Source organism: Vanellus vanellus (genome assembly GCF_965231255.1).
Source record: "Vanellus vanellus genome assembly, chromosome: 8".
NCBI classification, from domain to species: domain Eukaryota; kingdom Metazoa; phylum Chordata; class Aves; order Charadriiformes; family Charadriidae; genus Vanellus; species Vanellus vanellus.
The window spans coordinates 26,839,823-26,894,549 of NC_138913.1; the positions used below are offsets into that span (position 1 = coordinate 26,839,823).

General features: G+C 39.9%; 2 protein-coding genes across 2 annotated transcripts in view; one reads left to right on the plus strand and one right to left on the minus strand.

Annotated features, from left to right (window-relative positions):
• Positions 1–4,452: 4,452 nt before the first annotated feature.
• UGGT1 (UDP-glucose glycoprotein glucosyltransferase 1) lies at positions 4,453–52,092 on the minus strand (the record flags this gene model as incomplete). Its single annotated transcript, XM_082487143.1, is given in 42 exon segments — positions 4,453–5,430; positions 5,884–6,043; positions 6,392–6,508; positions 7,177–7,291; positions 7,774–7,934; positions 9,005–9,187; positions 10,501–10,585; positions 11,203–11,307; positions 11,771–11,859; positions 12,872–12,956; positions 13,290–13,375; positions 15,927–16,085; positions 19,079–19,268; positions 19,737–19,816; positions 20,304–20,406; positions 21,733–21,828; positions 24,189–24,319; positions 25,241–25,372; positions 26,015–26,221; positions 26,886–26,980; positions 27,502–27,525; positions 28,888–28,986; positions 29,760–29,880; positions 30,101–30,265; positions 31,776–31,907; positions 32,840–32,975; positions 33,432–33,517; positions 34,655–34,774; positions 35,051–35,201; positions 36,195–36,286; positions 39,219–39,279; positions 40,350–40,449; positions 41,303–41,403; positions 41,612–41,690; positions 43,407–43,503; positions 44,438–44,612; positions 45,775–45,883; positions 46,731–46,859; positions 47,412–47,494; positions 49,348–49,483; positions 51,965–52,052; positions 52,054–52,092. Coding segments are annotated over 42 exon segments (4,728 nt in total). The 3' UTR covers positions 4,453–5,404.
• Positions 52,093–54,227: 2,135 nt separating this feature from the next.
• The window catches only part of SAP130 (Sin3A associated protein 130), a 21,272-nt gene continuing 20,772 nt past the window's right edge, over positions 54,228–54,727 (plus strand). Inside the window, exon 1 of the mRNA XM_082486936.1 lies at positions 54,228–54,272. The gene's annotated coding sequence lies outside the window, so the exon portion shown is untranslated. The remainder of the gene's footprint in view (positions 54,273–54,727) is intronic.

The window sequence follows — 54,727 nt, forward strand, 5'->3', positions numbered from 1 at the left end:
ATCCACTAGCGATACTCGTGATTGGGTAAATATAGTTATATGACAAAGAGGAAGAAGGCAGAGCAAATGGAGAGGAATTTCCTTGTGGGTAGCTTTGAATGTTGGTATATTTACACTGTCACCACTAGCCAAGGTGGAAGCATGAAGTATAAATACAGTGTCAGAGGGAACCTTGCTGTGGTGACTTGCAAGGCCACTTGGGGGAAGTGGCAGGGATTAGGGAAGTCAGTTCCTTGGGGACCTTGTTCCTGTGTGTTCCTCAGGCAGTGGCTGTGTTACACACTGGCAGATCTGTTAGTCACTTGGTTCCAGAGGCCACAGGTTTAATTCCCATGTGGGGGTGCATTTCAGGCATTTCTGCAGTGACTGCAAATCAGGGACTTGTCCAGAAAATGTCTTTAATTACTTTTTCCGACAGCTACAAGCTGGTGCGATGAGTGATGGAGGCACCATCCAGCTGCTGGATGGAGTTACAATATGGTAGGAGCTCAGTGTTCTTTCTGGTTCCCAGTTCTGAGGCTTGCAGTTACACTCCCAGCATCTCGGCTCACCACCAAGTGGTGGTGGGAGGACTGACCTGACAAGCTTGTCAGAGCCCAGCGAGACCTCCCAACCAGAAGCCCCTTTGATTGCCTTTACTGGTTTATGGGGTTTTCTGTTGTGATGTCTGCTAGGAACAGGATTAAATTCAGTGGCCCTTCCTACAGGGGGTGCTAGCTGGTGGTTAGAATGGCACAGAGCATGTGCAGGCAAGGGGTCATCAGTGATGGGACAGGAAAGCCTGTTGCACCCAGAGCACAGCTGGGGGTGCTGGTGTGTGCTGAATTGCAGGGATGTTTTTGTATGCACTGGTGTTGTCACATGTGTCTTGGAGAGGGACCCAGGCAGCTCCCCTTGGCATGTTACAGCGCTGAAGGGGACATCCTGCACCATGTGGTGTGACGGTCCCAGCTGGAGGAACGCTCTTCTGACACGCTGAGCTATGTATGGTGCATGGCTGAAGCTACAGGCATGTATTGATAGGGTTGGCAGAGGGGAAGGGGACACTGCCTGTCAAAATCTTTTGTATTGTAGCTAACACAATTTTTAAAAAACAGGGTTTGTAGGGAATATTCGAAACTACTTTTTCCACACACGCCCCACCTCCAGCCATCAGTTTTTCTCATTTAAGCTAGCTCTTTTGGGGTAGAGGGAAATCAGTCTCAGACATAAAACCATGTATCGATGTACAGTCACATGCTTAATTTGAAAATTAAAAGGGATGGTGCTGCAAAACCCCTTACTGCTTGAGGAGGCAATAGGCATATGGCATGCATTTATTCTTCCTGGCTACAGCTTTTTCCCCTTTCAGTTGTCTCCTAGGATTTGTTCTCATTTTCCAAACCTGAGCAAGTTCAAACAGCCAACTGTAGGAAACCAAATACATATTTCTGTGGCATTCAACTGAGCTTTCTGTGTAAAACTGTCTATTCCATAGCTCTTTGAATGATAAAGATGCTCCGTCTGAGATGCTTTTCTCAGAGTCCCCTAGGAGTTTGGAATCCATTCCCAAATCTGAAACACTAACTTTTTTGAGTGCTTACTATGAACGTATCAGTGTAAAACATCAATCAAATGACAAAAACTGACATAGAAACACTTTTTTTATTATTAGGAGGCAAGAGTTGAAAAAAAAATCTACCTTAAAAGTAAACTATTTCTAGTTTCTTTAACAGAAGTGTCTCAGTTCAGGGGTTACTTTAATACCATGCTTAACAAGACTGGTTTGAAGGAGGAACTCCACTTTTCCCTTTTAGAAGCTTTTCAACAGTACCCCAACACTTGAATACAAGAATAAGTGAACAAAGTACTCTAAGCAACTCCATTAAACCATCAGTTATCAGACCCAAAGTAATTGACACAAGAGGCATGGGTAAAGAACAGAAAAGGCTTTATTATGTTAGACAGATCTTATTGTCCCAACTGTACTGGGACATTCACTGTAATCTCAGTTCAGGTAAGACTCAGTACAGAGTAACTCCCAATATCTTGGGTCAGTAGGTATCAGTGCCACACTGAGTTATGGTATATTCTTGAACAGATTACAGACAATTTGGATATGCAAAACAGTTTATATTTAAAAAAAAAAAAGTTTTGGTTCCTACGATTGTGCCTGGATATTTACTGCTTTGTACATGTCTCACCCCTTTCATTTCCTTTACAACCCATCCCACAATAGCTAAACGAAAGAGAAATCTTAAAAACAGATTTCTCTGCTATTTGTTTTCTAGTAAGGCAGTGAAATCTTCCTTTTAAAATAAAGTACTGGGCATTTTTCAGTGTGAATTTTTCACCAAGAGGATAATCAGTTTGAATCCAGAGATTGGAAACAATGTCATCACTTTGCCACAGAAATGGCCTTTCTAGTCCGAGGGATCCAAAATCATGTTGTGACCTCTATAATCACCATTTTCTATTTTTCCTTATCAGTCGTCCTAGTTTACAGGAACAGGCCATCAGTGGTATGATCAGAAGCAGCTCTGATTCAGTAATAATCTTATTCTGAGATGCTTTCTAGATGGAACTGGCTTAAGAGTTTTCTTCTAAGGCCCAGTTGAGCACTACAAGCAAGCGTATGAACTGATTCAAAATAAGTGACAGTTATCCTCTATGATTGTTATTCTCATGTGCATATAAATAGTGGCTTCTCAGGAAAAACTGTAGTAGGTCACATTCAGAATGATGAGTTCCATGTGCATTTTATAATGTACTTGAGAACAGATACAGGACTGTTAAGAGTAGTGCAAAAGGTACAGGATCTCACAATGCATGTTTCTGGTTTCTTTCTGTATTGATTGTGAGTTAGATTTTTTAATTTTTTTTTTAATAAATGCTGAACAGAAGAGCATGGTCTCTGTTAACCAGAGGGAACAAAAATATTCTCTGTAGCTTGCTAGATCTCATAATCAACAAAAAAAAGTATGCGGTGTGGGTGTTTAAGTGCATACATTAACTATTAAAAGGGAGGAGCATAATTAAAAAAAATATCTGTAAATGACAATTTAAAAATATCATCTTACAAAATTCTAAATAAGGCATTGTAAATACTGTGCTGAACTTAAAAGCTTACTTCTTTCTCTCTTTTCTGGTTTCTAATAACACTTGAAAACAAGAATGAAGCCAAATATGGTTTTAGATAGGAGAGGGTCTGGTTTTGCAGAAGACTTGCACTTTTCTTGTTCTGAGGGCTTGGGCAGATTCTTTGCCCACCCATACACCATCTACCCTAGGTGATCCTTCTCTGCTGCCCACCTGATCCTCTGCCATTCCATGGGTTCCAAAGAGGCATATGTGGTTTGTAGCTGAACACAGAAAGGGTAATCTTATATGTGCTGCATTATCTGTTTAAAATAGGCTAACTAACATAGTATGTAATTACTTTAATTTGTTGGCAGGCACATTATTGTTTTTTTACACTAGAAAAAAAGTTCTTCTAGTGGAAGTCTGATTATCCTTAACTGGAACAGTTTTGATGGGAAGCATAAACCACTTCTAATTTACAGAGCATCAGGGAGACTATCTGAATTTAAAAAAGCCTGAAGTAGAAAATACCTAAACTGGTACCTCACACTCTGTAAGGTCATGGTTTTATATCCTGCCCCCCATGTTTGCACAGCTTTCCCTCTGCAGAGGGGGAGGTTATAAACTGTCTTTTCCAGTGCCCTTCTACAATTACCCACTCTTGATGCCCACCAGAAGTGGATGTATGTGCAGTGTTACTGATTAGTTTACTGGCCTTGTCCACAGTGCCAGCAATAGGCATTTAAGGGACCTCAGCTATTTCTTTTAACATGTTTCTTTAAGGGGGCCCTTTGTTGAGCTGGCTGGATAAGAGCTGCTTTTCTGTTCAGTTGCCCTGTTGAACAGTTTGAACACTACAACTGCTGTCTTCCAAATTCCTCCAAAACATTTATAGGATATATATATAGTAATTCTACAAGAATATTTTAAGTCAGGATTATCTTTAGTGTGAAGCTCTTACAGCACAGAACATTTACCTGTATAAAAACATGGGAGGCAAAAATGATCCAAGTTTGGATTTCTAAAGAAGCAGTGCAAAGGGAGCTATATTTCACTACTAGAAATACTACTTCAGATCTTATTCTTCAACTCTTGGTTTTCTAGGGAGCAGACAATAATCCTACAGAATGAGGGAAACAGGGTTTGAGGATTTTTTTTTTAATTGGTATGTTCATAACACAGACCTATGGCAGTATCATCTTCAAAAATTGAGACATGAACATGAGTGATGAAACTAGCCCGGGGTAATTAGCCCTTGCAGGAAGATGTTTTCTTGTCTGTGCATAGAATGAAAACAAATGCAGGTAAATATTCAGAAAAGCAAAAATCAAATTAGGACTGTAATGTGTGCAAGCAAAAAGGACGATCAAAGGACTGAGTGTGAACTGAAGCTTAAGACCTAAGAACTCCAAAGTTTTTATTGATGTGACAACATCTCTGTTTGGAGAAAAATAAAGTTAATGAAATTTACATGATGAAAACTTCCAAGCTTCCACAGATTTTTCATAAACAAAAAACATTCATGAATCAGTGAACCACAGCAATAGTAAGGCCCTACCACTTTTGCAGACTGATTTAAACTTTGAGCAGGAAGGAAGGAAGGAGGGCACTTTGATTCAAGCCAGATGGGCTAGGATGAACCGAGCGGTCAAATTCAGTGTTCTGCTCGCTTTGTAAGCTTAATCATTTCTATTTGGATGGGCATTTAAACAGATTGTGGTAGCTTTACATTAAGCCAAACCTTCAAAAGTTGGGCAATAAATGAAGACACGAAATAGAAAAGTCTAAGTAATGCTGGATTTGTTACAAAACCAAGGGCATACTGAACAAATCTGAGACGCATTTCTGACCATTTGAATACCTGCAGATAAAACAGTATCCCAAATTCAAGGCGTGATTCTGTGCCTTTTAAATGTTACCTGGAAACGTCTCCATCAGTTGAGGTTAGGACTTATGTTGTAGCCAAGAGCTCAACAGGTCTGCGATTTCCAAGCTCTCGAGTCAGATCTGAGGCTAACGGGCTGGATCTTCATCAGTGGTGGAGGTAGCAACAGCTGAAGGAACAGACTGTGGCTTTTCCAGTGGATTGTGAAGTTTTGTTTCTGAAATGCTAAATTCCATCATGGGCTCTTTCATCTCTACCACAGGTGCAAAAAACCAGTAACGCTAATTCCAGCAATCCAGATCCTATTTCATATGCAGAAATTAACCCAAAGGCAAGTAATAAAAATGCATACATCATCCCATTCAATTATTCAGCAGTTTTGCAGACATACCGGAAAAAACTAGCTTTCAATATAAAAATTGTCTATGAAACAGTCTAACTTGAATTTTTCTCCATGGATCATAATTCCACATGTGCTTCTGGATCTGTAGAAGAGGAGAAAAAAATGAGTACTTCATTTCCAGCTGCCTCAATTAGCAGATTGGTTTGAAAATTAGTACATAAACCCTAAAGACTTGCTCTTTGCAAGGTTACCAGTGACTGAAGAACACTTTGTACCCCTTGTGTATAGCAGCTTTTTAATTACGGGTTAAGATAAAGCCAAGCTCATAAAATTGCAGGAACGGTGAGTGTCTTAAACAGAACTGGAAAAAGTATGCAATATAGCTGTCTGTTCTTTGTTTCAGAATCAGGTTAAATTACACCAGCCTCACTCAGCAAGGCCTTTCTATCTTGCTAAAATACACAGATTATTTAACAGATCCTACACGCAAGCATTTGCTTGGGGCAAGCTTACAGGGAACGAGTATGCAACTTAGCCCCAGTCCAAACAGGTCCGAAGAAAGTCACAGAAGTAGGGAAATAGTCAGAAGGATTACCATGTGTGTGTTGTCCTGGCATCTTAGCTGGTGTTCCTGTTTCTTTTTCTTTCTGGAAAAGACTATGGAGCAGTTTGATTTCTTGATCATAGTCCTGCCATTCTGGAACTATACGCATCGCTGCTTGCAATTTGGGCTCTTTGGTCATTGGGTTATTACACTGCAAACCAAACATACGAGCTGTTCAGACAATTAATGCGTAAAAAACGGTTGGTTTACTGAATAGAGGTATGCTTCCCCCTGGTGGAATTAATCTGTTGTTTGGTGAACAATACATGCCTGTGTTTTAGCCAGAGTACAGTGTAAAGTATCTTTCCAAATTCATAATAATTCAACTGTTCCAGGTAAGAGAAATAAAGAAGCTAAAGGAAAAGACTGAAGTACTGAAAACATTTAAGTAGCAATACAGGATGAGGTGCATAGATCTGAGGTAGAGGAGTGCCCCTAAAACTGGTCACCATATTTCATTGTGAATAAATGACGAATGAGCGAACCATGCTGCACTTACCAGATCAATGGTTTTTGCCCTCTTCTTTGAGGAATCATCACACCATGTCTCACACCACAGCCACTCCTGTGGGAGTGATTTAATTGGCACCTGGTGGATCATGTTGTTAGGCAAATCCTATTATGAAGAGTAAGAGTTAGTAGCAGTTTCCACAGGGTGCAGGGTGGGAGGAACAACCCCCCCCCCAACCAGGCAATATCGAGAAGTTTAACTTTTGTAAAGAGTTTGTTTTCCAGTGCAAATAAAAAGTGATGAATCAACCTTTTCTTCCACTCCAAACAAAGTCCTTTAGAAAAAAAACTGAATACTACAACTGTTAATCTTACTTTGTTGAAAATTATTTGGCAAACAGTATTAAAGCAGTAATATGAATCCAGTATCAAGCCCGTACTGGACCAGTTTGAAAGACTATTCTTAATTGATTAAAACCATTGTGTTATTTTTTCCACCCACCACAGTACAAGCCTTATTTCCATGTTATTAAGTCAGTGCACAGTAAAGCACTCAGAGCTGGATAGCTCAAGGAACAAGTACCCAGTTGTGTTATGTATTTGTCTTGGAGTATACTGGAAAATTTTATAGTGTTAAGACATTTAAGGGGAAGGTGGTGTTTCCACCCGCTAGTGATATTTGATGCCATCAATACCTGCCCCATTTGAAGGCAGGGCATAACAGCACTGCCACTGGCATCTGGCTGTGACTGAAGTTTGTCCAGGAAAGGAGGGGTCCCAAACTGCCATCACATCCCAGTAAAACAAACCAAACCAAACATAATAAGAACACACCTGATCAAGGTTGGACAGACTGTTAGGATCCTGACTAAGACCCTGATACTGTCCTCTGAGTCGATCTCCAGCTGCTATCTTTCTGAACTTCTTCAGATCCACAACATACAGAGCACTACATGGAGATGACACAATTAGTAATGACATTTGACTGATGGGTAACTTAATGCAGCCCCAGTAGACCCTGAGATATAATATGCTAAACCAATCCTTGGTGGCAGTACAGCAAATTATCTAATACAAGGCAGCAAAGCAGTTCTAACAAGGTCATGGCACATAGGAAAAAAAAATTTCAACAAATCTATCTTAGCTTTGCTGTCATGCAGTCCCTTCTTCCAACGTTTGTTATTAACAAATGAAGATGTCTGGTTAGTTAATACTTTAGTTCTTCATCTGTAAAAGTTGTAGCATACTAAAAGTAACTTCACTGTCCCTCGTGCTTCAAATGGACCATAGGGAATGAAACCTTTAAAGAGGCAACAGTAAGCAAAAAGTGGTTCGCTGCAGCATTGTATACCTCAGCTGGTTTTCTGCCAATTTCGAGTAGTAGCAAAAGACTTCCCCCTCTATTTTGAAAAAAACTGAATTCTTCAGTACCTGATGTGGTATTTTCTTCCAGCTAAATGACTTGCCCAGTATCCCGATTTCCAGAACCTGTAGCCATCCATTTCTCTTCGACTGTCACAGAACGGAGTATATCCATAAGGAGCACCATCTAGATTGAAATCTCTTAATTCCTTTAGATCTGTACGCACAATCTGAAGGGACAGGATGTTTTATTTTTATTTGTAGAAGCCTGCCACGGGTTATTTTGAAATGCTGGTCAGAATTTAATTCAAACTGAGCAAACAGTTAAAGGAAGAACTACCTGTTATACTCTGCAGTCTTTGGCATTATGTATGTGTAGTACAAAAGTACAGCACAAAAGGTGGTGTGCACAAGCACAAAACTTTCCTCTTCAAAGTTTGCAAACGCTTCAGGGATGAAAGCTTTTTAATGTCTTTTTGACACAGATGACGTGGCAGTAATACTACTCTAAAAATACCACTCTGATGGGGGAAAAAATGCATTAATATCTCTTTTATAAACAGAGCAAAAACTGTCTAAAATGAGAATAGTATAGCTGGAAATTTATCCTAGGTGATACTTTAGCATAAGTTGTAATGGTTTTAACTGACATGGGATCTTACTGTACATATGCCGAAACACCTAAGGTGTTTTATACTTACATGTTGATGATCTGTACTTCTCAGTTTCATACATGTTTTTCAAGGATTATTTTTGGCAGTTCTCACTGCCCACGTATCCTGTACTTTGAAACCATTCAGGCAGTAAGCACATACAAAGCCTTATAGACACCATTTGTTTTGCAGCAGGACATGGCTTCATACACAAGGGATTTGCCTTCTCGCTCCTCTGAAAGCCACTCAGATTGGGCCAAGTTAAAAGCAGGGGCATGGGAGGGCAGGGTGTTTGGTGACTTAGGAAAATACCATATGTGGTAAGTGATCTGCAGCCTGGGAGAACAGATGGAACTGGAAAAATGGAAGGGTGAAACAAGAATCTATTTGGCAAACTAGCTGGAATCGCAGTGAGTGAACGAGGAACCAGACAAGAGTAAGACAGGCCAACAAAACCAATCTTTGCGAGAACAGGAAAAAACAGCACTCACTGAAGCATGCTATAGTTATGGAATCAACCTTCAGCCATGCCTGCAAAGGGCTCAAACTTGCAACCTTTCCAGTAATAACGAAATTGTGTTTAAGAACGTACTATTAGAGAAAAGGAAAAAAAGCAAAAGATCAAGTAATTCCAGCCTCTGTGTTACCTGATCAGCATCCACAAATAGGATTTTATCAACAGCTAATGGGAAGAGCACATCTAGAAAGAGGATCTTGTAACCCCAGATGATACGCTGTTTCTCTGTTTGCTGATGAAGCCAGCGTGGCCATTTATACTGGACAAGCTCATACTGGAAATTGTACTTCTCTGCCATGTACGGGATGAACTCCTGCAGAGGGAGGGGGGAAAAAGTAGTTTATCTCAGTTCTTTGTTCCTCTGCAGGAAAAAAAAGTGCATTGCAAGAAATTGACTTCAGTCCTGTAATAAGGCACAGAACATTAGAAAATGAAATACCGCAAAGAGTAACTACAGTTTCATTGTTACTTCAAACAGACATAACTCCAAACTGAACGATCAGTATAAATTGTAAAGCCAACTATCGTAAGACAACTAAATATTTTGGCACTTTTCCCCACACAATTACTTATGAGCCATGTTATAGAGATCCACAGATCAGTTTAAAAGAATGCATTACTCAAATCATAAAATTTTGCAGATGGGAGAATTATTATTTAGGGCTGTACAAAGCAGAGTAAATGGGAATAATAAAATGAGAGAAAATAATTGGGAGAAATTTTTTACTAGAACAACTTGGCCCACTGTCAAATCAGCTGACATTCTCATCTGTGAGGCTTCCTCTGACACTGGGAGAGTACAGGTTTAGCCAAGGGATGCTGGTACAACACGGCCATTAGGAATGGGGGGGAGCAGGCTGTTGCACCACCCCAAGAGGTGACTGACAGTAGCAGAGTCATAGTACCAGCCCATGGTTGCAGCAGTAGGGACACTGCCAATTATTTCCCCTTGAGTTCTTGCTGAACAGGTGAGATTCTCCAAGAAATGCTACTTCCTAATACTAAATGTTAAAAGTTGCAAGCTCCTGAACATTTTGACATCCATTTATCTCTGGGTTCCATTTTGAATCCCACTGTTTGTTTTATGATGTATCACATATAATGAGTAAGTATTTTCAGGTGTACTCATCTAGGTCCGGCATCACTCTCTACCATGCACCACTCATGTACTCTAGCCAGTCTGAAGCATGGTTTTAGTGTCTCCTCTTATGAAGCTCTCTCCATACCTAGTCACAAGCATTGCCTTCTCTGGTAGTTTTTTTCCTATAATCTTTCAACACTTACGTATTAGATGTAAGTTTATAGCACTGAATTTAATCTTAAAAGTCTCCACCTTTATCTTGCGAGTCACAAAAAATAAGTTCAGATTCTTTCAAGTGTGATTTTCCTAATACGTGCTCTTCTCTTAAAAATTTACCTTCAGCATGAGTCCACTGTCAACCTGTCTGTTACTTCTCAAAGCTTTCTAGACAGAACCATCAGCTTATACCAACTTGAAGCTTTGTCAAAATAGAAGGTATACAGACAGGTAACTGTACATATGTTTACACAATAGCTTTATGTACAAGTTGCAACTTTTTTTAATCTTTTCTCCGCGATGGAATAAATTTTTAATTGGTAACAAACCTTGAATGTAGGTGATAAGTAGTTCTTCAGAAACCAAAACTTTAAAGGAGTCTTAGTATGTTTCAGCACAGACAACATCATTATGCTATCAAAAGAAAAAGAAATAAAGCATTTAGAGGAACAACTGCCACCGACTAGAGATCAGCTGCATAACATAAACCAGCAATTTGTAATCTGTTATTAGAGTAACTGCAGTTATGTGTCAGGTAACACATGAAGAAAAAGCGGATAGCTTCAGCCTATTGCAAATAGCTTAATTTTATCTACAAAATTACTAAAAATTACTAAACCCCCCAAAATCTATGTATTTGAACTAGACAAAGAAAATACAACCTGTTGGCTTTCACAGTTCTTGGAGAACAGAAATTCAGATTCTTTTCCAAAGCAACTATAACTTATTCTATAACTTCTTAACAATACATTTGTATTTGGTTATACTGTAGTGAGAAAATTTAGGACAGCAACATACCATCTATTAAACAAAGTCTAGTTTGAATATATGAATGTTAAGCAGGCAAGAGTTCCTATAATACAGTAGATGCAAAATCTATAGGACTTCTGAGCTGCTGAAAAAGTTGTTTTCTTTTTGTTTTTTGTTTTTTGTTTTTTTTTTTTTTATATTCTTGCAAATTCCAAGCTTTTTCCTGTGGAAAGCAGGGCACATTACCATTTGAGACCCCTGATTATAAATTCTGAACTAACCGTAGGAATCTTTCATATAGGTGTCCTGAAGCCACAGAGAATATATTTAGTACATCATCTTTATCCTGTTTCACATCTTCATTCTTTTGTCCGCCTGTGAATCCCCTGAAAGGACAAATGTGTGTATATAAAGGACAAGATAGTAAGGGCCAGCTACATAGGAAAGAGCGCAACAGATCGTAAATTGCGACAGCATTGGTTTAATACAGGGCAGTTGTCCCCCCACACTGGTCAGGGTATCCTCCACAAGGCCGAGTGCTGCAGACACAGACATGGAAGACCCAATAGCTTAGACATGAACACCTACTGCATTGAAAGATTGCTGGCTGAGGTGCAGCACCTGGAACTGAACAATGTTTTCAGGCTCCCAAGTAGCAGGGGGAGTAAGGGAATCAATGCAAGTGCAAAGCAGTAGCCCAGTTCTCTAGAAGCAGAGGGGCCCTATGAAAGACGACCCTAAATTCAAGCAGTCTTCATAGATAGCTGTGGAATACCACAGACCTAACTGTATCATCAAATAGTTTTCCAGTTTCAAGAGACTCGCATGTTATTATTGAATTAGTTTTACCATTTGAGAGATTCCCAAAATCCAGATTCATTCTCACTGGTACCATCACTTAGTAGATCTTCATTCATCATATCTAGTTTTTTCTGAACCTGTAAAGCATAACATTGCTTTAGTGAGCAGAACCACGTATCGGGCAAACAGCTATGGCGTGTTATTTTGACGCTGGCTCTGTTTCTATCTATTTGAATTCTGTCCGGCGAGCTGACAGGTAACCTAAGCTGTCTGGAGAAACAGCTCAGTAGTGAGCTGACTTTTTCAGAACACATTCCAAAGCTGTTTTCAGACACCAAATGCATGTTAGTTTGGATGGTTAAAATGCTTTGCTAAGAGGTGTTTAGTGACCATCCTTGATGATGGAGACTGGAAAAGCCAAAGAAACCAACCAACTCCCCCCAGTAAACCCAACACACCTCCTCCATCACTCTCTGTTTCTAAGAGGTATTATTGGCCACTGAGACTCCAAAGCAGAGACATAGACAAGGCAGTGAATCAGGAGAATGTCCCAGAATTACTCTAGCACAAGTAAATCCTGTGAGGAAGTGTGAACCGGATGTGTTACAACCATCACTTATCTATCAGTTGTCCTCCTTAAAATTTTCAGCTATGTCATTATGTGATAGGCAGCCCTAAGAGGCAGCAGATTACTAATTTACCTTTTCTTTTTTTTTAAAATGTGTTCTCACCTACTCTATCAGATTGATAGAAAATGTATTGCTAGATGAGTAAAACTGATCTGTAACAGATAAAATACTGGCTTAATAGATGCACTGAATGTTTATTACTAGACATCTATAGGACATATAAAACTGAATTTTTTCTGAAATCAAAAGCATAACTGAGTCAGTAAAATGTGAGCATAATTGTTTCTCATGGGCATACAAAAGGCACAGCAGTTACATGTCATTCTCTCCTGTGTCAAAAAAACCCAAAACCAAGTCTACAGATAATTCTCTCTATTATTGACACTGTGATGTGAACTTTGTGTGAACTGCCTCAAACGTATGCTTGTAGGAAGGGATCATCAAAGGCCTTAATCAAAGTTTCTTCCCCCCTGTTGGTCAAACAGTCTTTTTTAAAAGCAATTCTAGTTTTTAAACTCACCTTCACTTTAATAATTTTGCTCTTGAAGTTGTTGAGAACAACAATAACTTCACTAGCTTCAGGTGGAGAGTCTGTGCCATCATGACTGAAAATACAGCAAAATACTGAGCTTTACTACAAAGCAGAAAAATGTTCTTTATTTCTTCTGCACATTTTTCTACATGGTATTAAGCCTTAGCACTGTAAAACGGGTTTGAGACATGTGACAAAGTAACAAATGCATGTATTTGAACACGTTTACTGTTTTTTTTTAAATGAATTAATTTATTTCATCTCACATAACTTACATTCAGTACAAAATGTAATTTGCTGTTCAGTTCAATACGCTTTGGCAAGGGAACTGTTAGATGATTCACATATTCAAAAGTTTCACAAAAAAGAAAAAAAAAGTTAGAGTATCTCTTATGCTATCCTATACCTGTAGATTCTGTAGATATCCTCAGATCTGCCCTTTCTCAGTCTTAGAGTCCATGCACCAGGATTGGCTTTTAACTGGAAGTAACCCTGTAAAGCAAAAAGAACGTTTGTCAGTTTCCAGAAAATGCAAATCTAGAAAACCAAGTTTTTAAGTCCTGTATTTTGACCTACTGTTTTATATCTGAAAATAGTTATTTGTAAGCTAGCTGATTAGAATAACCATACAGCCTTAAAACCATAGACTACAGGAGAAAACCCCCAGAAGTTCCATTCAAAGTCATTGTTTTTTTCTTAAGAGATGGGAACAGTGCAATCCCAAAGTTTCTTCTGCAAAAGAAGAAACTTGCTGGGCAGAGAAGAACCTAATGAGGTTCAACAAAACCAAGTGCAAGGTCCTGCACCTGGGGAGGAAGAATGCTAGGCACCAGTACAGGTTAGGGGCTGACCTGCTGGGAGATAGCTTGGAGGAGAAGGATCTGGGGGTTGTGGTAGACAGTAAATTATCCATGGCCCAGCAATGTGCCCTTGTCGCCAAAAAGGCCAATGGAATCCTGGGCTGCATAGGGAAGAGTGTGGCCAGTAGGTCGAGGGAGGTCATTCTCCCCCTCTACTCGGCACTGGTGAGGCCACAACTGGAATACTGTGTCCAGTTTTGGGCTCCCCAGTTCAAGAGGGACAGGGAACTGCTGGAGCGAGTCCAGCGAAGGGCAACTAAGATGATTAAGGGCTTGGAGCATCTGCCTTATGAGGAAAGGCGGAGAGAGCTGGGACTCTTTAGCCTGGAGAAGAGAAGGCTGAGGGGAGACCTTATTATGGCGTACAAGTATCTAAAGGGCGGGTTGAAGGAGGATGGAGCCAGGCTCTTTTCAATGGTTCCCAGTGACAGGACGAGGGGTAATGGGCACAAGTTAGAACATAGGAAATTCCGTTCAAATACACGGAAAAACTTCTTTACGGTGAGGGTGACAGAGCACTGGCACAGGCTGCCCAGGGAGGTTGTGGAGTCCCCTTCCCTGGAGATTTTCAAGACCCGCCTGGATGCAGTCCTGAGTAATGTGCTCTGGGCAATCCTGCTTTAACACGAGAGTTGGACTAGATGATCTCTAGAGGTCCCTTCCAACTCTGATAATTCTGTGATTCTGTGAAAAGCTTGGCTTCATGAAGGAGTGAGTGAATTTCAAAACAGTGTAGTTGGTAACTAACCAGCAGTCCACAAAAGATCTGCTGACAAAACAAAATTTACATCAATTTTGAAGCTCTACAGACTAGTACTTGAGCTACAGCAGGAAACAGTAATATAGTTTATATGTTACAGGGTATGTCTTCTACAGAACTTAAAAAATTACAATGTGAAATTTAATTATTATCTGCAAGTCTTGAAGTTTCAGGTTCCAGATCTGAATATTTTCTTCTGTGATTTAGATTATTACACCTACAGAAGACACAAACATTTGTAGTGATGCTTCAGTGTCCTGTCTAGTTTTGTACTGTGACCACAAATGCATGCAGTTCTTCTATATGTGAACCAGTCTGCTTTAAAGAAAAAAAAAAAAGAAAAAGAGGAAAAAAGCACAGGGCACATTCCTGGTCTCTTTGTACCACTTCACACTATAGACATGGAGCCAAGGAAGAGAATGGCTGGATCATTTACTGTAGTACATATACTTTTGTTTAGCTAATTAGATAGAAAGACACCTCCAAGCCATTAAGCTTTACTCCCTAACAAACACACACAATGTGATGACACATAAAATAGGGGTCATTTTCCTTTCTACCATAAGAAATATTACATCATTATAGGATATACTTTGGCACAGAGAAACAGAAAATGAGTGTAGGAATTTTAAAGTAAGATGTTTACCAATGCTAAGTACTTTTTTCCTTGCTTTTTCCTTAATACATTTAAAGATTCCAAGAACCATGGTAGGCAATTTATTCCAGTTTTTCACTAAGATTACATATCAAGAAAATATTCCACTGACTAACTTCCCTTGCCATAATTTCAGTCTATTACTTCTGTCATTGCTCCATGCAGACACTGAAAACAAACTGATCCTTTATGTGGCTACCTTACAAAGTCAACTGCAGGACACAATCATATGCTTGGATTTCCGTCACCGTTTTACAACTTAACTAATTAATTCCCATTCTTTCACACTTCCTTTGTTTTTTAGAATGTTGATTATTCCTGCTGACTCTCTCCATTTATTCCATAGATCTCCTGAAGAAATGGGTCCGAAAACAAGACATTTGTCCCGCTAAGGCTTACAGTACCAGAGTGGATGTTCTAAGGAGTACCCGGTCTAGAAAAAAACAGAACTGGAAGAAAAAACCTTCCCTGGAAAGAGGCTGCTTAAGAATATCGGCATCGTTTTAAGATATTCCAGAAGTCCCTTCTTAGCAAGGTGAAGGGAAAGGAATACATCTTGAAAAAGGTAAGAGACAAATAAGTACACTGCAAATGTATTCCTAACATCAATGTTAGGAATAACGTGGTTCTGATACATTTGCAACTGTGGAGTGTAAGTAACACCACATATCCATAACCCACATACTAGAAAATACTCAATGTTTCATGCAAGCAATTGTGCTGACTGGAGGACCAGTTATTTGTTGCCAGTTTCAATAGAATGCTTACCAAGTTGGCCATAACAATGGTATCAACAATGACAGGACTGGTTGAAGTTCCCAGTGTAAACTGGAGCCCCCGAGGTGGCTGTCCAGTAGTAATATCATAGCAGTGTCCTTCCAGAAGCAGATACTCCAATTCATATTCTGCAGCTACAACGTTATCCACCTGTAAGGAGAAGATACTGCTGAATTCAGTCCTAGCTCTAAACTGCAAATTTTTAGTAATTCAGTTACTCTCTAAAATAGCCATGGTAATTAAATAACACTTAATTTTACCAGAGTAATTTTATTAAACAAATACCTAGAAACCCTCAAAGAGCTCAGGTCCTTTGAGTGACAGACTTCACACACATATTGTTAAGAGTGCCCCTGAACAAAAAGATTTGAATCTCAACTGGCAACATGCTAGGATAGGAAAAGGGAAGGACTGTTGCCCTATTTTACAATTTACTTTTTTTTTAACATTTATTGGAGAACGTAGTCAAGTAAGCAATCAGTTTGGCATCTCAAAAAGTATATGATGGGCTCCAGAACTTTGAATCTAAATCTGCTTAAAGGTAGTCTCATCTAATATTTATCATCTGAAATAAACATTTTGTTTTGCTCTGCATTACTCTTACAGTGTGCTAGGGTACTGTCAGAAATACCAATTCCTTTTTTTCCTACACAAAAACAAAAGTGCCAAGAAAAGTAAAGGAAAAAAAAAAAAAAAAACAAAACAACAGAAACCCCAAAATACTTGGGTCCCTACCAGGCTAAATTCAGATGTAGCCTGAGGACACTACATAAGCAAAATATTAGTCTGATCTCACAAAGCATCTTCTCTCATTGCACATCCAAAAGGACAGTTGAATCGCTACAGGAGCAACAGACTGCATATTAGGAACTGGAAATTGTGCACCTGCAAAAGTAAGGCTACTATTTTTTTGGAGGCTCAGGATGGTGCTTCGAATGCTTGAAGCATTTAATCCCCCTGTGTCTTGGGCTTTCCATTAATTTAAGGCGGGGCATGGGAATCACAGGTTTGAAATGCGTAGTAGTATCAGCCATTTGGTGGTTCATTTATGGATTTACAGTTAGGTTAAGAGATGAAAAGCAAAAAAAAAAAAACTAAACCAAAACAAACCACACAACAAACACCCAATTTCTTAGATTCCTGAATATCCAGTGCAGGACTAGCAATATCACACTGCCACTATACTGCATCATATTACCAAACATATCAGAGAGATGCAGAAGTAAGAGGAGACTAATACAGTGTTCAGAGACACACAGTAACCCACATTGGTAATGACCACAAGGTTGTAAAGACTGTTGCTTTTCAAGAGGCCAGTTTGTAAAGGGTTTGACAGTCTCATTACTTATGCAGCGGATGAGTTTCTGCACTTCAGGAGTCACTGGTGCTGCTGGGGCCTGTCTCGGCAGACAAGGCCCAGGGCTGGCTGGTTCTGGAGCCTGAACTTCCCTCTCACCTCTGGAGGTGGTTCTTCCAGGTCACCATATCAGTGGGGAAGCTTGTCCTGCCACTGCCCATGCCATACCCATGCTGCAGATAGAGGACTTCTGCCTCCACAGCTGTCAGTCAGGCATCTTTTGCATATGCTGGATTATAGATACAAAATTACTGGGTTTAATCTATATCTGCAGTTCAGGACCAACTAAATAATGGCTTATTTCACAGGAAGAGACTTGACTGCCTCATTTAACTTTTATTAAACATTAACAGTCCAAAATTTTCTACTTTGGACCACACATGGATTATCTAACTTTTAAAATGTTTTTAGTGCCCATCATAACATGTTAGTGTAATGCATTTTCTAACTGCTTACAAGCCCACTACTTCTACATCTTCTGAAAACAATTAATGTTAACTGCTACAGGAAGAAGTTAATAATTAGCACTGAATTATCCATTCCTTTAAAGATTAATGAGAATCATCACATACAGCTATTCTTTCATTTCTAATGTCCTTTTTCTACTAAACTCTAGAACCTTGGATTTTTCTTTCCTCCTTACTTTATCCCTGTGGGGCAGCACTCCCCAGATCAGTATTCTAATAGTCTACTTCAAGGCCTGTTCTAGCAGCAGTCAGCTCCTAAAACTATTGCATCTGAGTGGAATTTTGCTGCACCAGTTTTACTGTTTTATTGGTACTGCATATCCTTTTGTGGGCCACAGGAGTGCTTGCCAGTAACAAAAGCTGTGAAAATGAACAGGTAGCTAAAACCAGCTTGGTGGCTTCTCAGAGCAAGGGAAAGTAAGTAGAATTTGCTTACTGAAACAGGACTCAGATCTTCAAAATTTCTAAAAAGAGGTTTAAAAAAATAGCAATCTTATTTTTAGTTGTGACATTAGCTGTAGGGAGCTCTAATCAGAAATAATTTTTTAACCAATAAATGGAAAGATATTTAATGGCCAAAGTTTCTTTGTTTCTAGCTCAGGACACTCTGAAGTGTCATATGTACACGCTGAAAGCATCTATAGGATCTGCTTCAAGCCTACAGTATTTTTCAACCTAGGGTTCAGACATCCATGAATAATTGAGGACAGCGATCTTACTACCAGTGAGCTTAAGTTTAGCTGCATCTCTCCTAGAAAACATTTAGGGGTCTGCAAACGTAAAAGGTATTAATATCCACAGTTCTATGTTTATTAGCACTTTAAAATTAAAATTTAAAATGAGAGAGCTGGGACTCTTTAGCCTGGAGAAGAGAAGGCTGAGGGGAGACCTTATTATGGCATACAAATATCTAAAGGGTGGGTTGAAGGAGGATGGAGCCAGGCTCTCTTCAGTGGTTCCCAGTGACAGGACGAGGAGTAACGGGCACAAGTTAGAACATAGGAAATTCCGTTCAAATACACGGAAAAACTTCTTTACGGTGAGGGTGACAGAGCACTGGAACAGGCTGCCCAGGAGGGTTGTGGAGTCCCCTTCTCTGGAGATTTTCAAGACCCGCCTGGATGCAGTCCTGAGTAATGTGCTCTGGGCAATCCTGCTTTAGCAGGAGAGTTGGACTGGATGATCTCTAGAGGTCCCTTCCAACTCTGAAAACTCTGTGATTCCGTGAAAATTCTACATTTCTTTCCCATTACAAAAATAAGCTCTGGAAAAACAACACCATGTAAACGTAGTCATAAGAACACGTTGATTTCTCTTACCTCCTCTAAGTAAATATTATCAAGGTCATATGGGGTTCTGACAGATTCTACCATCCAGCTCTCAGGAGTATTTAGGTTCAAAGTGAATAGTGGAGACTGGGGCATATCCAAAAACTTGGCAATTGGTCCTGGAGCAAAGTTATTATCTGCTGTGAAAGAAATCTCTGGCTCCAAAACATAGCGATAAAAGCTGAAATTTCAAAAAGAAATGTTAGAACCTGTTTCCACCAAAATTTGCAAATATTTCACTCTCCTTGAACTCACTGATGGCATCAGCTTTCCCAGACCTCCAACGTCTCCAAGGCTTTGTCCAAAGCAACACAGGTTGTGTTGACCTTGGAATAGGTCAGAATTTTCATCTTGAAGGATCAAACAGAATGTGCAAGACTCAACCAGTAAGATAAGTTATTTAACTTTGTCTAGATACAGATATAAAAAACCTAACACATTAAAAGCACCCAACTTGTAAAAGAGCAGAATTACCTTGTGCTATCAACAAAGTCCCAGAATCTCTGCGGGAAATCATGCTATTATAAAAATCAACTCAAAGCAGTTATTGAGACTTCCTAAAGGATATTTGACTGTGTTTCTGTGCTTGCACATTCCAACAGGTTTTTCTTTCTATCACTTTTTTTAACCCTGGCATGGTATTGCTTACCTTTTCAGTGGCATGTCAGAAAGTTTGGACTGGCAGTTCATAAACACTCTTAGGTTCATATTTATCAATTGGTTCAAAACCTAAAGTAATGAGAGAAAGACATCCCTTAAAAAGCTAACTAGGAAAGCTGACCACTGGTCTTATAGACAAGACCTCAAGGAGCCATGTTACCTGTTCATTCTCAATCCTCCCTTCTCATTATTTGCTTTATCCCACCCACCTTTTAATTGCTGGTTTTAGGAAGAACAGTTACCTGCTCCCTCACACTGCAGGTTTTCTTTTTGGTATGCAGAGACTTTCTTCCTCAAGAACAGAGTCATTGCAAACTAAACCATTAAAATGGTGAAACTAAAAGCTATCCAGACAATATCTAAGCATTATTTTATTAGTGTGTCATGTAGTGGAATTTGTTTTTCCACTAATAAATGTATTGTGCAACTCAGATGCACTATTAGAAGGCCATTGGTCACCACCCAGTCAAGGAAGACGACAAACATTCCAAAATTACAGAACTGAGACAACTTTTTTGAAATTGCCATAAAATGCATGACAACATTGCATACATACCAAAAGTAATGGAGCAAGTCTTTGAGCATCTCTGGTCACAGGATCAACAATAGCCACAACATCAAAGTATGTCTCCCCCTCTTTTGGTCTCAGTTTAACTGCACTAAACAGAAGAAAAAACAATTTTAAAGTATCAAATGTACAGATAAACATAGGAAAAACACTATCCATCTCATCTCACCCCCTGGCGTTCCTCAGGGGTCAGTACTGGGACCTGTACTGTTCAACATCTTTGTTGGCGACATGGACAGTGGGGTCGAGCGTACCCTCAGCAAGTTTGCCGATGATACCAAGCTGTTTGGCGAGGTAGACACACTGAAGGGGAAGGATGCCATCCAGGGGGACCTGGACAGGCTGGAGAGGTGGGCCCAAGCCAACCTCATGCAGTTCAACAAGGCCAAGTGCAAGGTCTTACATCTGGGTCGGGGCAATCCCAAGCACAAATACAGGCTTGGCGGGGAATGGCTGGAGAGCAGCCCTGAGGAGACAGACCTGGGGGTGCTGATTGACGAGAAGCTCAGCATGAGCCAGCAATGTGCGATCGCAGCCCAGAAGGCCAACCGTATCCTGGGCTGCATCAGAAGTGTGGCCAGCAGGTCAAAGGAGGTGATTCTGCCCCTCTACTCCACTCTCGTGAGACCCCACCTGGAGTACTGCATCCAGCTCTGGAGTCCCCAACATAAGAAGGACATGAACCTGCTGGAGCATGTCCAGAGGAGAGCCACGAGGACAATCCGAGGGCTGGAGCACCTCTCCTATGAGGAGAGGCTGAAAGAGTAGGCGCTGCTCAGCCTGGAGAAGAGAAGGCTCCGGGGAGATCTTATTGCGGCCTTCCAGTCCCTAAATGGGGCCTACAGGAGAGCTGCGAAAGGACTTTTTACTAGGGCATGTAGCAATAGGATGAGAGGGAATGGCTTTAAACTGGAAGAGGGCAGGTTCAGATTAAACATTAGGAAGAAGTTTTTTCACTGTGAGGGTGGTGAGGCACTGGAACAGGTTGCCCAGAGAGGTTGTAGAGGCCCCATCCCTGGAGGTGTTCAAGGCCAGGCTGGACATGGTCTTGGGCAACCTAATCTAGTGAGAGGTGTCCCTGCCCATGGCAGGGGGGTTGGAACTCGATGATCTTCAAGGCCCTTTCCAACCTAAACCATTCTATGATTCTATGATTTTGAAGTCAAATTACTTCCTAAATGCTAGGTGTCTTCTGAAACTAGATAGAGAAAAAAATACATATATACATAAATGTGTACAGAGATAGGTAGGCAGATAAAATTAATTTCTGGAATCTCACTGTGCCCTGAAAACTGCTGGGGACTTTCCTATTGCTACTTGGATTATTTATTTTTTAAGTTAAATGCAATGTAAAGCAATGGAAATGTTAAAAGATAAGGAAAAGCATATTGCTCAGCAAATGCCAGCAATCCTATACCTGTATCGTTCTTCAAAAAAATGATATTCAATTCTTGCCTCTCCCTTTGGTTGAGCAGAAAGAAGAGCATCCACTTTCATTACCAAGTCACTTGCACTGAAAAGAAGAGAAAAAAATGTTCACAGATACTCAGAAAACATGTACTTATCACATTTATGCCACTTAGCAGCAAAAGAGAAGACAGATTGAATTCAGATACACAAACTAACATTTTTACTACATCTCTAGACAAGCTCTGAAGAATTAAACATATATAGGGGTTAATCCACCATTAATTTAAACAGGTTGCAGCCTTGTTACTGAGGGTACCAAAGGGTTTAACTCTGTAACAAATACAGAGCAGCTGGTATTTTAGGGGAGAGCCGTCCTACAGCCACTGCATTCCTGATCTTCACCAACCTTTCTTAGACCTGTAAGCCATTCTGATCAAACCCTGGTTTCACAGCAGTTGTCCCACTTTACAGTGCAACTCTAAGAACTAGGAAGCAATCCTGTGTGTGGAGAAATTTTTGGGAGAGAGAGGTCCTATCATTAAAAGGGAGTTACTTCTGACAGCTTCCTTTTTATTATTCCCATAAGTTTTCAGTCTAGTGTTTTAGGAATGTATTTAATCTTGAAAATGTAAAACCTCTTGAAAGTTCAGTGAAAATTGATTTGTACATCATAGCTTTTCCAGGAAGCAATACTGTAACTTAAAGGTCTGTCAGTTTTTCCTGAATAAAGTAAGTCTGATAGATTTATAGTGACAGCTGTTTAAATTTTTCATACCAGAACCACAAGCTTGGTGAAGTCTGCCAAGTTCTACAGTGTTTTCCAATGCAGCAAATAATTTCAAAAGCTTTTGAAAAACATTGCCAGCATTCAAACCAGGAAACCACTGCTCTGTCCAAAACTAGTCTATGTTCAAACTATGCCCTCTTCTTCCACCCTATCATCCTTATTTCTCTGTTGATTCCCAACATGGTAGTGGGTGCAAAAGTGTTTGGAATGCTGTTAAAACCTGTCCTCCTAGGAGTCAGAATCACACAAGACCTCCACAAAAGGGGTCACGCTTAACTTACTTCACCAGCCTTTAACAGTCAAGCAACTTAATGGAAAAATATAATGCTAAATATGAGAGAAACTATTTTCTTAGCTATAAACTCAAACACACAAATGCACACCTATGGACTTTAGTTCTTTCAAATCTGAAGATTACTCTCTTTTGATTAACTCACCTCTGTGCTTTTTGCAATAATTATCTAGAGCTGTGATTTTCATTTTCTTATCTCTACCTCTTTTCCTATTGTTTCTCTTTAAAAAGTTAAAAACAGTTTACATGGTTCCGTAGTTCTGACAGTAAAACGTACTACTAAAATAATTTTTATACTGATAGGCCATGCAGCACTTAACTGAACTGCAAACAAATTCAGAAAACGTATTCCATTGTCTCATTTTCTTCCCTTCTTTTTGCTTGTAAATCATCAATACCATAGTAGTCATACACGTGAATTATGAAACCCTGATACATTGGAAGTAAATGGTTTAGAATAGTGTGTCAGTTAAGATTTAGCTGGGAGAAAAACCCACAAGAAGTCTGAATGCCGTAATATTAGTGAAAATTTAGGCGTCTCTTCCATTTAGAGGAGCAGAAAGGTAATCCAGTGCAGAAAGCATTTTCAAGAATAAATGTAATAATGTGCAGCAATTTATACCACTTTGTAACACATCCCACAGCAGCAAACAACTCTTCTCTGCATACAGACGCCTTTTCTGTTGGTAAAGCTGTCACCAACCAGAGTCAACTAAACCTTGAATGAAACTTCATCTAGTTGAACACAGCAAAGAATTAAGCCAGCCCCGTAGAATGCACCTCCACCCTCATTCTTTATTTTTTAAGTCCACCTGTATCCCCACCCGGCCAATCAAAGAAGTCACTTCCTGAACCCCTCAGATAACCAAGCAGGCTGCTGCCGCCCATGCTGCTGTGATCCAGGGACTGTCATCTCAGCAAGTAGCAATACATTTACTTTTTCATGTTCACTTGAACGGATCTATAGTAAATTCCTACAGACTTGGGCAGTTTCCCAGTTTCTTGCTGCTTGTCAGTGAGGCTCCAGCCAACATGAGTCCTCCAACTTCTGTTATGAGTTAACAGACCAGCCAGGGCAGGTTGCTACTAGATATAGATAATGAATCAAGAACAATGAACTCTGAGCACAGAACCGTAGCAGGGGTTGCCAGTACTCTCAGAACTCCCTCCTGAGTCTAGGGGATACAGTTACAGCTCCATTCTTCCAGGAGATTGTGAACTATAAAAAAAGTCGCTAAAGCACTTTAAACCCAAAAAAGGTAATTTACCTCTCTCTCTCACTTGCCCCTTGAACAGCTGAGCCAATAGAGCTTTCTCCAGGCTGCAAAAAGTCATGGTACCAGAGTACCACCACATTTTTGTAGACCTCTTCACGTTTACTTACAGATCTTCTTCGAATCCCAGCTGCTGAACCTGAGATTTGATTTTCTGTCCTGACGTCTTTAGTATGATATTCTCAAGGAGATGAAAATCATCCTGATTGAACATCTCACCATCCTCTAATGGACCAATAATCTACAAAAAAATAGGATCACCATTATTAGGTAAAGGCTACACTGAAACAAAATTCAAAGATGTATTAAATAAATACTCCAGCCCAGTGTCAATGTCACCCGAGGTTAACAGATAAGTCTAGCTATTTACAGCTAAGAGTCCCACACTAAGGCAGAAAGTGCACACTTAAAATTTTCACTGAGTGCTTGGTTTGCAAAAGTCAAGCTTGTTAAGTTTTTATACATGCAACACTACATCTTGAAGGGGCACTAGAATACCAGGCCAATTTCAGTAGTCCAGCAAGACTCCAGCAAGTCCCACTCCTTTAGCTTTCAGAAGCCTAAAAGCTACCTAGACAATTCTTGCTATTTCACTAATAAGAGAAATAGAATACCACAATTCATCGCTTGAATTTTTTAAGCCATTAAAGTATACAGTAACCACTGGAACTTGTGGGCTTTTTTCCTAACTAGGAAGCAGCTGACAAAAAGAAAACAATGATCTACACAGCTGGGTTTCATTATTCGCAGTGAAATACTATTGTAACATCATTTGCCTTATCTAAATAAGGCATACAAAGAGCTGGTGGAAGAGACCAAGGTGCCTTGGTCAGGGCCAGCTACAGCAGCATTTTGCCCAATGAACTGAAGCAGCACAATCTTTCAAATTTATCTTCCCTTTCTGCCCCTGGACTCAGTTCACTGCCAACATGAAAGCAACTCTGGTATTGAGAGATCTGAATTTGTACAAAACACTAACAACTGACTGCACACAGTACAAAGAAAAGGTCATGCAGGTCTGAATAAATCCAACTGGAAGCAGTCCTAAAGATTGCTGAAACCTAAAGAAGGTTGAGACTCTGTGATCCCTAGACTGCTGCTCAAGGTCTGCTTCTTTCCCACACGTGGAGTAGCTGTGTTACTGTCTGCTGATTGATCTCACCCTTCCATTGCTGATCACAGCCCTCTGCCCCTTCTTCAGCTTTAGAACGTCTCTGCAGTATATAGCATGGGACAGAATAAAATCCACCTTGGGAGATTCAAAGGCCTCTTTGAAAATATTGATATCCATACCCTGAAAGAAAAGAATACTCGACATTGAAACAGGAAGAAAAGTACACCTCTGCACACTTTTTTTTTTTTAATGCACCTTTTTTGTTTCTATTCAGGAACATCTTTGTATCTTGCTAAAATTTATCCCCAGGCCCCTTTTCTTTGTGGTCTTAAGCCTAGTTCTTGCCTGTCACCTTCAAACATTTTCCTAACTTCTCATGTGAAGGACCACAGCCCTAATAATTGCTGCTGCTTAGACCAGTTGTTCCATTCTTCTGTTCTTAAGTGATTCTTGCCTAACTTTTAAAAAAAGAGAAATGTATTTTTTTTTTTCTCAGCTTTTTAAAAAGCTTAGAGTTCTTTCTTAACCCCCCAAGAAACAACTGACTCACTCAAACAGATCCCTGGATCTGCATTCCTTTTGACTTTGCAAAGTTATGTAGCTTTGATGTGTATGAGGATTTACTTTATTTTTAGATGGACTCTTATATTTAGGTAAGTTTACCTTTCAGAGCAGAAAAAAAAACCCACACCAACAGCAAAGCCAACAGTGTTACTCTCCATTGTTACTGCATCTTTTGCATATGAACATGCTACACTAAAAAATTCCTTGGAAGAACAAGTAGAGTACCCTAACTTTGTAAATGCCAACAAACATGCTTACCCCAACAGCAAATTCCAAGATATCGGCTCCTGCCTCTAGTGCTTTTGCAATTTCTTCTTTTGCCATTTTGGTGATGAAATTCTTGGCATTATTTGACGTTTGTGTCTGCAGAGCTGCCCATATGGCTTTAGCGACAAGTGTATTCTGGCTATTTGGATCTTCACTAGGATTGTTAATCATGCTAATTCGAACATTATTGCTGGATTTCTGTGTTTAACAAAACGTGCATTAGGAAAGTTTTAGATATCAGATATCAGTGTTTTAAATGAGAAGAGCAAGTCTATTGTAATAAACACTATAGCGAAAGCTTTGTTTTTCTCAACCAGAAAACCAGATTCCAAATTAGGTAAATAACAGCACAAGGTTAAAAGCATGAATGAATTAATTTAACTTCAAGCATTTAGTTTGCATATAGGCACCATTGTAACAGGAATCTTCTAGATAATACTGTGCTACATAAGAGATACAGGACTGCAGCCACCACTCAGAGTTCTGGCAAAACAGTGATTTAGGAGTAAGCTATTTATTTTTATGATTCAGTTATCTTCCCAGAAAAAATGAGACAGAGCAGACAGCAACACTTATGTTCATCTCCAAACCAAAACACAGAAATCTTCAATTTAGAACCACAGGCTTAAAAGAACATCTTATCTTTATTGTATTAGCATAGTGCCAAGAGGGGATTCTGTCCTAGTACAGGAAGGTCAACCATGTTTCAGCCCCTACAAGTAAGATGAGGCTGGAAATTACAGACCCTGCAGGGAGAATCAGTCTTCCCAGGTCATACAACAGGAACACAACTGCGTTTTTCAATCCTCTACCTACTGCTGTATTAGCACTGCTACCCCATTCAAATGAAAACACTACCTACCTGATGTTTAATTGCATCATATAACAGTTGCCTCCCTGAAGGTTTATCAAAATCACCAACAATCCAAAAAGTAACTGGTCTAACAAAGGAATCATCTGCAATTAGAAAAAAAGGGAGAAATCTAAGGATGAAGGGAAAGAAAGATTCAGTTTTTCCTTATTTGGAGGAAAAATACGATGCACGTGCAAAGACTTCAAAAAAAGTAAAATTACATAGGAAATTTATGGATGAAGCTAAGCTATGAAGTCTGGCAAGACAAGAATAATAGCATTGGTATTATATTAGATTTCATCTACCTCATTCAGAAAACCCACATGGGACAGCATGCACCACTGTTCCTAAGCTGGATTTTTTTTGTTTGTTTGTTACCTTTTTAATTAAGAAATTTTAAAGGAACCTATAAATCACTTACAGATTCCAACTAGGTTACAGACATACCACTTCTTCATACGGAAGCTGTTAGTTCACAAAATCAGTTTTGTAGAGAAACAAGTGCTGCAGCAAACATGCATTTAAACAGCTTGCTTCGTTTCCTGCTGGTTCTAAAGCCAATGTTACAGAGGAACCAGAAAATTCCCAGAACAACAACATAACAAAACGCTAAAGCATGAGTTACCATAGATCTCCTTGGAAGACATTCCTGGTCAAAAAGCAAAAAGGAAAGGGGAAAGGAGAGAGACATTAATAATTTGACAGTAATCTCAATGTGTATCAAGAAGCTGCAGCACTGTACTGGGCATAACTGAATCACTAAAGTTCAAGTCCAACAAGCAACAAGTTTGCGCTAATTTTTTTAGAATAAGCTTTGAGTTTTTCTTCCCCTCAAATAGATTGATACTTTCACTTCATGCTACAGCACTAATTATACTACATATTACCAGTTTCATACCAGACCGTTTGCAAAAACTGCCATGCCATTATGACTGTTTCTGTTCTCTTCCCTCTTTAAAAACTAGCATGACAGTGCTATTTCAGTACTGTTGCTGGGCCAGCAATACATATAACTTTACTATTATTTTAGAAAATAAACGTGCTAGATCATTACTGTAATAGGGCACCAGTCACTAAATATCTTAAATGACAGAAGAGACAGTGCCACAAAACTGTCAAGCCATGGGATTGCAAATTAATGCACACTTTCAAATGAGCATGCAGAGGTGTAGGTTTAGTTAATACTCTACAAAGGGTAAACAAGAACCTTGTTGGGTTTTAAGTGACTGAACATGAACCAAGGGCAAATACAAGACAGAAGGAGCAATGGGAACATTTAAGGCAGTGCACGCAGGTGGCAGTGGCTGGAGACAGTACTGGGGAAACTTGTGAGAGTCTAGTAAAGGTGACAGCAACAAGATGAATTGGTTCAAATGACAGCAGCTTATTTATGATACCTAACTGAAATGGATATAGAAAAAGGCCTGATCAAGCTCTGTATTATGTCTGTGCACACATTTCTTACATTGAGAAGTACAGCTGAGGTTTAACACTAATGGGAGACTTCACGTATAACTGTAATAAAACAATACTACCATTGAAAAAGCAGTACATGCACTGGAGCAATAAAAACTGCACAGACTGTGTTAGGTGTTGTCTTATATAGTGGGCAGTAACAATTTTCTTCTGAATCCATTTAACTTTTAGTAATTTTTAATTATGAGAGAGAGCGCCCTTTTGTATTTTTCTAGTCAGTGTCAGTGCAGGATCAGAGCTTACACTGCTGCATTTCTGGTGGCCATTTGCCAGACAGCAAGACCACGTTGGGTTGGACTTCATTATACATTGAAGGTTGGGCTGGGCTTAAAGAAAGGAACATTCTTGTTCCATGTAGATTTCATGTCGTATTAAAAAAAAAAAAAAAAAAATCCTTCTTTTTAACACTTAGATTGCACCATGAGGCCATACCTACAGGCCTGAACAAGGCTCAATGCGTGTGTTCAGTACTGCATATACACTTGGAAATGCACATAAGATTAGATTTGGATTTATAATCCACTGCAGATGTTACCTTTCTTTGTTAAGTAGGTCATGCTGTTTGCGACAGCAGCTGTCTTATCTTTGGAATCCAACATGGTAAATCGAGCAAAGTCATCCACGAAAAAGTTATCTGAGGAAGAGAAAAAGTATTAGATGCCAAAGCAATTATTCCTTGTAAAATGAAAGAAAAATCACTGCTATTACCAGAACATTAAAAACACATCCCATTTTGTTCCTCCTGATGCAGCTTTTTATGTGTCATTTCCACTGTTACTATATAAGCTGAGGGATATGTTTTTGTTGTCTCATATGTTACCTTCTTTCTCATAAGCTACGTTAACAACTACATTGCTTATAGTCAGTTGAAAGAATTGTTCAAGTCTCACTTAGCTGAAGTTAATTTATGTAAATAATACACGTTTAAAATCCACTATTTTTCAAGCAACTCAAAAAAGGTAGTTGTACAAGTGTTTTTGCAACACTGCCATCACACTGCAGAGTCACTGCAGTCACTGGATGTTAATACATCTAGCCATGAGAAGTGCTGCTAAACCTTAAGTAATTCCAGAGTTGACTGTCAATCTCTGCTCAAAAGAAGGTTAGAAATAAACAAGCTGTTGCTTTATGCATTATATGACTGTTCTTGGCTTTTGCTAGCATTGCTAATTACTCAACTTGCTGAGTCATATTCCCCTCAAGGTTTGTATAAAAGCAAAACAAATTCCTGTTTTGAAAAATCTGTAGACATTAACATTGCCATGGTACGTAACGTCTCCCTCAGCACCAGGGCTAGAACATCACTTGGGGTGCTTTTAATACTTTCCCACTAGAACTTTCCATTGGGACAGCAAAAGTCTCTGACTCAGATACTTCAGGTTTAATTCAATTATAAGTGTCCCTTACTCATTCCTGTCAGATCTAGGTACTCTCTGTCAGACGTTAAGATTCTTGAGTTAATTCTTGGAACAACGTTAGGCTGGTTCATGATATACTCAACCACATCTTGGTCATTAGATAATTCACCCTGAAGGAAAGAAGAAAGGAGGAACATTTGTTATTTCACATGTATATTTGCCTTAGATAACTTAAAACCAACCAACCAACCAAAACCCAAAAACAACAAAACAAACCAACCAAACCAAGAAATGACACAAGTTAAGTTGTCTTGTGTATTACATATTCAGGGACTTTTGAGTCAGTTTTTCCAAATCTTGTTCTTGTTCACAGCTGAACTCAGCACCTACCAGGTACACAGCTCGCTGGAAGATGCTTGTGGTTTCCAGGATTTTGTGCATTGTCACAGTTTCTAGGTCATCAGGATCCAGCTGATCTTTTTGAAAAGGCATTCCATTGAACAGCACAACAGGGAGAGGACCTACACCCGTTTGCTCATAGTAACCTCTCGCTGCCTAAACGCAGGGAAAGAAGTAGTTTTACCACGACAGCCCATTATCGCGAGGGTTCATATTTCCATGCAATATCCACACAAGTCTATTCTAAACACACTAAGATGTCCTTCCAGCTTTTATACAATACAGACAATATTAATTTTACACAGTGCACAAGACACTTACATGCACAAAATGTCCTTGTCTTTCAGAGTTTCAAAGCAAAAATAGTTACTTCATAATACAGAAGTGCTAAGTATTCCATTAAGTTCATAAGGTAAATAAATTCATTCCAAAGAGCACTTTCTGGTAATAGCAAAAAATGCACAACAGCAAATCTGACTTTGCATATGGAAGCAAATGCAATACAAGCAGTGATAGCTGTAACCTAAGACAGGGTAGAGGGGTTTTTTATTATCTTTTTAAGAAAATGTTTCTTAAACTTGTGAAAAAACATTTACTTGTGGGGGAGGCGGTTATTACATCAAGACAGATTTCCCCATTTCATGTAACCACTGCAGGATGCAACATCATTATTGATGCTCTGTTATGGACAGAAGTTAATACTATTCTACTGTTTAGAGGTTCTTGTTGAGGGCTTTCAAGACCTTTTAAGGACACAATTACCAATACGCTCAGATCACATGAGAGTGCCCAGCACTGTTTTAACTTGTGTCCTTTATATAGAGATAAGCTCTTTCTAAAGGCTTCCTTCCTTATCAAAAGGCTTTGTAACGTTTTACGATGTGGTTGTATAGGATGGTGTAGGTACACCAGTTGCAGCAAGACCTTCAGAATGGCCTCTCAGGTCTTCTGGAGGAGAGCACTTTGCACGTGTTAGGAGTTTCAGGGGGGCAGTGGCGCTTTTGTTTTGTTTGGGTTTGATTTTGCATCTAGTTTGTAAACTGAACAGGCCTCTCCTGTCATACAAAAACATGTGTCTTACTTTTATGGGTTTTGATTTCTGCAAAATGTTTTTCCCTTCACTTTCCTACATCGGAAGATGGAAATCACGTGTGCAGATGAGCCTATTTATGTAACCCTGACTGCATTCCTTAATGTACAGATATAGACAGTATCATCTGTGTTACAGAGCTTTTGTGGACAGCATTTTCATTCTTTCTTTTAGAATACTCAACAAAAATATAATATATAATATATATCCCTCACAGACATTAAGCCCCTTTGTTTTCTTATGAACCATGCTATCACCTTGATTTTTTTTTAAGCAATTTTAAACTCTACTGAAGTCTGCATATCAGAATGAAAGCATGACTTATGAGTCACAAGAAAGTTATCTTGGTTGTGCTACTATACATACAGATTTTTTTAATATCTATTACTGTATATTATATAAAGCTTTGTGCTGAACATAAATACTTACTAAAGTATTACTAAAAGTCACCCAATGTGATAACAAAATAACTACCTGGTTAGTAAGAGAATTGAATCAAGAAATTGTATGTAACTGTATTTTCAAAATGGTGTTGAAACAAAAAAGTGAAAAAAGCTCTAGTTCATTAATTCCTACCTTTCTGTTTTGATCATAGACAGAATCAATTCCCAGAATGCTGTTGACTTCCACATAAGGATACTGTTTCTCAAGAACACTGACCACATGCTCCACTTTCAGCTGATCTCCTGTTTTCACTTTGTTATATATCTGAAAGGGGGATAAAAATACAAGTTTACAGCTGCAACTGTAAAGCTTCTGTCCTTACCAAAGGTAAGTTGACCTGTCACCTGTATTCCCGTAATTATAATAAGGCATTAACAGCCAGATTGCAAAAGGCATTTTCATATTTATTAGCTGCAATAACAGCTCCTAAGCACTTGTAGCTGTTATAATTACCTTCTTTACCTTGTAGTCATTCCGGTGATATTGGAAGGAGGTAAATATCATGTATTTCTTTAAATAATAACTTGCATGTTTAACTAGAAAAGGTATTTAAGGGTGAAAAGTAGTGCTTAGGGGAAAAAAGGCTTAAGTAAAGCATATCCAAAGAGCTATCCTTCCCTTCAGAACTCAAGACATGCTTATAAACAATACAATAGTCACCACATGTAAAGTAGGTAACTGTTTCCCCTCTTGAAGCAACAAGATTTTACTTTGACTTACAAATACATACCAAAAAAAAGAATAAAAGTCATTGTCTTCAAGTCACCAGCAGCTTAATGTTTACAGTATGCCCCAGCTTGTTGATTTGTACAACAGCGTCAAACCACAAGTGAACATACATTTACTAGCACGTATATAATTTTTTGATGAGGGAAAAGTATGCAGCAAGAACTCTTCAAAACAAATTATAATACTGAAGGGATACAGCTGTTTAGAACTCAGATTTAGCAAAGAGGCAGTATCAGAAAAATGCGCAAGTGTTGAGTGTCACATTTAAGTCTAGTCTTACTTGTTAATGTTAGGTCAGGTGCACTTTATAAAGACACATGTATTGTGTGGTACTAGTGTTTGGAAATACTCTTGATACCGCATGAAAGAAAAATTTCTTCCGTTATCTATGTGTTAGTACATTAGCATAATCTTACATACACGGAAAAATGTTAAAACATTAATTTCCCTTTTAAATGAGTACTTACAGACATGACAGTCTGGAAAGCATAATTATTGTCCATTTCTTGTGCCACATAATTGTATGCCCTGAGGAGGGCAACACCAGCATCCTGAAGTCCATCAACATCCTCAGAGTCATTAACCACAAAGACTAGTCCTATCCTGCAATCAAGCAAATCTCCAGATCAAGACTGTATTATACTAATAAATAATCAGCTCTTCATACAACTGTCAGCTATGATCATCATCTTAGACAAAGGCTTATTCTAGAATAGACTGATAAGATTTTGAGCAGAGCAGCCAGGAATCAAACTTAGGACATATAATCTCTAATGGTGAATCTATCAGAATCTTGCTTTTCATCTCTCTTTCATCCAGAGTACTTGCTTTTAAGTTTCTTTTAGACTGTTAAAGAAACTTGAGTTCTGTTTTGCTAGTAACAAAAGTTATGTTAAAAAAAATTTTCAAATAACAACAGTATATAGAAAATGCCCTTCCCAACCACCAATACAAGATGTGTAACTTTTCTACAGTGTCCTAGCAGTGAGAATTTTACAATTGAAAAAGTCACAAAAGTAAAACTGATGTAAAAAAATCCCATTAAAACATAGCAGTTACCTCAGTGGGATGTGGTTACTGAAGAACATCTCTGCCACATTCAGTAATTCCGCTGTTGTCTCGTGAATAGGATCTACTATCAGCACCTGCATACAAATGGCAATTGAAAAGTTTCTGTTCCCGTAAGAAGTCAAGATACAGGTGTTTCACTAGAGATAATTCCGCACTGAGACGTGAATGAAGCTATGATCAGACCCATTTTATACACAGCCAGGGAGATGAGGCCCACTGAATAATAGTTTCTTCTAAAGTCTGTAAGTCCATTATCTGAAGTACCCAGCCTAAACCACTCCTTTAGCCAGAAGAGACCAGACTCCTTACATACATTATATCTTTACCTCACTATACCCTAACATCTAGGCGTCTGCTTCTGTGTGTACACAAATCCACCCATTAAGATGTGCATGGGAGACAGGCATTTGTCAGAATTGAGGAACACAGCATTGCTCTGCTCAAGGCCCTGGAGAGCCAATGCTGCTAAGAGATTCTCTAAGCAAGCCCAAACCCAGACAGAACTGGGCCATTCAGAATGAATTTAGGGCCCTCTATTCATGCCAAGTGTTGTCTTTCCATTTAATAATTTCAATGTTAGAAGTACTAAACGCGGCAGAAAAAGATAACACATTAATGCTCCCACAGCTGGAGGTGGTTCAAGTCCCTATTTGCCACTAATCAGAGGATTCCTTATTTCTTTAGGGCCACTCTGCCACATGACAAGAGTTACAGTACAGAATTCACAAACTCCTTATTAGATCTAACTTTAATAGTTTACCTAGAGACTAAAAGGACACCCAGGATTAAGCCGAGGGCTGTTGATCATCTTTTGAAGTCTTGGTGCAAGAATGCTTTCTAACTGAAACAGCTGAAGTTGGTCTTAACCCTGTTAAGAAGATGCTAATTAACAAATTTGAGGGATTTCATTAACCAACTGCAGGTATTACCACAAAGTCAAAATGCACCAAATTCTCACTGGTCAGATAGTATCTTTTCCATTGATGAAGCAATTTTGGCATCTACTAGATGCCAGGGAATCATGCTTAGTAATCTCTGAATCTCAGCCATAACTTACTAGTACAAGTAGAACAAAACCTTTTAGAAAAGCATCCTATCTCAAGTTAAGTGACAGGGAATCCAGCATATGCGTAGGTAAGTTGCAAAAGCTAATGTCCCTGCTGCTGAAAAAACAAAACACACATTTCATTTCTAGTCAGATTACTACTTACAAAATTATGGAAGTTTTTTCTAATTTGTCTGATCACGCCTGGAAATGTGGGACGCAGCAGTTCTTGCACACTGGAAGGCCAGGAATTATACCGACTGTCAACTTCAAGATTGTTGATCCACTAAAGAAAAAATAAAGGCATTTAAATGACTGACAGTCCTCCTGCTCAAATCCGAGACTGTAAAATATTTTTAAATCAGACACTATATTGAGAACTGTATGAATAGAAAGTTAAGCTTTTTAAAAAGAGCTAATTATATTTATAACCTTACTTTCCTTTTTTATTTCGCCGTAGTTTCAGAGCTGATTGTGAGATAAGAATAAAGCTTCCCCTGAGAGTGTAAGAATGCACTGCCCAATGGCAAATAAGATATTTCTTATATAAAGCCATACGCACTGAAATAGCAGGGCTTCTGATGTCCACAGCATAGTCCGAATCTGATGGCTGGATGTTCAACTTCAGAACGTTGTGCAAAGAAAGACCCTCAATTCCTAAGCTGTGCAGGCCTTCCATAACGCGGGCTTCATTGCGTAGCACATCAATCAAGCTGTAAGGAAAAGAAAAAGAGTTCTTGAATTTTAAAGACAGAGCAAATAACTTGCTCTTACCCTAAGGGTTAACAGATGAAAGGTATAAACAACTCTGCCACGTCTGTGCATTACTTCTTATTTATCACCTATTTCTAACTGTCCTAAGAAACTTGAGATAACTTACACCTATCCAATTATGTTGTATTTCTAGGAAAAATAACATTAAATCAAGATAACTAAAGCATGATATATATATGTAATTTCAATTCCATGTTATTGAAACAAATCTTGACAAAGATATAGGGTGGTTTTCAGATGAAAACTTTACAGGGGTTTACCCTTTGAGAATCAGTCTACTGTCTTCAGAATAAAACCTGTATGTTGAGAGTCTTGGAAACCGTAATCTCGCTAGTCACAGCACAGATCAAAAGAACAGTACAAAGGTGACTTCCCATTCCAATATTCAAGGGTATTCCAGTTTTCACATCATAGAATCATAGAATGGTTTAGGTTGGAAAGGACCTTGAAGATCATCAAGTTCCAACCCCCCTGCCATGGGCAGGGACACCTCTCACTAGACCAGGCTGCCCAAGGCCACGTCCAGCCTGGCCTTGAACACCTCCAGGGATGGGGCCTCAACAACCTCTCTGGGCAACCTGGTCCAGTGCCTCACCACCCTCAAAGTGAAGAACTTCTTCCTAACGTTTAATCTGAACCTGCCCTCTTCCAGTTTAAAGCCATTCCCCCTTGTACTATCGCTACATACCCTAGTAAAAAGTCCTTCCCCATCTCTCCTGATGTTAAGACATCAGCTTTTTTGTTAGAAATGCACTTGCATAAGAGAAGGAACCATGATTTGCCTTTTCCAATACTTAACAATTAAACCAAGTCTAGAGATAGACTTTGTGAAGAAGGTTCAAAACTGTCTAAATAATGTTATCATCCATGCACAAGCAGGATGCAAACTCCTAAACAGGATACAATTATTCTGAAACGTAAAACATTCCTACCTAAATATGTCCTGAGTGTCTAAATCAATAAGTAGTCCATTGATGAACAGGGCAGAATCTCCTGGCTGCAGTCCTAATGTTCCTTTGAAATACTGAAAGAAAGTAGAAGGCCATTAGAAGAATGCTCTGCACAGAAAAAAATTACTAGAGAGTTTAATGTGTCAAATTGTAGATTTTATCTCCCTTATTGCATTATTTCTCAACTACAGTCAACTACATATGCTCAAATTAAATAATTAGACATGCTTGAGAGAATTTAATTTTTTTTTTAGCTGACAGCCCACAAAGTAGACAAGTAGTATCCAGTTACCTTTCTCAGCTCTTTAACACACAGTTTTGCACAGAACAAACTTAAACTGCTGGATATTGCGTGGCGCTCACTAGTGGAACTAACTACTGTGTTTAAACTACCAATTAAGTCCTGACCTAGTGGATATGACATCAATGAAAAGTAGATGAGCTGCCATTGTACTCTGATCTCCCCAAAATCAGACATCACACAAATGGAAAAAGTCTTAATAATATTTTGGAATTTCTTCCCAAGTACCTCTAAGCAGCACACCATTTGAATGGATACTTGCCCCTGAATTGAGGGGCCATCACAGAGAACAATTTTGAATCAGAAGAGGTGAATAAAACACAGTCCCTCGTGAAGCATATTTCCCAACTCCAGCGTGAAAAATTTTGTTTAAAAACTGAAAAATGACATTGCTTTCTTCCAGTACCTCTTGTCTTGCAGTACCAGTTACAAAATTCTATTAAGAGGCACGATGAACACTGAAGGAGAAACATAGTATTTGGCCGTTTAAAAACACTAATATCTTGAAGAATGTGAGCAAAACAAACAGAGGAATAGCAAAGTGCCATGTGAGTACCAGGAACAGGAAAGCAGCATCTGATCAGGAGGAATTTATATATTTTATTAAATAAAAAGGCTCCCAGAGATAAGCTGAGTACATGCAGTGTTAAATTGTATCTTTTGTGGATAATTACATAGTGAACTATAACTTACTAATAGCAGTGAACTTCACTATCAAGTAATATCCACACAAACAGAGTCATGCAAGAATAGCTTTAAAGGGCAAGGTTAGACCTAGCCAGATCTGGATCTAGTAGCCTAGACATACTTTGAATTAAAATGAATCCACAAAATTATGGGTTTACCTGTGGATCAGTCTGATCTAACACATAACAGAAAAAGCCACCAGGTAGCTTTAGCTTGCGCTTACACTCTATACTTTGTCCCTTCCAGAACCACACCGGACGACAGTGTCAAACCACATCCCTTCTTTTCTGATTTTATCACTATTGAACAACAAGGGATTTCTCTTTCAGAACGAGAATCTCAGGGAACTCGTAAGTAGATGTCAGGTAACTTTACATTTACTATTAGACTAGCCAAATATCACTGATTAGATTTTAAACAAAGACGTGTGTACTTAACATAATTTGTATTTTTCCTGTTAATACCAAGTGAGACTGAAATGTGTGAACAGATCAGTGTAGATCACATAACAAAAGGTGGTGTTTGGCGTTGTTTTTATAACCACCTTACACTTCGATTTTGCACTCTATCCAGACTGCGCTACCAGGTGTATTTTAATTGTACAAAATTCTGTACAAAAGACTGTACAAAATTCCCCAGTGGCTGTTGGTTTGGTTTTTTTTTCAGTGCTTTGCTAATGCCGAGTAGACAACAGAGCTGTTGCAGAAAAAAATGTTTCAAGTATCAGAGGCTACTCAATGACCTCCAGAGGTCCCTCACAGCCTGGGGGTTTTTTTATGATTCTGTTTCAAAGCACATGTAGACTTACTTGGATAGCTGTTAAATTTTAGTCCTTCACTAATTTCACCTCAAAACACTAACGTTGAAACCATTTCCTCCACGCAATATGAATCATTCTATGCCATGGCAGAAAGTTTCGAGTTTATTCTCTGACTTCCTTGTAAACACTGATGAATTTAGGTATCTAAGCACCATCTCAAATTGGCTAATGAGAACTAAATTTCTTCTGTATCCTTACAACTGTAAATTCAAAACCTAAAGTCAGTAACTTGAAGTCAGCCTCTTTTTAACTATTACCCAGGTCAAGTAGTGCTATGACATTCAGACTTTACACATCTGCTATACCACTCAAATAAGAACAAGGTCAGAGACTGAAAGAAGGCCACCCAGCAGGCACAGTCCTAAAAGAAACATATTAACCACCTCTATACAACTTCAGCTAGGCAAGCCATCACTACAAACGTATTAACTCAGAAACTAAGTAAAGACTGATGTGACATAGACATCAGAATTTCTACTGCTTCATTTTTGACACAGTCCTGTCCTGTCGATCAGATTAAGAGAGTCTGCAGATTAAGAACACTTATGATGTATGTTTTCTGTAAATAAACATTTTCCACCAGGGTTAACAACATAGTACTTTCATTGTATTTACAATTAATTTTATAAAGATAAATAAATACAGTTAACAGATTCTGAGTTCAGATACTGAACAGAAGGTCCCTTTTACATACATTAAGTACTTGCCAAATAACTATCAGAACACTTGACTGCTGTGAACAACACTGTAGGGGCAGCTCGGTGAACAAAACCCCATAACATCATTCCCCAACAGTGATCTCACTCGAAGAATTTCTCACCACTATTTTCATATTTGAGCAAACAAGCTAAATTAGAATCATAGAATGGTTTGGGTTGGAAGGGACCTTAAAGATCATCTAGTTCCAACCCCCCCCCCCCATGGGCATGGACACCTTCCACTAGACCAGGTTACTCAAAGCTCCATGCAACCAATATGGAAATGATATTCTAATTATATATATAATATATAACCCACATTTGAAAATCCACCACTTCTTTACTTCCCAGATGCATACTAAGACAAAGCTGTGTGTGAAAATACTGGGTCATTATTTTGAGCAAAATTTAAACTTTTCAATAGAATAATTCTTTTCAAAGCTTGAATTTATTTTCGAACAGAAGCGCAAAAGCACTCTGTTACTTTCTAGAAGCATTACCTTTTGGTTCTCTTCAATTTCTGCTCTGAGTTCCGAAGAAACAACTGTTTTTGTTATGGCTCTACAGAAATAAAAACATCATGTTGTGAATCATCTTTCTGTTTATCTAATGGATAGATTAGATAACTACTTGTCCTTCTTTTTGTACCTTATATATAAATATATTTAGTCTCCTAGTGTGAAGTGCCACAATCAGAAGCACCTGCACTTTGTGGTACCATTAAACAATAGGACACTATTTTTTCTTATACTATATAATTCAACATGCCAACTCTCAGTGTCTAATTTCACATTACCCATAATAAAAGTGGGCAACTGCCAGAAAGGTAGAGGCTGGCAGCAGAAAACAGGGGGACTTAACCCCTCACTGTGAGTTCTCATTCCTTTCCTTACAGTGGATCTAGTGATTTCCTCATCACAGAATGGACGAGTACAGCTCACAGTCCCGACTAAAAATGCAACAAGAGTGCAATGCCTGCCTTAAGAAGCTAGAAATAGCACAATTTTAGTATCAGTTAGTGGGAAATAAGACCAGAATTCAATTTCTTTTTACTCTCAGTATATCTCCACCTACTCAAAAAGGAGGAGCTCCTGTAATATCATCTTCACAACCCAGGTCATGGAATTTATCAAAAGAAATATATTTCTAGACTGGTTGGGCAGACCACATTATGGCTGGATTTCTTGAAATTAATTTGAATATGCTCAAGACAGTCTTTGACAAAGTACAAAAAAATAGTGGAATTGCACATCTTTCTCTGGCGTGAGACTGACTGGGCCATTTGCCAAAGTGGATCCCAGAAAAATAAAGCTTAAAGCCACCAAACAGAAAACCTATCCAATAAATTCAGGAGGACTTGATGCAAAAATTTCAGAAGGATTTCACAAAATAGCATGGGTAATTCCGTCAAAATTTCCACCAGTCCACATCAGCTGCCATCCAAGAGAAACACTGTAAGATCCTCTTTGTAACCACAGACTGAAGAACTTCTCTGCATAAACATTTCCCAGTGTTTGCTTTCAGCTAAATGGAAACTCGGGCATTAACCCAACCAATGGTGCCCGTCTCACGTTCTTCTGCTCAGAAAAAAGATAATAAGAAAACTTCCTAGAACTCATAATTAAAGTTACCTGGCCTTCGTAGGAAAATTCTGACTGAGATCTTTCATGACCATCAAAGCATCCACAGGGGGAGCAGTCAAAATGCGAGCAGCAGTTTGAAAACTTAAATCTAGAAGTGAAAAAACAGAAGTCAAGAACTCTAAACTGAGACCAAGCCAATGCACAGTCATCTTAACTTTAGCTTTCAACTTTTTTTGCTTATTTGTTACCTGCAAAAATTCATTTTCTGTCTGCACCTTTAGATACTTTTGGTTTTAATCTTCTTCCTTGTATTCAACTTCTATTTTTTGTCTTGAAGTAAGTAACCCTTTCAAAGTGAACCAATGTATCCTGTCTACAGGTTGCTTCAATGAGTCTGGACCATCACTTCTCTTTTTTTGGCTGAGGTGGGAGGATATACCCTTCAGAAGGGGTCCAGGTACTTGTTTCACGAGCTAGCAATATAAACAGCCAGCTGTTGGATATAGGTAGATTCGGTGTGGCTTCAACATATGTTCAGCATTTCAAATTACTCTCTGTTTTAGAGGATGAAAAGCCTTTCCACGGGCCTCTACAGATGATTTACAGGGAAATTTCAGAGTTGAGATAGTTTTTCTTTGGTCTTGAGAAATACCAGCTATCCGCACCAGGAATGTGACCATGGAAAGAAACCACATTTCTTTTACTTTTCTGTATTTAGCAGATCATACCAGTAGTTGGTTTAAGAGCAAGTGCTTTACTATACTTCACAATATAGAAAGCAAACCTCACTTCTGAAGTCCCATGGAACAATCTTTCTAAAAGTTATTTCAACAGGACACTGCAAAGGAGCTTTAGAAAATCCAATAGTTTCCAGTGCAGGAATTTACAGTCAAACTTTCAACTGTACATAGCCACTGGCAATCTCATTTGTGTAGAACACAAGAAGATACATTTACATTAAATTTTTGCAGCACAATACTGAAAGTCTTCGTACAGATTACCTTGTAACTGCCATACTTTCAAAGGTGCCATTTCGTTGGTACTTTCCACGAGGTGTTTTCTAAGCTCTTTCAGCTCTTCTGTCAAGTCAGGATACAACTGCCTAAAAAGGTATGAGGGTAAAACAACTTCTGTGGTTTTCTATAAGCAAGCCTGCTGCTAATTCAAAGAAAATAACATATGAAAAGGTATGCTGCTAACAATATGGATAATTCAGACATGTAAAAAAATAATAACAAAGCAAAAGATGAGCATCTCAGCATCGAGTGTTTTGATATGACAAAGACCAATGACTTATAACTGAGTTTTACCTTAGTTTTCCAAATAGAAATCCCTGCACTTCATCAATAGGGTCATTTTCATCTATTACGGTAGCATTCACATCTGTGCCTATAAACACACAGAGAACACCACCATTACCAAGCTATTCAGAAACAGTTCTCACCCTCATTTTGACGAGTTTAGCAAAACTACACGGCAATAACCAAAAGGAAGAAAGAAAGGGCAGGTTTCAGGTTTACTTTTAAACCTGTATCCAAGAGATATTACCTTTACAAATGAACACAGTAACAGCTGAAATAAAGCCAAGTTGGATTATTGAGAAGGAAAAGCTTAAGATAAGTGGAAATCTCAGAGACCTAGGTATTGCAGAGGAATTCGGTAGGACCCAGGAGCTTTCAGGACATGCCAGCTTTGTAGAGTAAGTGCTATGCTTCAATTGTGAACGTAACCCTGATTTTAGCCACAAAACACATGATAAAAAATAGGATCTGAGTAAAGGCCAGTTCTGAGATTAAACATCAAAAAGAAATCTGTGCAAAAGACTCACACAATCTCCTAACTAGCTGGACACAAGCCAGTTCCAATCTAGATGGTTTATACTTAAGTCTAATTAAAGGTCCTGACCTTTTAGATGAGTGTTTGCTTCTGGACAAGCCAAAAGAAGTACAGGCCTGAATAAAAGACTGCACAGTCACAACACTCACAGATTCAGACAGGAGCTGGAGGAGAACCATATACTTCTAACGCACAGCTTACTATATATGAGCTATTTGCAGCTCGTAGCATTGCCGGTACAGTTTGTCCATTTTGTATAACATTTTAGATTACTGCATCAGTACTGGTATAAAACTTCACAAGTTTACAAATAAAAAGTCTTCCCCAGAATTAATGTTTTTTCAACCTGAAGAAACAAACACCTGCAATGTCCTATTCTACAAACAGTATCAGGGCTTTTGCGTGACTTTTTGATGACAAATTAATGGAAATTCTCCCACAGTAGTAAAACAGTTGGATCACCTCTTCTAGTATGTTAGTTTCTCTTAAAATTAAATACTTTTACAAATAAAGACCAAAGGTTTTACATGTCTCTATTCTAGATGGTGGCAAAATATTCAAAGTCAGACTTTAGATCTGTATCTAAAAACTAGTAAAACTGCAAAATCCTGAAGAACCCAATTCAAAGTCTGAGCCTGTTCTCCACAACTGTTATCTCTAACTAACTAACTAAATATTTTTTTCTTTTACTTAAGTCCAAGATAAAAGCAGGAAATTCTGGAGTTTTTTGTGTGTGTGTGCATGTAAATAAAAAGTATACACACACACAGTTACCCTAACAAAAATAGTTTTGGCAGGTGCATGAGTTTGCAAAACACAGATCAGTGCTCCAAAGCAAGCAGCAAAAGCAAAAAAAAAAAAAAAACCATGCAGAATTCTAAGTTCTGTTTTCCCAAAGAAGAGGAAGCGCATTCTGCTCTGAGGATGGGTAAGCTAAGTCAAATTAAGGTAGAGGAATTGCTTTACATCTGCAGAGAATCTGATTATCTGGTAAAAAATTAGTTGCATTAGTAGTGCCATTACTAAGATCTAGTCCACAGTCATGACTCCATTGTGCCCAGCATTGCACAAATAGAGAAGACAAGTGCCATGGCAAAAATATGTTTCATAAAGAACATAATCTCAAAAGAGAGAGGAAGAGAAGTGATTTAAGAGCTGAAAAAATAAGAATATCTGCAATTCAGAACAGTTATTCATATCAGAAGAAATATAAAGTTTTCTTTGCAAAATTTAAATATTCACATTAAAATAGTTAAAATAATAATTCACCTTTCACCTGTGTATCATCCTTGGCCTTATATTCTGTACTTTTAATAGCCAGTTCCACACCATAGCCAGAGAGGTAGACTTTTTCTTTACTGGGATTCTGTAAGGAAAAGCAAACGGTACAATATTGCCAGTCTTTGTTTTGATGTACAAATTCAAAGCTGCCATTTCCCAAAGCTAAGAAATCTCAAGCTAGTACACATTTTAGACATAATTGGTAATGCATAAGTGAGAAACAAATACACTAAGTGATTCTGCAGTAATTTACTATAATAATTATATTTCCTACTGTATTTCAACAAAACTCTGCAGTTCAGAGGGCAAAGGTACCTCTATGAACAAAAAAAAAAAAAAAAAAAAAAAAAAACCAACCCTCAAGCAAAAAGAAACACAAAACAATGTTTTCAGGATTCAGCGTGTAAGCCAAGTAGAGCAGGGGAGACTCATGTCATCAAATCAGATAGTGGAGGGAAAGGAACTTGAACTGTGAAGTCAACTCAAATTTCTCAGAGCTTTTGAAAAACAGAGTTAAATACTAATACAGTGGTTATGGGCAATTTAGGGGAGGGAGATGGAAACTAGGATAAATAGCACTAGGACTTGTAAATGGTTCTGTAATAAAATTGCTGCAGAAACAATGCCTTTCATTTGAAAATGGTACTGTAAGGTTAATAACAAGTAACTAAGTGGCCTGACAGGGAAAGATCTGACTATCTATTTCCTATAATCTAATATAGATAGAGCAACTTTTTCTTAGATTAAACTCTGTAATTCATGTGGAGTTTAACTCTGCATTTGAAAAATCAAATGATCCTCTTATTTAAACAGTTGTGAGATTTTAAATATTCTGTATGCCCCAGTTATATGCAATAAAAAATAAACTTTGAGTATTCCAAACAAATATCAAGCAGCAACACATTATGCAAATGGCAATTTAAAGGGAACAAACTTGGGCTGTTTTTCTTTTTTTAATAGCCAGGCCAGTTACTCTTTCCATGTCAAATACCTCTGTTACAATGCAGAAATATACTTACAGCAATATAGTGTCTGAGCACATAAGTGATTTCTCCTGCCTGAGCCTTTAAGACAAGCCTCTTATGGTATCTGTAGAACTCCTCTGAGCCAATCTCAGCATAAAATATGACAACAGGACTTTCAGGGTTTGACACTGGGTACTTGTGGTCCCCTTTGAACAAAAATGGCTTTGGCCTAAGAGTAAACATGGAAGATTGTCACACTGTGGTTCATAGTATTTCCTCACTCAATGAAAGATGCAAAATTTATTTTTCTCGTGTTTAATCACTGTTCCCGTCTTCACTGAATACATGTGTCAAGCTATTCCCACATATTGTCAAGGTTGGCAGCACTCAATGCATGCTTATAAAGCTTTGTTAAAAATGGACATATGAAAATGAAACAAATAGCTACGTGCTATTTTGAACCTACTATGATCCTTATTTTAAAAATTAAACACTTCCCTTAAATTTTCAATTAACGTTTCCTCCCCAGTGGTGATACATAAATTCTGTATAAAAAAATAGAAGGCTAACAGAACAAACGTTCGAGGAACTCAAATGCAAGGGAACCCTGCCCTTGGCTTAGTATACAAACAGGAAAGTGAATGAGAAGATTATTTTCAACTTCTGTTTTTAAATTTTGTCTAAAATACAATGAAATATTTAAAATATTCCCAGTGAGTCAGAAGAATAGCATGTGAGCTATAGATGCCGTATGCCTGCACATTGACAAAACACACCTTTATGCCTACAAAAACCAAAACTACCAAGATTACTATGAAGACAAACTGAAACTTAAGGTGTTTTTTTTCTAAATAGGTATTATATTTTATAGTTTATTTTTGTTACTAAAAGTCACAATCAAGTTCTGTTGTTGTAAAGAAATCTGAATTTGAAATATATTGTGTGTTAATAGTTTTCTTTGTTAACGCTGAGAAAATTATATAGGGAAAAATTCTATGCATGCTTCAAGCCATTCATGAAATGATCTCTGTTACGTTACCTATCATTTTAATATGCAGCCCAGCTCTTTCTGTTCTCCCTACATACATATTGCTTTATATATTGCTGAGAATTCCTACTGTCCTTCAACAAATAGTTTCCAACTTTCCCCATCCACTTTCAAAGCATTCCTCCTCCTAGCAGAATATCAAAGAGCAAGGGATAGGAAAACAATCGTTCTAATCTGGATTAATAAGAAATAAGAGATTGCCACTTCTGTGTAATCAATGGACAGTATAAATCAACACTGAAGAATGCAAGAAGTACTGATTTATTACAATCTCTTTGCAGCAGTAAGTGTAACTAGGTTAAATTTTAAGAGCTAATCCAATGATAGGAAATTAAGCAAATACCTCTCTGAAGCTGCCCGTAAAAGGTTTCCAAGAGAGTCAAATTCACATGTCTTCTCCCCATGCACAGCAAAAAACAGGGTACAGCCCTTTGGTGGAGGTTCATCTGCTGCTATCTGTATTAAAATATTTGTAAGAAAGTAGGTTGAATGTTTGCCCTTAGAACAAGTGAAATTACTAACAATGTAGCTCTGTAGCGGTCAGTCTTCAATTTTCTGAATTCTAAAGTAGTAGTTCTTCCCTATTCATTATATAATTTAAATGCATGGTAAAAATTGCAAAATGGAAAGTCTTAACTTATTATAAATATTTTTCCAGTCTATTACTATTAACTGTAATATTAGTTCCAGGTACAAAAAGTGAGGCTTGCAATTGTAGGGGTTTTGGTTGAGGATTTTTTGCATTACACATCAGAAACCTCTGTATTTCTTAAACATCAAATGATAAAAAATATTCCAGATAAAAAAGGAAGATACCTTCTAGTATTACTTAAATAAAGCACATCATAATGTGAGACAACTTGCAGTGAACTATATGATACCCTGAGTGTGAAAAAGAACAGAGTAAAATGAACTTCCATTCAGAGGTTCTAATCATTAGAGCTATATGGTCGCGGGTTACTATCTTCAAGTAAGTACAACTGAATAATGGGAACAGCAGCAGCATCACAAGTACCAGCGGAGCCATAGGGATTTTGCTCATAAAAATCTTCAGGCATTTATTAGTGCAATGGGCATCAAAGATATGCAGACATGTTGAAATCCCAATTCTTCAGTCTAGTCAGATGGACTCAAATTTGGCACTCAGTGAAATTAGTACATACATATGCTCTTCAGTTCAGATGTATGGAGCACTTAATGAGTTCAGGATTTTTTATACTCTCAAATGTCTCCTTACACAGCTCACTCCTTCCTGGGCCTTAGGTAATGCTCTACAAATCGTTTGAGGATTTTCTGTACTAACCTGTTGAAAAGCTTGAACTGTTGCAGAATAAGAGCGTAAAGACAAGGAAAATTTTAACAGATTCTGCTGCAGAGGTGACAGACTCTGGCAGGCTACTTTCAGCATTTCATGGTAATAATCGCTACCTGCAAAGTCAAAGTACACGCAGTTATCTTTCTATACCATATTCTCATTGAAGAAGGGCTTTTCATCTTAATTGTGATTTATACTAACAGAAGCCCATGACATTAATTGTAAATATGCACATGACCCTTCCTCCTCAATTTTCATTACACAGTTCTACAGATGGATGAGAGTGAACTTCAGTAGAGTTCCATGAGAGTAAATTATATACATTCCTGCAGATGCAGACACAGGCTTGGGGAGGAGGGAAACAGTTAAAAACTCCCATTTAATTTCAGTTGAGAAACAGAAACACAGAGGAGAATGCATTTATAATATTATGTACTTCATGTTGAAACAGAAACTGGCAAGTAAATCATGTTTCAGACTTGTCCACTACAGCTTTTATCAAATGGATACCTGAAAGCTTTGAGCACTTTGCAGTAAAAACACTACTGAAATCAGTCCTCGTTTGACTTGTACAGTCTAACACAACAGAAGGCAAAATGTTTTAGGCAATTTTCCAACCATGTCAACTATCAATCATCATCAAGAAAAAGATTATGAAAACTTACCATCATGTTCAGATGTCTTAATATTTTGACTGGTTTCAACAAAATTCCAGAATTTTTCGTGACCTTCTTCTGATAAAAATTCACTGAGTAGGAAGAGAAGAGTTAGCTAGACCTATGAATTTTCTCTCAAGTTACAATTCTAATACTTTGGAAAGCTTCACAGAAAGTTAGCTCCTACCATATGTTTACCTACATCAGAAAACCATATGTTACTAGAAAAAGCAGACCAAGAAAGCTAATAACCAACCAAACCCAAACAAATAATAATTTCAGGCCAGGACAAACACATAGTACATGAAAGCAGCTTGTAAAGCACCTATTAATCTCTTAACGACAGACAGTAGGGTACATGCTGGGAGCTCCCCTCCCTAATGCATTTCTTTGCTACGTATCTTTTATAAGAAACACATATTTTTGTTTACTTGGCTGTAATAAACTGTAGTTTGTTTGAACTACTAGCTTGGGGGGCGGGAGGTTGTTTATTTTTAAATGAGCAAAAGGAGAAGTCACAGCTTCAAATGATAATGATGTAATTCACCACATAGTAAGGATATGATTATGTAGGTATACAATGTTAGATAGTAAAATAATTATTTAAACATTGCTAACAACAAATACTTTATCATGTCTAAACTTGTAACATGCTTCACACACTAAAGGATGCTACAACACAAGATTCAGAGCCTACTAGCTGCCACAATAGCTTGTGTGTTCCTTTCAACTGGTTCTGACCTAAGGTGATACGTACTTCTTGAACAATTGGGTAATGAATTGCAGTGCTGGGCTAAGTAAACTAAACAGCAGGAAAGATTTTACACTGCAGTGCTGTATCATTGAGCAGTTCACCCCAGATGAACCATCCTACTTACCCAAAGTCTTTGAATATAATGGTTAGGTTATATATCAAGCCTTTGGCACATTATTTTGATTATTTGCTTACTATTTCATGGTCTCTTAGGGTGAGCTTTTCCCAAGCAAATGTCTCTTATTGTCAGGGTATTTAAAACCTGGCATTAACACCTGAGCTTTGCATTTTACTGCTTAAGGATTTTTCAGTCTTTGAACTTCAGCTTCTATAGAGAAGGTTACAGGAAAGTAATTTCACCTAGGACACACCTGTCTTGTCACCCAAAGCCATACCCATTTGAATGAAACCCATCAATGCTCAACTATTTTCACATGAACCAATCTGCAGTAACACAGGCAGACTTCCATATAGGACAATACCCTTAAGTGATACAAAATTAAACACACACAAAAATCTAAAAGTCCTATTTTGCATAGATATCTCCAAATTAGAATACCACAAAATGAAATGACGGGGACTTCTAAAGTACTAAGTAGACTGGCAGTGAAAAGACCGCATTTTACTTTCCTTTTTCCTTTTAAATATTGTCTTTAAAAAAAAAACCCAAAACATCTTTAATACCATAGACAAAATCTCCCAGGCTGACTTGCACAACTCTTAACAAAGCAGTTGACTTTAGATAATCAATGCACAACATATGAACAAAGTTAAACTCAAGCTTAACTGAGCTAAACAAAGGCAAGCAACAGGAATGTACCAAAACCTACAGTCATCATTGAAGTAAAAAATCTTTTACTGTGGAATCTCACAAGACCATGCTAAACCTGTCTACCTACTGCTTTAAGTAAAACTTCATAAGGCAAAAAATCCTTACTATGGAATTATTCATTGTTATTAATCTTTGTTCCAATGCAGAATGAAAAACTTTACCATGCAAAAAACTACTAACTCCTTTAAAATATTCATCCCATCTCCCCAAGCACAGCAACTCCAACTAAGTATTATTACTGCCAATGAATTAGTAACGACAAGAATCCAAAGCACCACAAAACAAATGAAAAAGAGAACATGTTACTTTATCCTCTAAGCATATTCTGATTTGTCAACAAAAAAATCACAATTACTTACCTTGTTTCAAGTAATAAAGGAGTTGAAAACCACTTTGTAGTTAGAGATGTTGTCACAGCCTTAGAATCTCCTTTTACAAGTGAAAAGCTGAACCAGATTCCAAGAACTGCAATAAGTATTCCCATTTTATAGAAGCCTAAAAAAGATGAATAAATAAAAGTTCATTTTGCATTGTCGCTGTTTGTAAATGCAGAATCTCACATATCCAAATATAGTAAGGTATATTTTAAGATTTATTGGCCCATTTAATGCAGTACATCAGTGAGATAATCATAGTCTCACCTGGGCTTACAAAATCAAAAATACTATGGAAACATGAGAAGAGACAAGGATTTTAAGATCTGACTCCTGAGCTGCAATTAAACCTAAATCAATTCCAGCTCCCTCTATGTTTATGCTTTCAAATAAATTTGCTTCTGTTCTGGGACATCCACTACTTGCTTTAAGAAGAGGTATTTCAAACAAAGCATATTTCAAATTAGGTGGAAAACCTACCCACCGTTTGTTTTACAGGAAGTAAAGTCACATTTTGTACTTGCACAGATACATCAGTTGGTGTACTAACCAATGTCAGAAGAGCCAAGCAAGGTTAAGGTTCCCTAGTCAGCCCTTCACGTTCTGCTGGGTACAGCGGACTTCTCTGGGGAATGAAGAAACAAGCATTTCCTGGATGCACTAAGTACCACCAACTTTAGAGGCTGAAAAATGAATGAAATAATAAAGACAGGCTCAAATGATACAATTTACTGTGAGAAATGAGCTGGGGGGGGGGGGGGGGGGGGGGGGGGGGGGAAGCACGATTTCTTTATTGTCCTTCATGTGTACTTTCATGCCTATATATTCTCTGACCTGTTCACCATAACACAATTGAGTGGAATTTCCTTGCCATTTCCTTACCTCTTAAGCTTATGGAAAACTTGAATTCTCCAGTTAGCTTTCTACTAACAGTCTCCAAAAATTCAAGCTTCCCCCCTTCCCCCCCCGACATTCACCCATTGCTCTCATTGTATCTCAACGGCCTTCCTTTCAGAATAAAACCAGAAATGCCCTGCTGTAACATCCAAAGAGCAACTTGCTCAGCAGCACACGACATTTGTTTTACGTTGCACCTGGGAAGCAGACAGATGGCATCGCATAACACAGAATGGTTACAGCTACCGCTTGCTGTGTGCAGAGGAGGAAGCTCGGTCAATATTTGTGGAGTAAAACCTTGGCTTCTGCCAAGTGCAACAAAAAACCCAAGGTTTGCAGTTCCTCCTAGAATCAGGCCCTTCTTATTCACTGCAAATTATACACGGTAGTTTGGAACATGTAAATGAATATACTGTACTGAATTCTTATGGTTAGAACGCCCATGCTACTCTCTCATGGCTGTTTTCCCATTCTGTGAACAACTGTAATAAAAGCCTTTCTCTATATGAAGGGGGGAGGGGGGGGGACGACATCTGTCACCTGACACCAGTTCAGCCAACTGAAAACCTACAGATTAGAAATATCTCCTCTCCCTGAATAATAACAGCCATAAAACAAAGGAAAGACAGGTATCTCAAAAAAAATGAAAATCCACCATGGAGAACAGAAGAGGCACGGGAATATACATAAATGACATGAGGAGGTCCAGCTGTGTTCCGAGGTTACAAAGTGAAAACCAATCTGAATTGCGACATTGTAAAAGGGGATTTTTTCAAGCCTCATTTGTTTTGTAAATATTTTTCCTCCTTATTTTTCCTCAAGTTACTCAGATTAAAATATAATTGACTTTAGGAAACTCACACATCCTGCCCGAAAGGAACACATCATCCCACAGCCATGGGTCTGACAGTCTGTGAGAGAGAGCACTGACCTCTGCTATGCACTGTGAACTCTGCCTGGGGGCGAGCGGGTGAAACACTCTGCTCTGGGGAAGGAAAGCAGAAAGACCTCCTGCTCGGGCAGGGATGCCAACCCCCAGTGTCCAGGCCAGGACGCTGAAGCGAAGTCTCCATCTGAATTGAGTGTTGTCAGTGGTAAAGGTCACAGGTAATGTCTTTCAGAGCACAGATATCACGTTGCTGTGCTATAGATACTGGAACTAACCCAGGGTATGTTTAACTGATTCATCCTAAATCACACTTGAACAGCTTTGACTAGAAATAATTTGTTCTAGCTACTGGTCCACATCCAGCGTGCTTCCATACAAACCTTACCTGTCACGCTATGCTCCCGATGCAGGGCACCCTGGCTGAATAGCGGTAACACTGACAACGCTGATGATTCAAAGAAAATTCAAAAAATCGGGTTGTCTGTTTCTCAGTGGCGAAGGGCGTTTAACAGCAGCCCCCGCCCCGGGTGTGGTCTCTGCAGCTCCCCCGTCGCCCCCCTCTCGCCGGGCCGCTGACTGACCCACACCAAGGGGCCGCAGAGGCGGCCGCCGCCGTTGGAGGGGCCGTTCCGCCGGGCCGCTCCTTTCCTCTCCACAGGCCTGAGGGGCACCGGCACCCGCCACCGGCCGGCCGCCCGCTTCCACCCAACGCGGGCCGCCGAGCCCCGCAGCCGCCGCCAGCCCCGTCCCGCCGGGCGGAGACCCCGCTCCCCTCAGGGCCCTCAGGGCTGTCCCGCCCTGCCGCGCGACCCCTACCCTGCGCGCAGGTCGCCGTGGTAACCGCACCTGCCCCCGGCCGCCACGCTCCCTTCCGGCTCGCGCCGCTCCCGCCGCTTCCGGGCACAGGCGCTTCCGCTGCCGGGCGAGAGGGGCCGCGCCGCCATAGAGTTCCCGCGGGGCAGCGCCAGAGCGTCGCCTGGCCGCCATCTTGTGGGGGGGTCTTGGCGGTGGTGCTCGCTCCTCCCGCCGCTCGGCCCTGCGGGGCGGGACGTGTCGCCTCCCCCTCGGGGACCGCCTGTGGCCGCCGGCGCCTGGCGCCGCGCAGCCCGCCTCAGCAGCGCTTCGCAGGTGAGGAGAGCCGCGCGGGGCCGGAACGGGAACAACCTCTGTCACTCGCCCGTCTGTGTACGGCGTCCGCGGGAGGGGAAAGGCGGGCCGCACACGGCAGGTACAAAACAGTTGGCCATTAGTGCTGTGGTTTGAGGAACCCACAACAATTTATTGTCGTTCAGACAATTATTCTCTCACCCGATGACCCCTTCCCTCCCGAGAAGGAGAAGCGGGGGAAAAACAAGGAAACCCGAGGGTTCAAATATAAACAGATTTAGTAGAATAAGACTAAATTATTAACATTAATAATACTAAAGAACCAATATTGATCCCGACACCAATACAAAATACACAAGGATTATCCTCAGCCCATTCTATCCGTAGAAGCTGCGCACTCCCAGCAGTGACCGCCAATGTGGGACACCGTGAGTGCTGCGGCCTCGGGAGGAAGGGAAGGGCTCAGGGCTCCGGCACCAGGACAAGGAGTTCTCAGGATGGCAGCGATCGAGGGAAGGAGAGAACTCCCCAACAAACTTTCTAATTTATATTGAATATGATGTTCGTGGTATGAAATAATCCTGTCGTCCAGTTTGGGTCAACTGCCCAGGTCTGACTCCTCATCCCTGCACCTGCCTAGGCTCCAAAACACTGAGACCTTGAAACCCACACACTATAGCTAGCTATAAAGTAAATATTTTCACAAATTCAGACACTAAAGTCTTCTAAAATTATACTTCTCCTAAGCGTTAGAAGAAACCTTACTGAAAAGTAAAATTACTGAAAGATAAATTAATTATTTGTCACTCAAATCTGGACATTCATTCATCTTATCCACACCGTTTATGATTTTAGAGCTCTCCCTCTGAACTATGCCTTTCCAGCCTGGAGATGCTGACTCCATGTATCCATTCTTCATGCACTCCGTGTCCAATTACCCTTGCCACATGCTCTGAACCGTTTCTAGTGTTACCGTGATCTTAAGCCACGGGGACAGAGGAGCACAGCTGCACATCTTATTCCAGAGGTGTTGAGCTGCAATACAGCTGTGAGTCCAGCCGGACAAAGTAACTGTGACGAGGGTGAGGGCAGTGTCCCACGAGCGGAGCCACAGGAGAGGTCTCGAGTCCTGATCACCGGTCGCCCTGAGAAGCATCATCCCTCCCAGCCCAGCTGCTGCCCGTGGCACGGCTTCCTCAGCAGCACAAACCCAGGGGTTGCACAAGGCAAAATCAGGGAGCTCTCAAACGTGATTCTGTAATTACAAGGTTTTCGTTCTTGTTTCATTTAAAAATATTACTAAAACTTTGAAAATAACAGTTGCTTCATCTCTGAGCCTGAAGACATAAGGACTTAAAGGAAAACAGTGTCACAGAAAATAGCGGCATTCCTAGGTGCATGTAATCAAACATGAGGCAGCCCTGGACTGGCAGTGTCTCTGGTTTGCAATGTGCGTTATCACCAAGGGTTGTTTTTTTTTTAATATTAGTTATTTTTTCACTTCTGCCCCAGTTGGTAGCCAGTATTCATGCTGGAGGCGGGAGGGAGGCGGCAGCCGGGTGCTCGCTGGCACAACCCGTGTGTTTACAGGGCCCCCTTTCCCCGGAAAGGGGAAGGCACACGCCGGCCCGACGGTGTTGACCGGCTGGGCTGATTCCCGGTTCCCCGCGCTCGCCGGGCCACCGCGACCTCCTCCAGCGCTGCTGCTTCGCCTACGGGAACGGGATACGACAGGCTCCGCCCCCGCCGCGTTGGCCTGGCAACCCCGCGGCCAATAGCGCGCCGAGGCCGGGTACCACCCCTCGCGCCTCTCGCGACATCTTCGCGCGCGGACTCCATCTCCCAGGCGCCCCGCGGGAAGGGCGGGCTGCCGCAGCCAATGGGGCGGGGAGCGCGGCGGTGGGCGGGACCTACCGGAGCCAATCCGCCGCGGGCAGCTGCGGCGGCGGAAGCGGAGCTCGGTTCTCGGCGGTGGCGGCGGCTCGGCGACGGCTGCCGCGGGGCGACCCGGGCACAGGTAACGCCGCGGGCAGCGCCACCGGCACCGCCTCCGACACCGCCTTGCTCCGGGGGCGGCTCCAGGGAAGGGCTGCGGGCGGGGGGCGGCGGCCGCTGCTTCAGTGCGCGGCGGCGGCGGGGGGGGTGGAACCCGCGCCCGGCGGCAGCGCTGCGGGTCGAGCGGCGGAGACGGGGAGGAGAGGAAAGGGGAGGAGAGGAGGGGAGGGGCCCTGCGCGGCGGCGGGACCGGAACAAGAGGGCGGGAAGTGACGGGGTCAGGGTAGGGGAGAGTAGAGCGGGCCCGAGGAAGAGTAGGGCTGGGCCGGGTCGGGCGCTGCGGAATGCGCTGAGTGCGGACAGGGGCGGCGGCAGGAGCCGCCGCGCTCCCGGCAACATCCGGGCCCTACGGCCCCTCACGGCGGCACGGCAGGGCGAGCCTGGGCGGCACGGCCAGCCCTCATTGGCCAGCACCGT